This window comes from Triticum aestivum, chromosome 3A, assembly GCF_018294505.1.
Source record: "Triticum aestivum cultivar Chinese Spring chromosome 3A, IWGSC CS RefSeq v2.1, whole genome shotgun sequence".
Classification (NCBI taxonomy): domain Eukaryota; kingdom Viridiplantae; phylum Streptophyta; class Magnoliopsida; order Poales; family Poaceae; genus Triticum; species Triticum aestivum.
In genome coordinates this window covers 6724998-6797086 of record NC_057800.1, presented here as the reverse complement: position 1 = coordinate 6797086, position 72089 = coordinate 6724998, and the positions used below count along the sequence as shown (strand labels likewise).

Below are 72089 nucleotides of genomic sequence, written 5' to 3'. Positions count from 1 at the left end.
AATACCAGCAATATCAACTTCAGTTTTGTGGAAATCCTAAAAAAATGGAACAGGTCATCCTTTAGCAGCAGCTTGAAAGTCTTGTAAAACTCGTTGGTGAAACCGTCAGGTCCCGGGCTTCTGTTATTGGGTGAGCCACTAATGGCTTGCACGATTTCAGCCCAGGAAAACTGTGCCGTCAGGGTAGATAAATCAAGCGGAGTGTATAGGGAGTGCACATCCACTGTGTTCAAGGAGGGGGCAGGCTGTCCCAAGATTGCTTTAAAGTACTCTATGGCCAAACTGAGTTTTTGACAAGTGGAGTGATCGTCATCGGAGTTGTTGGTCAAGGATCGTCCCTCCTCTGTTCGACTACTTCCTCTACAGCCGAGGGTGAGCTACGAATCCACCTACACCTCCTACGCTCTTTTAATCATGTCACTAGATTTCATTTTCAAGTCAACTGGCGTACCCTAGGCGTCTCCCGTCCGAAAGGTTTGCATCGATAAATATGCATTCAATTGCATATTTATCACCGCAGCTCTTTCGGATTGTCCAGCATTTTCCACGGACAGCCCGAAGATGTGTAGATTGGGTATGTTCTCCATGTTCTACCCCGTTTCGAGACAGGATTTTGGCGGCGCCTCCCCATTGTTCTCTGGAGCACATTCTCTCGGCAATTTGCCGAGACGTGTATCTGGAGAACAGCGGGGAGGTGCTGCCGAAATTTTGTCTCGGAACGGGGTAGAATGGAGAACGTACTCAATCTACACATCCTCAGGTGGGATTAGGACCCATCTTTACCTATTAGAGATGTAGGTGGATTAAACGCGGTAGAAACTGAAAATTTGATGTGATTAATTTAAGTGAGTCCTTAATTATGTTGTGTGGGTTGCAAAAAAGCGGAGGATGGCAGATAATCAGTGGATGTACAGTGGTTTTATCGGTCGGAATCGAGTAACATCAGAGTGGATTGCGAAAACTGATGTCTATTTGAAGGAGATATTCCGTCGCCCAATGAGAATTATCCCACCATGCCCCTGTGCGAGATGTGCCAGACGTCACCGTAGAAATCAGACGGACATGAGTGAGCACCTTCGCACGTACGGATATATGCCAAACTTTGACATGCCGCCGATAAACATAGCCGAGCAGGACCGTGGTAGAGAGGAGGTGATGCGACAACGCATCGATGGATATGAGGACGACGGGGTCAGGGACATGCTAGATGATGTCATTGTTGCAGAAACGGCAAATGCGACACCTTCAGAGAATGAACCGGAGGAGCCGGAGGCAACCGCAAAGGCCTTCTTGGAGGTCTTGGCCTCGTCGAAGAAACCTCTTTATGCGGGTGCGAAAATATCTCAGCTGGATGCCATCTCGCAACTGATTGCAGTCAAGGCTGAGTACAGCTGTAGCCAGAAATGCTTCGAAGCATTCCTGGGAGTATGGGCTAACAGCCTCCCTGAGGGTCATGAACTGCCGAAAAGCATGTACGATACAAAGAAAATCATGAAGGCACTCTCTATGGATTATGAGAAAATAGATGTTTGCCCGAAGAATTGCCTTTTGTTTAGGCACGAGTATGCGGATGACAAGTACTGTAGGAAGTGCAGTTCGTCTCGGTACATTGAGGTGGTCGGTGAGGATGGTGAGAAAAAGCAGCTAACCATCCCCGTTAAGGTTCTTCGGTATCTTGATTTTATAAAAAGACTGCAGCGCCTTTTCATCACGAAGGAGTCTGCCAAAATGATGAAGTGGCACAAGGAAGGTATAAGGTACAATCCAAAAAAAATCATACGTCCATCGGGAGGGGAAGCATGGAAGTCATTCGATGAAGAATACCCTGAGGAAGCAGCCGAGGCTGGGAATGTCAGAATAGCCATATCAGGTGATGGGTTGAATCCATATGGTATGTCGTCCAATCCATACAGCTGCTGGCATGTGTTTGTAATTCCGCTCAATCTTCCTCCCGGTGCCCTAATGCAATGGAAGACCATGTTCTTGTCGCTCATCATTCCGGGGCCTGACTACCCGGGGAAGCAATTGGGTGTGTTTATGCAGCCGCTTGTGGATGCTTTGCACCATTCTTGGTACTTTCCGAGGTTGACATACGACCGGGATCTGCAGAGAAATTTCTTGATGAAAGTTTGGTTGCACTATTGCATGCATGACTTTCCCGGCTATGCTCTATTCTGAGGATGGTGTACAAGTGGTAAGATGCCATGCCCAGTGTGCATGCAGGCTCTGCGAATGATTTGGCTGAGTAAGGGTGGCAAGTATGTAGCCTTTGACCTGCATCGACAGTTCCTCCCTCCAGACCATCCAGACAGGGAAGACAAGAAGAACTTCACGAAAGGCCGGGTTGTTCATGAAGTAACCGAGATTCCAACATTTTCGGGGGCAGATGTTCTTGCTCAGCTAAAAGCTCTCAAGCCTAAAGTCAAAGGCAAAGGCAAAGCCAAAGCCAAAGGCTTCGAGGGATATGGTGAGACGCACAACTGGACGCACATTACCCCCTTCTCGCAGCTTCCCTATTTCAAGGACCTCAAACTTCCTTACAATATTGATGTGATGCACACCGAAAAGAATGTGGCAGAGTCCCTTTTCCACACGATCCTCAACATTCCTGATAATACGAAGGATAACGTAAAAGCTAGAGCCGATCAACAGAGAATTTGTGATAGACCACGCCTGAACATGAAGCCTCCCACAAGCGGTCGAAAAAACTGGTTCAAGCCAGATGCTGACTTTGTCCTTAAACCGCCAGAAAAAAGTACTTATCTGGTTGAAACAAATTTTGAAGTTCACCGATGGTTATGCATCGAATATAAGTAAGGGAGTCAATCTTTCAACGGGCAAAGTGACCGGCCTGAAGAGTCATGACTACCATGTATGGATTGAGCGGATAATGCCGGTGATGGTTCGAGGCTATGTCCCCGAGCATGTCTGGCGAGTGCTTGCCGAGCTTAGCCATTTCTTCCGCACGCTCTGTGCTAAAGAAGTAAGTAAAGAGGTGATTGAAAAATTGCATAAGAAGGCACCGGAGTTGATAGTCAAGCTAGAGAAGATCTTTCCGCCAGGCTTCTTTACTCCGATGACACATCTCATTCTGCACCTCGCGAACGAGGTATTGTTGGGGGGCCCTGTGCAAAATCGCTGGCAGTATGGCCCTGAGAGGCAGAATAAGCATCTCCGACGGAAATGTGGAAACAAAGCTAAGATTGAAGCTTCCATAGCTGAGGCAGTTATCCTAGAGGAGGTGTCAGACCTCAGGACATCATACTATCCAGACCACGTTCCCCATCTGCATAACAAGGTGCCTCGATACAATATAGAAGAGCCCAAGTATCAACCCAGACTCGATCTATTCAACGTGCAAGGTGGGAGGGCTGGGGCCTCGAAATCTTATAACATGCCACGACAAGAGTGGGAGGACCTCATGTTCTATATCTTGCACAACATCAAGGAAGTTGAGGAAGTGTGGATGAGGTAATACCACTACACCATTCCTTTATGTCATCCACATCATCATGTTTCATGTTCACTTAGTCCCGGTCTAACACCGCTTATCTTTTTTTAGTGATTTCGTTCAAGAGGAATGGATGGGAGTGAATCCTCCTACTGAGGCGGAGGCACTTACTCTTCTCCGTCATGGAAACCCTGGACGTAAAAATTTTGTTGCTTGGTTCATGGACAAAGTAATTTTCCACACTCCCCTATTAAATACCTACTTCAACATTTATTAGTTAACCGAACTAATGCACGCAACAATTTCCATTATACTTTTAGGGAAAAGATCCAAACATATCTATGGATGATGAATTGAGATGGGTTTCCATGGGTTTTGACCCTGCCGTCATGACATGTAAAAAGTATGATGTGAATGGGTATCGCTTCCATACAGAGGAGCACCAAAACAGCCGCCCCGATCCCAAAACTATAAATACTGGAGTGTACACCCCCGGTCAAAATGAAGTAGACTACTACGGAAGGGTACAAAATATATACGAGGTTAAATTCCGCCAGGGGCGTGAGACCCTAAGTCTGCCTGTGTTCAAATGCCGATGGTTCGATCTGCGGGAGGGGGTACAACATACGCCTTCCATTGGTTTGGTCGAACTTAAACCATCAACCATCTATGCCGGAGCCGATCTCTTCATTGCGGCTACCCAAGCTACACAAGTATATTATCTGCCTTACCCATGCCAGAAAGTGTATCTAAAGGGTTGGGAAGTTGTGTTCAAGGTGTCGCCACATGGTAAGCTACCAGACCCGAATGAAGACGATTACTGCAACATTAACCCCATGACATATGAGGGAGTGTTCTATCAAGAGCAACCTGATGATGATGATGATGATGATGTGGTTAGAAACGATGACGCTAGACCATTGGGTGATGATGATGTGGACCCAAACGTCGACGATGCACGGAATGATGGTGAGACCATTGTCAATGAAAATGACATACTTATGCTAGAAAAGTTAAACGAAGACGCTGATGACGAGGAAGAGCCTCCACCTCTGTCGGACAACAAAGATGATATGATTGATAGTGATGATGAGACGGACCGAGAAAGAGGTTACAACAGTGATGATTCATATGGGTCGAGCACGTAATCCTCCCCCTCGGCTACTTGACGATGACTCCTCACGGGGAGGTCGAGGGAGAGGTGCCCCTAGAGGAGGAGGGGGCGGGGGGAGAGCCTCTAGAGGACGAGGTGCTGGGGGGAGAGCCACTACAGGGGGTCGCGGCCAGAAACAGCGCACCCTCACCGACTTAGGGGTGTTGTCTTCGAGGCCCTCCTCTAGTGAGGTACCCTCCTCTAGTGAGGTACCCTCCTCTAGTGAGGTACACTCTAGGGAGGAGGAGGAGGAGGAGGAGGTGGTGGAGGAGGAGGCGGGCGAGGAGGAGGAGGAGGAGGTTGGGGCGGAGGTTGGGGAGGGGGAGGCAAGCGAGGAGGAGGGTGGTGGCGGGGATGATGGTGGTGACGGGAAGGGGGTTGACACGAAGGGGTGGCTGCGTGGCAACGCAAAGCTACCAAAGCAGGTTCCTGCTACTAAGGAGCAGAAGTGGCTCATTGAGCCCACGGGAAAAGAGTAAGTGGTTCATTATGTTGCTTGTCACATGCTTATTCCGGTTGTTATTTATTTTTCTTGTCACATGCTAATAGTTCATTCTTTTGCAGCAACTGGATATATTCTAAAGGGGTCCGTATTCCCAACGGCCTCATCGCCGTCTTGCTGAAGTTATATTGGCCGAGGTTGTACTGTCCTGATCCAGTCAGGCAGCCGGACCGTCGGGTTTTGGCCACGAGCTGGGACCACTGGGAAGCGGCCCGCCACGCGGACCATGAGACCCATGCCAAGGCCGTGATCACTACTTTCTGGGTGAGTTCTCTTCAGAAGCACAAGTCCATTCTAGTTTCATGAATGATTTAACTCATGGCTTCTCCCATTCTTGTTTCATGCATGATTGTAGAAATTCTATCGAGTTCTTCCGGAGCACAGGGCTAGAGCGGACCAGATCGTGCTGCGCCAATGCAAGAAGAAGGCCCGCCAGATGCAGTACGAGGTGCGCTATGTGGCCATCTCCACATACTACCACGACTATCTTGGTGTGAAGATGACCAAGGAAGAAGCGTGGAGGATGGGCATTACCTTGGAGAGGCCCGAGTTCTTGGCGGTAAGTATAAAAGATTTTTCATTATGCTTTCATTACCTTGTGGTACATTATGCTTTATGCTTCCATAACACCAATTTGGACACACCTACATGCCATTATGCTTTTATTATGTAGGTGTGTCCAAATTGGTGTTATGGAAAAGACGAGTCCTGGGCGGCATTGGTGGATCTTTGGTGTGATGAGGCTGGAGCCTGGGCGGCTATGAGAACCCAAAATAAGGTAATCGAGGGACGGAGGGAGTACATGCTCAGGGAAACCGAAACCACTATCTCCACAAGGCAGTTAATGTATGACTAACCCCATTAAACATTCTTCTTCTTCTATTTACCATCACTTTCTTATGTATGACTAACCTCTGTTTGGTGGTGCAGGAGGAGAAACTGAAGCGGCCGCTCTCACACATGCAGGCGTGGGAGATCGCCCATACGCGAAAGGACCCCAAGCCTGGCGAGCCCAAGTACTATGGCAAGAAGACCGCAGGGAGGAAGAAGGCCTACTCCGAAGCGTATCTGGAGTTACATCCTGACACACCTGACCCCATTGCGGCGCCTCTGGACGACATGGCGGTGGTGAGGATGGGGCCCAAGGAGCACGGTCGGGACGCAGTTCTCGATGCTGTGATGACTCCTAGTATCTCCTACACACAGCTTCGTCGGATCGACCCGAGCCTGAGCCAGCGCACGAGCCAGCCAGTGACCAGTACACAGTCCCTCTTTCAGGAGCAACAATCTGTAAGTATTTTCCCTCTTGTCTTCATTTTTCACTTCATTTTCCGCATTTAGTAGTTTTATGAGTTCCATCATGTCATACCGTAGGCCTACCTGGAGTACACACGCCAGGAGACCATGGCATGGCATCAGAGGCTTTATGAACACCAAGTGCAGAGGGATAGCCAGATGCAGCAGGCTTTTCCGCATATGGCGGCCGGCAGGTGTCCTCAGTTCCCTCCAGCACAATGCCCTCCAGCACAACCAGTGTTGATGAGCTTTGAGGAGTTTGTGGCACAGAACGCTGGCCCCTCGCCGAATAATTCATCCACAATCTATTCACCCAAAGCATGTCATGCCTTTCAACACAGTCATAGATCCCGTGCATATGTCTTTTCAACATGCAGGGAACAGGTGGATCTACCGTTGGCGGTGGTCTTCGCAGCACTCTGGAGACACGGAGCCCGACCACTCCGGTCCACGGAGGCGGAGGAGGAGGTGGGGGCGGAGGCGGTAGCGCTGCCGCTAGCAGTGACGACCTGGGCTTTGGCCGTCTTGGCGGCGACGACCTCCGCGGTGCTTGATGATCCTTGTGTGGTGATGATGCTTGAGATGACTTGTGTGTGGTGATGATCATTTAGATGACTTGTGTGCTTCTCTATATGCTTATGCTTATGTTGGTTGTGATGATGTTCATTTAGAGACTTGTGTGTGATGATGCTTATGCATATATTGTTGTGATGGTGCCGGATGATATCCTGTTGTGTTTTATATGTCTATCCCATCATATATATATCTGCTGATATGTGCTGCTATTTGAATTGAATTGATTTGAAAACAAACAGAAAAAAGAAAAAAAAAGCAAAAGCAAACTATGCCGACGGCTAGGCCGTCGGCATAGGGCTAGCGTGAGCTCCCAGTAGCTGACACGTGAGCACCTATGCCGACGGCGTCGCCGTCGGCTTAATCAAAAACTGTGCCGACGGCTAGACCGTCGGCATAGGGGTGCCACGTGGCGACCAGCCGCTTCTCGTGGACCAGGGCTATGCCGACGGCTGGCCCGTCGTCATAGTTTGAAACTAAGTCGACGGCCAGGCCGTCGGCATAGTCCTTCAAGCAGAGATCCCAGTAACTGACACGTGGGCACCTATGCCGACGGCCCAGCCGTCGTGTGCTTGGCTTGATGCATTGTATATTACATACGATCAGGGCACCCCTATGCCACGTATATTACAAATGATCAGCCGTGCGTCGCTGGCTGCTTAGTCATGCGATCAGCCGTGGCTCCTAATTAACTGGGCCGGCCCATACGTAGCGATTGATTTCCGGAAACCAAGCACACGACGTATGAAAGGAAGATAAGGAGGCCAGCCACGAAGTTTGCGATGGTGGATAGTACCACCTCGGATGTAGAAAATAATATAGGTGAAAAAACTGAAAGCGTAAATTCACGGAAAGAAGCGTATTGTGACGGTGAACCCACGGAGTCAATCCGTGCTTTATTATTATAGGATAGATTACAATAATTAAAATATGCCCCTGCGTTGCAACCGATGAAAAAGTATTATCCCCGCATGGACTCATCCTCCTACTAAATGAACACGTTTTCAAGACTCACAGTAGAGATAAAAAAACTTTGAAATTATATACTAAAATGAGATAAGGACTTTTAAAATGCAATTGAAACTAAAAGGGCTACGATGTCAACATGGCCTAATCTTCTATATCTAAATAGCTAGCCCCCACTAACATATTTCTCTCAACATGCAAGTATGCCACATCATCAAGCAACATGCATGACAAAAGGCCCATCACAACATGCATTCATGCACATGAAAATGTCCACCTCAACATGCAAACATATATTAGATATTTTACAATACATTAATCAAACACAATAAAGCATATGGATTTGCAATTTTAGTTTTTGTAGTATCACTATTCACGTTCCATAGAAATCACATATCATCGAAATGTATTGCAAATATTCCCGCAACAACGTGCGGGGTATCATCTAGTTTAATAAAAGCATCCATGGTAGTTTTGTCCTACAAAGGCAGCCTCCATACACTTCAAGAATCAGAGTTGATGTCTCCGAGCTTGATGTCCCTCTAGCCTTAAAGTACGTCTCCAACAAATGAAAAAAGTAAAATCAGTTGGTCTCACATACTGTATCTGAAAGCGTTGTAGCTGGTGTGTTTATTAAGGTATCGATTAGAAGCAAGCCAATCCAAGACAGTTGAACAACACAAAATGATGAGTCAAAAAAGTGAAATCACTGTTTGGAACAAAATGAAACAAAGAAGGTGGCAGGCTGCCGACCTTATATTTCAAAATAGGCCAGAGCCTGATGAAGTAACAAGTATCAGTACAAGTACAACTTGTTTGGTGCACCAAGGTGCAACATACAAGCAGGCTGAAAGAAGAAAAGAGGAAGGAAGAGGAAGAGGAAGGGGAAGGGAGGGGAGAAGGATTACATCATTCGTCTACACACTATGCAGTAGCTTTTGTCTCCAAACCTGGAGAACCTCCCTGGTGCGCTGATTTGGAGTTCTGAAACTCCAAAGACGGAGCATGTCTGCTGCATAAAGGCATGTATATGTTACAGACCAGATTTTGGAGTTGAAGACTCTGTCATTCCTAGCATGCCACAAGGCAATAGCACAAGCCGCGAAAGCCACATTCCATTTGTGCCTGAAACTGATCTGGTGTTGTGCTTGCTCCACAAAAGAAAGAACATTAGTAGCCGAGCAAGCCAAAACGTCCAGCTCCATCTTGCCCCAAAGAACGCTGGCAGGTGCACAGCGTAGTAGTAAGTGATCGATTGACTCAACAGCGGGGCAACTGTCACAATGTGCAAACGGGGCAGCCTCCGACCAGCCTTTCTTTACCATGTTATCCTTAGTGTTTAGGCGGCCACGGAAAGCAAGCCATAGGAAGATTCTGTGTTTGAGGGGGATCACCACATCCCAAACCCAAGTGTGAAAGGTTGTCAAAACCCCTAGGAAGGTGAGTAGCCTGTAGAAGTATCCAGTGCAAAGCTGTCCTGAGCTCACAGAAGCAGACCGTTTGTCCTCATGCAGTTAGTTTGGAGCAATGCCCATCAACAAAACCTGCAGGGCAGCTAGCTCAGTTGAGGCCGTTTGTGAGAGATTAGGGTGGAGCTGAATAGCCCATGAACCATTAGAATGCTGTGATTGTACTGAGCAAGCTGGCTGTGCCGCGAAGGAATACAACGTCGGGAAGAGCTGGCATAAACGGCCCACTTCTAGACATTGGTCCTTCCAGAAGGAAATCAAAAGCCCAGACCCCAGAACACATTTAGAGGAGTTGATGACCATAGGAACGAGATCTCTGAACCCTTTCCAGATGGTAGTGTCTCTGCTACTAGCACGTTGTGGAAGAACAGCCCGGCAGTAATGTGTGGCAAACCAGTTATAACATGGTATGCCCGAACCTTGTAGAACTTTGGAGACAAACTTGCACATCATAGCTTGATTGTGAGCTTGCAGCTGACGGATTCCCAACCCTCCATTGATACGAGGCAACGATACTGTATCCCAAGCCACTAGGCATTGGCCACCCTTGACTTTGTTCTTGCCTTGCGAGAAGAAAGCACGTAAGAGACTTTCTAATTTCCCAAGAGACTCCTTGGGCCAAGCAAAGCATGACATGAAGTAGCTTGGTATACCAGTGAGAATTGAGTTGATGAGAGTCAGTCTACCCCCTAAGGATAAGAAGGTAGCTAACCAGCCTGAAAGACAACGGTCAACCTTGTGTATAATAGGCAGTAACATACCGTGCGTAATTTTGTGCAGAGAGAGAGGCAGACCCAGGTAGATGCATGGAAAGGATGAAACGGGGCAGCCTAGGATCTGGGCAATGGCCGAAGCGGTGCTGGAGTCCACAGCAACAGGTACGAGAGTGCTCTTGTGGAAATTTATGGTGAGCCCAGAAAACGCAGAGAAAGCTGTGAGGGCTGACTTAACAATTGTCGCCTGCTGCGTAGTGCCTTGAAAAAGAATCAGCATGTCATCCGCATATTGCAGAACCGGGAAGAAATTGTCCGAACCGAGTGGGTGAACCAGGGAGCCATCCTGGAACAAATGGCAGCACATTCTCTGCAGTACGTCTGTAACAATAATGAAGAGGTAAGGGGATAAGGAGTCGCCTTGCCGAAACCCTCGCTTAGCCCGGATGGGAGCATCCATCTCGCCATTAAGAAGGACTTTAGAGCTGCCAGTTGACAAAAGCGTATGAATCCAACTAATCCACAACTGAGGAAAACCTCTGGCTTCAAGTACTTTGTGTAAACAGGACCAACTGACACTGTCAAAAGCTTTATGGAAGTCCAACTTCAGAGCAATGACCGGCAATTTCCGTTTGTATGCATATTGGATCATTTCGGCAGCCAGGGTAAAATTTTCTATGATCGATCTGCTCCGCAAGAAGCCAGACTGGAGGGAGTGAATCAAGAGAGGGATCCAAGTTTTCAGTCTGCCTGCCAGAACCTTAGAAACCAGCTTGGGTATACTGTGTACGAGAGAAATAGGTCTGAAATCCCACATCTCCAAGGGCGTATCCTTTTTGGGTAGCAGGGTGATGAGAGTAGAGTTAATACCAGCAATATCAACTTCAGTTTTGTCGAAATCCTAAAAAATGGAACAGGTCATCCTTTAGCAGCAGCTTGAAAGTCTTGTAAAACTCGTTGGTGAAACCGTCAGGTCCCGGGCTTTTGTTATTGGGTGAGCCACTAATGGCTTGCACGATTTCAGCCCAGGAAAACTGTGCCGTCAGGGCAGATAAATCAAGCGGAGTGTATAGGGAGTGCACATCCACTGTGTTCAAGGAGGGGGCAGGCTGTCCCTAGATTGCTTTAAAGTACTCTGTGGCCAAACTGAGTTTTTGACCATTCTGGAAATGCTCCACCCCATTGTGCACAAGCACTTTAATCTTATTTTAAGATTAAAATGATAAGAACAAACAAATATTTAAGAAATTATTCCAATGCAATTCAGGGTTGGTCTCTGGTAAACCTTTTTTTTGGACACCGTTTCAGGTGAGCTACCAACGTGTGAGACTTGATCAGGCTAGTTTGCTGCTCAACTTCTCTCTCCCCCGCACCCGCACGCCTCCCTCTCCATCTTGCTCCGTCCGTCCGTTGACCTTTGCCCCCTGCTCGCTCGCTGCCGCGGCACACATCCGGCCTCCCCCTCGGGCCTCCCCCCATTGACCTTTGCCCCCTGCTCGCTCGCTCGCTGCCGCGGCAGCACACATCCCGCCTCGCTGCATCACCCAGCCTCCGCCGGAGCTCGCCATCTGGACACACCAATCCCTATTCTTGCTCTCTACTTGTTTGATTTCCAAGCTTGCTTGTTGATTTGCTAAGCAACATGTATATAAACTGGACTGATTCGATCTAATGAAGCGAGGTGGGACTATTCTATGGATGCACGATAGTGGAAGGGTTGATCAAACTTTCGCAACCAGGATAAACCAACGAATCGTTGATCGATACTGGCTGTGTGATGGCGACCAGGGCGGTGAGGGTCGGCGTTGAGCGCGAGGCCGTGGGCCGGGCCGCTGGGGACGGTCAGCTCGTCCACGTACCCGGTGTTCAGGGACGCATCCGTCACCGGAGCTTCGGCGGCTGCGGGCGGTAGACGAGGTACACGGTGAGCACGGTCACACCGATGACGACCACCGCCAGCCAAAACAAGATGCAGCAGAGAGTGAAATAGAAGGCCGGCAGTTGCCTGGCTTTGCCTCCAGCGAGAGGAAGCCCGGGGAGCCTTTCCGGAATCCTCCTCCCCGGCGTCTAGCGAGATGTCCTGGGCTCCTCGCGGCGTTTGCAACGGTGACCCCTGGTGGTCATGGTGCTGGTGCTGCTTCCCGCCAACCTGACCTTCGCCAGCAACTCCAGCGTCACCCAGAACACGCTCCAGATCACCCCGGATAGCAACAGCGCCAGCGGGCCCAACAACTTCCTCGTCAACCAGACCGGCAGCGTCTTCCTCTCCTCCCCGTTCGTCTTGTGGGCCTCTGAACCTGCCGGTGGCAGGTACGTCGCCTCCTTCTCCACCGTGTTCCGGATCAACCTCTACCGCACCAACGCGACAAGGAAGGGCGAAGGCCTCGCGTTCGCCGTCGCGTCCAGCAACGGCGGCGGCGGCCTGCCCCCCGGCAGCCACGGCGGGTACCTAGGCCTCACCAACGCGTCCATGGACGGCAACCCCGCCAACGGGTTCGCGGTCGTGGAGCTGGACAGGGTGAAGCAGCCCTACAACCTCGATGACAACCACGTCGGCCTCGACGTGAACGGCGTCCGCTGCACCCACGCCACCTCGCTCACGCCCTTCGGCATCCAGCTCGCTCCCATCGACACCACGGTCAACGACGGCTTCTACATGGTCTAGGTCAACTACGACGGTGCGTCGCGGCGCGCGCGGGCGTACGTCGCCATGGCGTGGCCTTGCTCGATGCGCCGCTGGACCTCTCGGCAGTGCTCCTCGGCAAGCGGGCCTACTTCGGCTTCTCATCGTTCACCGGCGTCAAGTACCAGTTCAACTGCGTGCCCATGTGGAACATGACGGTGGAGAGGCTCCCCGGTTGATATGGGCTGTTTCTTCGCTTGGCCTTTTCTCGATGGGTTGTTTCATTCGTTTTCTTGGTGCCGAACGATCCGAGCGAAATCTATCAACGCTTTAGTACCACCTCGCGTATATGTTTTAAATTTAAACTAAAAGCGTAAATTCATATGAAGAAAGCGTATTGTGACGATGAACCCATGGAGTCAATTCGTGCTTTATTATTAGGGACTAGGAAACATGCCCGTGCATTGCAACGGGAAAAATAAAATATATCATAGGCCTGTACGCCAAACACACACACCCTCGTCTCCCACACACAACAACGCGTCCATGTCCTCTATTTCAACACAACGCCCAACACACGTCAAAGCTTATCCTACACACAATCAACAGATTGTTTACCTGCATAAAAAGGTAGTACTAAACTAATTGGAAATTTTCAAGAGGGGATGAGCGTTCGTGTGTAACTAATGCTATGTTGCAGTTGCGAGTGGGATTGTTTGATTACTTTTTCCTAGGAAACAAAGGAAGAAAAAACTTATCAGCATAAGACAAGCATGAACAAATTAAAGAGCTAAAATGTAGCCCATTGGCTTCCTGTCCACCAGCTCTGTCTAAACCTGGCAGAACAATAATTTTAAGGCTTGAAGGTAAGGCTGAGCTTGAATTAATATATAAACTATTCAAAATCAAGAAGATGAGAGGGGAAGGGAGAAAATAATAGAACAGTGCCATGAGAACCACAAAACTGTGTCTGATTTATGGTCGACACGCTGTGGCAACCATCGGATGCAGTTGGCCAGCACTTCTACCCCACTCAAGTAGAGTGTCATGTGCATATCGGCCAAGAAACGTTGTGTGCACGACATTTTTTAAATAATACTAGCAAAAGGGCCCGTGCGTTGCAACGGGAGAAAAAAAATCATAATCTTCAATAGCTATGACCATATTTTGTTCACATTTCATCGCATGATTTTGAAAATTTATTAAGAAATGCAAGAAAGTGTTTTTTAAAATTTATTCACAAATTGAAGAAATGTTCAAAATTTTAAAAAAATATCATGGTGGTAAAACAACTTGGTAATTCAATCCACCTTCTGAATCCAACTAATCCAGGCTTGCCACCGCCGTCAATGGCACATCCGGCTCATGAAAGGATAAATAGCAACAAAATGTTTAAGCACCACTTGTGTGTTTGTACATAACTATGGAGTAGAAAACAACGAAAATGTTTCATTCACTTGCTTCCTACTGAACTGTTGTCTTCTGAAAAGCTATGCCAAGTGTACTACATCTGAGAAACAACCACCTAAAGAACATTAAAAAATATTAAAGCATAATGCTACAATTTTCAGACTGTTGGCACAAAGGTTAGAGCTATCATTGTGACAATCTATTGCCAGATAAATCAGTTACTTAAGTGCAGCAATTATATAACTTATGCTGCATCACCCAAAAAAATTAGTATAGCAAAAAGGCATGGATTGGAAACTTTGTCCACAATCATCTACTGGAAAAAGAAATTAGAAGGACAATGTCTGTCGATTATACACACACACAGGGGGATCTAGAAGAAGATTATACACACACAGGGGGATCTAGAAGAAGAAAAAGCGGATCACCTGTAGGTGCTATAGCTTTGTAGAAGGTAAAACCTTAGAGGCACACTAAGTAAAATTCAATGTGTGTAAACTGATCTGACAGGTGAAACTTTAATTCAACAAACATGGCAATCACTAACTGCCTTATAGTCAAGAGATTGTATCACTAAGTTGCCTCTTCTAAGCAATAATGGTAGCAGTTGCGTGCAAGGTGGGAAAGCTTAACTTTTCGATAAGCAGACATGCTTGATTATATGATCTAAACAATAACCTTGTTATATTACCTAACGATATAAGGGTGACTAAAACTTAAAGTCCATTAAGAAGTAGAAGGTCACATGTTGCGGAACAAGACCAGGCTTGAATTTCCAAACGTTTATCAAATGGCGTTATCATCTGTAGCAGAGCAGTATAGTCAGAAGCAAAAACAATGCAACTAAGCAATCATGAAGGACAAAGAGGTAAAAACTAATACAGAGTACTACAGAGAACTACCAATATTACTGATAAATACCGAAGCGAAAGAAGCACCCCCTAGATTGACTGTAACCAGATTAACAAAGTTAATAAGTAGATCATCCTGGATTGACCATATACAATATTTGTTACAACACAAAGTTAAAGAAGCTACCACTCTTGTTCTAGAAGGCTAGAAGTTCTCACATTAATTGAAAACAAAGAGGCAGATCTCCACCGCTTGTTATGGTGGTGCAGAAGTGCAAGTTAATCAGATAAAAATATGTATCAAAATTGTTATAGCTATATAAGACGAAATTGTATGACACTTCCATCATTGTTTACTCTGCCAAAATATTTACTCTGACCTCGAATGACACTCATGAACAAATCTAGAACTAATTGCAAGCTGCAACAATGTGAGCACGGTCTATATTACCGTAAAGGAGAGAGAAGAGAAAATATACAAAAAAGAGAAGACATTTGTACAGTAAGGAAAACTAACCATGAATAGATTAACCTTAAGGCACACAATAGGGATAAGACAGGAGTTTGTTCAGTAGATTTACCATTGATCCAAAAAGTTATTAGTAGGCTTAAGACACATGCATCAGGCATAACAGAGAATGAATGCCAAACAAATCACCCAACGTAGTATGTAAAATTTGTGCAACACCTTTTGTATCATCTTGACAATTGATCCGAACCTGCATCCTTCTGAATCTATAGAAGTAACGACCACTATGTCCTACACATCATTGTCCTCTTCATCACTGCAACCTGGATCTATTACAGTAGTAAACTTTATGCAATTATACCTTTTGTATTCTCCCAGCATTTGGTCCAAACTTGTGCCGTTCTTTAGAAGCAGCAACTACATGTGCATGTCCTATATAGCATTCTCCTCTACGTCACGTATAGCACTTACTTGAACTTTTCGAGGACCTTGCATGCCTGTTGTAAACCTCCTGGATTTTTCAAATTTGGAGCAGGTGTTGTCCCTCTGTCATCCATGCTTGCCGTTCTTTACTCCTTAAGCCTAGTAATCAGACATATCAAGTATTATGAACAGAAAAAGGAAGATTAGATGGACAATGCTACAATCAGTGACGCTAAGGTGTCTATCCTGAATTTCATCAATAAACAGCGTGTGACACACAGTTGTAAATATATTGATTGGAGGAGCACACACCTGAAGCAAGTATTTTTGTTGCTAATGTTTCAATCAGTGACGCTAAGGAGCGCCGCAAGTTTGTTATTCAGATCGGTGATGGAAGCTCAGATGCTCACCGCTCCAGGACTGTAAGACCAGAAATGGTGTCCTTGTCAGGCAGCCGGCCGTCTCGGTTGGTAGCTGTCCAACGGAGTGCACTGCTACTTGTCGAAGAGATGCTCCTGGAACCACCGCAAGCCTCCTCATGTCGCCCTTCACGTCTTCACCAGTCCAGGGGCTACCTCCTCCAATGCACAAGATGTAGTTTACTAAGTGCCAAAATCAAAAGTTTGACCCTGCAGAGATGAAGGCTTCAGAAGACCAACATGGTAGCGAGCATATTAGCACCGAATACAGAATTACAGCGTGCAAATGTCGCATTGAATATGCATAATTACAATTTTACAGGGCCAGAAAAATGACACTGTAGTTCACTAATGTGGTTAGAGGTTTGTGCATCCAACCATCCAAGTAAGCGTGCTTATAACCTTAACATACAAAGTTTGCATTCATTCAAGTTAGGAGACACATACTACCAAAATAAACTAATTTCCTCTTAAAGGTTATAACCAGAAAAATTCTCACATGTCGCTTAATTAAAATTCTATGCAATAGTTTATTGAGCATTTATGCGTACTCTGAAAAAGCTATGAATATAATTTTTATGCTGAATATAAGAATGCCAATAGCCTGAAAAAGCTATGAATACATTTTTATGTTGAATATAAGAATGCCAATAGCCATGACACTCAATAGGAGACACACATCCCAAAGAAAAAATGATGTTACTAAGCCATTTAAATTTTGGCATTTATTCCCAACTTCAGATAGGCGCATTCCATAAAGGAAACACTTCATTGGAATCTTTCCAGTCACGTCACATCATAGAACACGCCCTGCAGAAATGTAAGAAATATACACAATGGACATCAAATAGCTGAACAGGAAAGACACGAGAAACCTCAGACCAGATAAGTAAAATTTGATGGTCCATAAAATCCCTTTAGAAGACATAAGAAGGTTTATGCTCTCAATAATGTCCAAGAAAACCTAACATGCGAGAAGAACAGAATGTAAAAATGAGATGACATTAAAGACAACAAAGAAACAAAAACAGAGGAAAATATGGGCCATTGTTCTAACACGAATGCTGGTTCATGTACAATATGTATTAGAACTGAGATGCATTTTAAAATGTATGTAGGATGATGGCATTGCTAGTAGCCCCCACTCTGATAGGAACCTAGGACCATTATAAATGTTGGTGCTATGTTTTTTTTCTGAATACAACTGAAGCCTCCCTACAATTTAATTCAAATACCTCATTCTTCTTGTACACAATACCATCTCTTCTCCAACCAACAACACCGATAATTTGCAGGGTCGCATTTAGAACAGGCTTATCTGAAGGCTATCAATATAGAGAAAAGGATATGTGATTTAGTTACTTACCTAGAAAATAAATAGGAACATACATAATTATTTTTGTAAATCCAATACAGCAGACTCATTATTCATATACTCCTGACCTTGGAGGAAAATGGCGACCGTACATGTTCCTGGGTTATGTATAACTTCAAAAATTTAGGTGAGAGATTCTAAGGATAACCAAAGTCCATAATCTCTGCACTGTTGCACAGAGTCAATATTACAAACAAAAAACATTCCATGGTGGAAAGTGAAGCAGCAAGCAAAGTCCAAAACTGGATGTGCCCTTACCATCAAGAAGTTTGTATATTAGCACCAAGTTATTCCTGATAGCATCTTGATCAAAAGTTCCACCAAAGTAGGACTTGAAGAGGGCCACTGCCTGATAATTTCAAATAATCTTCAGCAGAAATAACGGCGAATGAGATAGGTCATATTAAAATACCATAGGGGGCTCCCCTACTGTTCCGAGGTCAAAAAGATAGGACATATTAAATTGCTGATAAGAATGTCAATGTGTACAGAGTAGGATCTATACATTGAATTAGCAACTGTAATTTCATCACTGAATCATCTTTGTCCTAACATACAAATTAAACTAACTCCTAGCCCAATCCTCTCGGTAAATCATATAGAGCACAAAGGGTTCTGTTATTCATTTAGTCCTATCAAAGTATTCGCAAAAGTGATGAACATGGAACATCAAACCACCTAGGCATTGTAAATTTCTAGAAGTACTTTTTAGTACCACTTGCTTAAACCCTGTAGAGTTTGCCGATTCTGATGTACCATCACCAGTAACTTTTCGAAATAGAAAATTCCAGTCGCCAAACAAAGCCAAACATCGATACCATTATTGGATGGCATGATCATTTACACCTCTTGGATTGAGATGAACATTATCTTACACTTTGACAGAGCAAAAATAGGTAACTACAGAAACTAATCTGGCCTGTTAAGTAACTACTACATTCTGTTGCTTTGAATAGACTTGTGTTCTTCTATGCTCACTCATATATCCTCAGTTTTAATGACCAAAGTTTCTCAAAGTCGTCTAAGTATTCTACTATCTGTGTGAATTATTTATTTCTCTAAACCAAATGAGGTTAAGTATTTCAAGCGTCTAGCACATTTGAATTGCAGAGAGAGAACAAGCAAATCTTTACCTAATTTAAGTAAAAAATTAGAAGAGCAGCCGTGGGAGAACTTAAACCTATTCTTGCCTCCAGATTTCTCTTGAGGGGGGTGGGGATGTATATATATGAAGGGTATGATTCATCATCGGCTGGCAGGGATCTCCGCCTGATCCGATGACCTGGAGAGGATATGGCGCGGTGGGGAGTAGGGGCGCGGGCTTCTGCTCCGCCATTAACCCCCGTGGTGTGCACGACGAGACGACGTCGTCTCCATTGTAGAGGGCTCACCGCTTTAGGGAAAGGTAGTAGACAACAGCTCCTCCAACTCTGGCCGTGGCCGGCATGGCACTGGATCCGGCGACCTAGAGAGGATGTGCCACGGTGGGGAGGAGGAGCGCTCCGGTGGCAACGACAGCGGGGCCCGGTCGGATCCGGCCGGGGGTGGATCCATTTGCAGCGGATTTGGCGTGGGGGCGGCCGGATCCGGCGAGATTGAGGGTCGGCGGCACCATGGAGGCCCCTGTCCAGCAAGAAAGAGGGAGAGAGGTGAGAGGAGATTGAGAAGAAGGAGGAGAAGCGAGAGGGGCGAGGCGGCGAAGCAGACGAAGGTCTGGCGGTGAAGGTCGCCGACGGCGGGGCGTGGCGGAGGGTGGGGTCGCCGGCGAGGCGGCTTGCGGACGCGAGGGGAGCGAGGGCAGGCGGGAGCTTGCGGGCGCGAGGGGAGCGAGGGCAGGCGGGAGCTTGCGGGCGCGAGGGGAGCGAGGGCAGGCGGGAGCTGCGGGCGGCGGCGCGGTCCGCTTCGCGCCCGTGCGGGATTAGAGGGGCTTTTTTGTAAAATTGAAATGTTATATAGAGACCTACTAAAACAGGGACTGCGGGTTAATTTCTTATAAACCAAGGGACTTTTATGCAAAATCGCTAGCGACGACGGACGCCCAGAAACAGTAACTGCTTTATTATTAGTATATATATATATATATATATATATATATATATATATATAAGTATTAGGGAAGATATAGTATGATTTCGGAAGTAAGAAAATGCACATGTTGCAAAAATACCCTCTTATATAGTATGATTTCAGACTATGATTTCAAAAGAAAGGGAGCTTCTCGTTGTACACAACTACAATTATTCTCTTTGTCTCCCAAAGTTTAGCCAACTATTTTGGTTACGTCCCAAAATTTGAAATTTGTGCCGACGTCTATACATTTAATCTATTGTATGTCTGTATCTAAAGAGCAGATGCCAAGATAATTTATTTCATGGAAAATGCATTGTAGTCTAAGTCAAGAAAACATGCAAATACATTGGCTATCTTCGCCTGCGTGTATGCTGGCCACAATTTGTTAGTCCGTTGCTTCATGATTTTAGCCGCCAACAACTCTTGCTGCATACACAGATTGTGTGCCTTTTGATCAGCTAGCTTGGGCTTGTCCTGTGTACGTCGCCATGTATAATAGGAGATTGATCATCCCAGAAAGTGAGGAGCACCAGGACATACCTTTCGAACTCTAGCTTCTGGACGACAATACCATTCAGCAAAAGCTCTGAGTCAAATATTCCCAAACCTGAAATGCCAAGAAATTGCAGAATTTATACATAAATTCGAGGGATAGGTATGCATTCTGCATAATACTAAAATAACTACAAAATATGCATGTTTAAAAACATCAAGGTTGTGATACACTAATCTGATTATTCCGATGGAGCTCAGACTTGTAGGTAGAAATAGGGGACTGGTGTATACTGCAGTAACATCTACTAAAGTCGACCATTACTCCAAGATCAAAATGTGATAATCATAATATAAGTTTGCTTCATGGAAAAATTGAAACATATTTCTTGTACTCTGCTGACAGCTATACTTGTTCATAAGATAACCAACATGTATTTTGACAAACTGATTAGTATTTTTATCTACTTTTTTGTGACCGGAATGTCCATTGAGGCAGGCAGGCAGAGGCATACAGGGGCTTTGTAGCGTTGGCCTGATGTAATGTATAGAGGTGCCAACTGTTAGTCATCTGGTAAAGAAGATGTGTTCATCAAGAGCCTAGACTCGTCTTTTCCCCAACTCTGTAGCCAGTTTAGGTTGGAAAATTCGTGAAGAATGCTTCAATCATCATCTGCACGAGTTTCTCCATTGCTTACATCTGCATGTACATACTGACATGGAATAACTCTCATGGTAGCAAGAAATTTTAATTTCCACTGACGTGCAAACAAAGTATTAACACAACTAGAGCAAAGAAGATCACAGAGATGAAAAAATGATCATCAGTATAGATAAAAAATAGGACGGGTGAATAAAATGTTCTAACCTTTCAAATTGAGGTGCATTAGTAAGAAAACTGAAACTTCTTACCCTGTTGTTTGCACAAGTAGCAGGCTTTCCTAGGTTTGGATCACTCCAAGAAATCAATGGGTAAATTGCGGCAGCTGCTATGTTCTGCGGATTGTGCCGAAGTACGAAGTGGTTAAGACATCGACATAGGGATGGATTGCATTGCAAATTCGACAGCCAACAACGACGGGAGCACGTCTCTGAAGAAAAAACAAATCCACGATATGATCTCTACTCTCTGATAGCCGGTGGAGAAAGTAGATGGAGAGCGCCATCACCAGCACTGGCGGAGCTCTGTCTAGGCTGCAGAGGCAACGAAGCGGGTCCATCTCCGGCGCGCACATCCAGGTGTCCACCGGCAGGCGGCATGCCCTGTCGAGCCAGCCCCGGTGCTCTCTCAAGGCTATTAGTGCAGTGGCAGGTCGCTGCACACACCTGCTCGCTTGCTTTATGCCCCTGTATCGCTTCTCAGCATAGTGAAATAAGCTTTCTAACAATCTGAATCAACATAATGGAACTCGGTTCAAACTGTCAGTCCAAGTTAGGATTGATATACTTAACACAAAACACAATTGAGACATACAACATCAGAATGGTGTAACAGTTCTCTACCGCAATGCACATTTTAAAAGATTGGCACTTTGAAAAACTTCATTGCCTCCCTAGGATGGCAATAGCACGGACCACGACACGTATGTCGCATATTGCTTTCAAGATCAGTAAGCGAGTCGATGGTTCAAGCTCCTTGTACAATTCAATTTCAGCTCTGCACAAGATCGAACAATTAGAAAAACTATGAAGATAAGACTGAATCTGAATATCTGATCAAGCAATTCTCATGTACAGGACTAAGCCATGTGATGCAACTATTGGTACATCACCTTCTGCAACCTGCAGTTTGGATCTCTGTTAGTTTAGTGAATGGAATATCAATACTGGCATTAAATTGTTTCCAACATAACCAATCTTAGAGATGCTGGCTGAACAACATGTATTGCCTAAGCAGAGCATGTGATCAAATACAGTGCCAATCAAATCTACTCTAGTAAATCAATGAATGAAGTATGTTCCAGCGATGAAATAGCAGGCATCAGCCATGCTGCTACTGTACCATGTGCTCAAATAGTTAATGCAAGAAAACTAAAGATTAGCAGTAAATTCCTAGAAGCCTAAGCGAAGAAGCAAACCCAGTACGCCGATCTGCCGGCCGCTGGGGGTAGGGTATGATGGTAGAAAAGGGACACACACGTGGAGGAAGTTGAGGACGGAACCGAGCTCCCACATACAGCAGAGCCACCACCGTGCCAGCTCCGCGGGCGCTTCGGGCTCCGACACAAGCGGCGCCTCGTCCGCCGCGGCACCCGCTGCAGCTTGGCGACGCGGCCGTTCTACCGGCCAGCACAGAAAACAATTTTACTGTCAAATTTCATCAAACACTTTGCATGCCTTGAAATAGGAATATTATGGTAGGGGGAGTGGGATCCAGGGAAGCGGTGGGCAGGGGAGGTGAGAGAGCGTGTTTTTCTGAGAAAGAGGTGACGTGAGAGAAGAGAGAGATGCTATGAGAGAGAGAAAGAAGTGTGTTTTCTGAGAAAGAGAGCACACAGAAAACATTTTTTTTATGAGAGGTGATGTGAGAGCGTATTTTTTCTGAGAAAAAGGTGATGTGAGACAGAAGAGAGGTGCTATGAGAGAGAGAGAGAGAGCAGAGAGAAAGAGCATGTTTTTAGAGATAGAGAGCATATAACATTTTCTCGTGAGAGAGAGGTGATGTGAGAGATGAAGGAGCAGAGGTGTTGTGTGAGAGAAATGAGAAGAGAGAGAGAGGTGACGTGCGTGAGTGAAAAAAAAAATGTCATTTAAAGGTGAGAAAGTGCACGGGCAAACATATGACCACTGCAGCAAGGAGTGCACTGCTCCTCCTCTGTTAATTACTGGCAAGCTCTGACAGACCATGGATATTTGAGACAGCTCGTCCACTATTTTCAAATCTAGGCACACATCCAAATACACTAGAGCCCACATTGGACGGCTATGATAGAGGGTACCGTGTAGCCCGTCCTACAAAAAACCGCTCTCCAAAAATTAACACAAACAAGTTCAGAGCAAAACATCAGTCTTTCCAATAACAGGCATTATATACATGATAATCCATCAGTGCATCATGTATTTTTTTCAATCAGCGATTACCTCAGTTGCTTCTCACTTTTTGCTGCACCTCTTCGAACGCAAATAAGCAACGACCTGCGGTCATGGTATTTCATTCAGGTCTGTAGCATTTAGATCATTGTCGTGTCTTGGTAACCATCATGATGTACAACCCCAGAGATGTCAGCCAACAACACCAGCGTCCATTGGAAATCTGGAACTATGTAGAACCTTGTTCACGTGCATGCCTGTAAGACAAATAACTCATGGGCTTCGTACCTGCTATTCCTGATCCTTCTTCCTTGGACTTCAGTTTGGAATATTGAGGGTCTAACCAATCAGAAGCATTTTAACTCATCTCATCAATCAGCTTATGTTCTAGCTCAGAGCGCCCAACCTTCATGTCACTGATCAGTGGACATACGGTAGGTATATAAATCAAAGGCTGGTGTAACCTGCATGCACTTGGGCTCGAGTGATGTGAGGAAGTGGACGACGTCGAGCGCCGAGCGCCAACGTGCGCGAGAAATTAACTTACAACTGAAACTTTGACGAAACTGAATTTTCTGAATCTGATGAAACTTAATCTGACAAAAACTGATGAAACTGAAATTGACAAATCTGACGGAACTTCAGGACAGCATAGGTGGCGCCGTAGTGGCCTCGTGTGAAGGCTGCTGCAGCCTCAGAGGCAGCTGCACGGGGAAGGGGGCAGCCGAGTTGGTCATCATCCCTTGTCGTGGATCATTGAAGCCGTGGGTCGCAGGTGGCGGGAGAGCAGATCCGGGGCTGGGAGGAGTAGCCGCGGGTCGCCAGATATAGGGCGCGTCAATCCTGTACGGGCAGCCAGCATGCGGCGGATGAGACCAAGCGGCTAGGGGATTTGATGACGGGGCGACGCCGGCCACCTCCTGCAGCCGCCCGGCAACGGAGAAACAGGTCGCGCGTATGGATGCCGGTGATGGGCGCGGGTGTGGGGGAACTTGGGGTAGGGGTAGGCGGGGCGGCAAGGTAGGCCATGGCAGCGCGTGACGACGGTAGGCGGTCCGGCGGCGCGGCGAGGAGGGGCGACGGCGCTCGGCGACGGGAGGCGGAGCGCCGGCCGGGCGGGGCGGGGCGGGATGGGGCAAGAGGTGGCGGCGCGCTGGAGTCTTTTTTTTTTTGAAAGTCGGCGCGCTGGAGTCGAGATGGGATTGGGATTTGGGAGGCAGGGTCGTGAAGGGTTGGGTCGGGTAGCTCTTTCTCTTTTTTTATCTTTTTCTAATGTCTTTTTTTAGATCTTTAGCGAAACATTTTTTTCACCTATGGATGGCAGTGGTGGGTAATTATTTGCAACTTTATTAATGAAAAGTGACGATGAACCCACAGAGTCAATCCGTGCTTTATTATTACTAGCAAAAGGGCCCGTGCGTTGCAACGGGAGAAAAAAAATCATATTCTTCAATGGTTATGACCACATTTTGTTCACATCTCATCTCATGATTTTTAAAATTTATTTACAAATGCAAGAAAATGTACCCTTTTTCAAATTTATTCACAAACTAAAGCAATGTTCACATTTTTGAAAAAATATCTTGGTTGTCAAAAGAAATTGATAATTCAAAGAATTATTCTGAATTTCAAGAAACGTTTTCTAAAAGACATACTATAATATTTCGATCTAACCCGGCAATTACTTCTTCAAAATTCACGCTCATGTCGTAAAAATATTGTAACAAACATGTTCAACTGAACTGTGTTTGGCACTGGATCAACTCATAAACTAACTTATAGACTGAAAAGTAGGATGATTTTGTTGTCTTAAGGAAATACATATGGAAAACATCACAAACTCACATAGCTACAGGAAAATTCGTAGCTTTGTACTTACCTAGCTCATCTATGGATCTCAGAGTTTTTCTTTGAAGCATATATAGGAGACTTGTATACTAATTCACACGTCCATGCAACCTTTGCTTGGCCCTGTCTGCTCATGCAGGTTAGAGTTATTTTTTCATGCATAAATGATGTCGGGATTTTTTCTTATCAGACACTCCAATTGGGCTCTTGTCCTCGCCGCGAAGTCTCACCCAGTTGGCACTGCAGTTGAAGCATATAAAAGCCAAAACTTGTATATAAATATATGTTAAGTAAAAGGAAGTGATTCCCACAACCCATGTTTTCTAACATATTTATGGGCATCCAAGATATTATGTCTGTCCATCAAGAAGATATGCATGGACAGATATCTTCATAGGCCGGAGCAGCAGCAATAACAGAAGGATTGTTGAACGGATACGTTACTGATGCAACGTATCACCAATTAGGGAGAATTATAAGACGTGCAAAGTGCTAGTCTGCTACTTACTTTCATCCATCCCTGCATGCTGCTGCTGCTGCATCCTGCATGAAAAGCCATCACCTCACCAGGATGTAGTTCACGCTCTTCTACATCTCATAGCAAGGTTAGAACATGAAAATTGGGATCAACGCTCTTCTACCTGCTTGGGAAGTATATGAGAAAAAGGAAAGCTGGAACAACGTTCAGAGTCACAGGCCACTCCACACTACACCAAGCACACGACTCTATCTCTGATTCACAATGTTGTGTGAACCTCGACCTCGATCAACATACCTTGGTGGTGCCATTGATAGGCGATGGAGTGGTAAACCGGCGAGACGCTTCTTCCTGCGCCAGCCAGCGGCTCCCGGAACACCTTAAGCACTGCACCATGACGAACAGCGAGAACATACGTCTGCAACTGCCAATGAAGGGAGCAATGAGTGGAGGATGATCGATGCATGGGGTTGGGAGGCGGCGACCTACTGATGATCGGTGCCGGTAGAGAAGAGCCCGATCACGGTTGACGGACGCGCTAGGCGGGAGCGGGAGAGTCCAGCGGGGGCGGCGCTGAGCGGAGGAGACGGTCGGCGGACAAATCTCATGGGGTGAACGGGTACTGGTAGAGCTCGATCTGGAGTGAAGTCCAGCGGGCGTTCTTGGGACCTTTGCCGCCATTGCGATCTATATATCACAAGAGACGATCCAGCTCTCTGGAGCCGATCGAGTCGAGGAGGACGTGAGCAAGGTAACAAACATACGCATCGTGACAGATCAAGGAAGTCATGCACACGACCTCGGGCAACACCGTGGCCGATCTCGATCGGGAGGAAGACCAAGGACGCCCATCGTGCTTCCTCGAACTCGGCGCTGCTCTTCCTCGATGCGAGGTCTCGGCGTCTCGCCTAGGTATAGGAGAGCACGTGATCCCGGGCATCATATATATGGGAGGGTTAGGAAGGTTCAACTGGAAGTCCTGATCGTGAGTTTCTTTGTTTTCTTATTTAATTGGTTTTCTAGTAGTAGTACATGACTTTGACACGACACGTACGTTTTATTGAACCAAATTCGTGCAATGAAGAAAACAAAAAAGGAATAAGGAATAAGAACCGCGACCGGGGAAAGAATAAAAGAAGGTAACATGTATTTATGCACAAATGAGTTAGTGTCCTAGTGGTTAGTGCACCTGCGGTCTCCGCGAAGAGATCCTGAGTTCGAACCCTTCTGACATATTAACCACCTTTTTTACTTGGGTTTGAAAAATATAAAAGAAAAACGGGCCGGCCCAATTACAAGCGCGCCAGTTGGCGAACCGGCGCAGAATTCGCCTCGTTGAATTACCGAGACAGAAATTTAGTACCGCCTTGAATATGTTTCAAATTTAAACTGAAAGCGTAAATTCACGGAAAGAAAGCGTATTGTGACGGTGAACCCACGGAGTCAATCCGTGCATTATATATTATTATTATTATTATTATTATTAGGGATAGAAAACTAGCAAAAGAGTCCGTGCGTTGCAACGGGATAAAAAGAGCCCTTAGGTCATTTGTTCACCTTCAAATCAAGGTCACCTTGTGACTGCTCAATTGTATATACTCCCTCCATCCATCTATATAGGGCCTAATGCATTTTTGATGTAACTTTGACCGCATGTTAGAGCCAAAATATATGATTATGCAAGTTATAGACAAAGCATACTCTCAAATTTAAACTGAAAGCGTAAATTCACGGAAAGAAAGCGTATTGTGACGGTGAACCCACGGAGTCAATCCGTGCATTATATATTATTATTATTATTATTATTATTATTATTATTATTATTAGGGATAGAAAACTAGCAAAAGAGTTCGTGCGTTGCAACGGGATAAAAAGAGCCCTTAGGTCATTTGTTCACCTTCAAATCAAGGTCACCTTGTGACTGCTCAATTGTATATACTCCCTCCATCCATCTATATAGGGCCTAATGCATTTTTGATGTAACTTTGACCGCATGTTAGAGCCAAAATATATGATTATGCAAGTTATAGACAAAGCATACTCTCAAATACGTACATGAAAGGTGCTTCCAATGATATAATTTTGACATTATACATCTCATATACAATTAATCTTAATAGTCAAAGACAATCTCGAAAAATGCATTAGGCCCTATATATGTGTGGATGGAGGGGGTAGCAGGTTTGCATTAAATATTAATTTGTCAACAATTTCTGGTATAGTTTTTCTTCTTGAAACTATAGGTGATAAAGATGTTAAATCGCTGAGAAAGGCATAATTGAGGATAAAAAAATCATAGAACCAGACATCAAAAAATGACAATCACCATCGAGTAATCACTGTGCAAGAAAGAGCAGCTAACTACCCTTGTTGTATGTAATACAATGCATCAAGCCACTTAATATTTTTATGCATCATAATATCAATATAAGCCTATTAACAATTTGCATCCGTGGTCAACAAACAACACAATGAATTACTATAGGGCATCCTCGTTAAAAACAGTCAACATGGAAAGATTGCTCCACTGATCATACATATATAAAAAAAAAACCTCTTGGGCTCTCTCACCTGTATGGAGTGGATCGAGTTAATATAAGAATTCATCTTAACTGGCCACGTGGGTTTCTCTGCTACTTCAGCATGGTGTCTTTGATGATCCGCCATGTATGATTTATCTTGTGCAGTGCAATTTTTTGACCGAAAAGTGAAGAAAATATATAGTAGTCCGTACATTGACGCATGCATAGATCTCTGATCATAATTATCACGCATAAAGGTTTTACCAATGCATGGCTATTGTGTATGCACTTGTTTCGCAGGACTCCATTGCTCCATAACGTGCGTGACCTTCTGCAAGTAGGCCATCCTGGTCGCGTCCACTGACATGTTGAGGCTTGCAGCATCAGCTCGTTCAGCTCATGTTAGAGCCTAAAGGCATACCCGATCAGTTTGGCGAGGAAGGCTGCCTCGTGCCCAACGTGGCCTCGAGGGTGGCGACCTTATTTACCACAGAGTGCCGAGATCTCCTGCACACAGCGATGCAGGACGCCGAAGCCACCTCGAGCTCGGACAGCTAGATGGCGAGGCGAGCGGGGGGGCGGGGGGAGTCGAAGGAGTACTTGTCGGGGGAATAATCGCCTCGAGTGTATCCTTGTGATGGTGACAGTGGCAACGGCGGAAGAGAGAGCTCACCGGATTCCGTGGTGACGGATGAGGCCGTGCCGCTGTGCAAGTTTGCATCGGCTAGGCCGGCAAGGTCGCACGCATGCATACATGTATGTTCATAGGTCATGCATGCATCGGTATGCTTGCTCTAGCCAGCTACCCGACCTGGATGGCGAATCGATGGCTTCCTGTTTCTCCTCCACTCCTGCAGAAGGGACCAATGGAAGCATAATTCCTCCCCCAGCCGTGCCACCTCTCGCGACCTTCTCATCGATCCCCTCCTTCCTGATTGGACGACATCTCCCCGAAGTGCGACTGGTGGAAGGCGTGAGAGGGGCCGATGATCTTGTGATTGGGGCTCGTACGGAGGTGGCGGATCGCATCGTGAGCACATGAGTTATCCGGGACAGCGCGAGTCATGGAGGCGAGGACGGATCGCAGGCGAGGCCTGCCATATGCTCAGAATTCTCGGTCGTATAGTTGGTTTTCTCCCCTGGCTGAAGTAATATATAAGTATGTGAGGGCAAGAGTTTGGATGCCGAACACTTCGATCTTGACCTCGGATCTGGAAAAAGGGATGTGCGGGGCGACGGAAAAAGAGGCAAGCGATTTTGTACTACAAAACGAACAACGTCGCTGGCTGCTTAGTCATGCGATCAGCCGTGGCTCCTAATTAATTGGGCCGGCCCATACGTAGCGATTGATTTCCGGAAACCAAGCACACGACGTATGAAGCGAAGATAAGGAGGCCGGCCACGAAGTTTGCGATGGTGGATAGTACCACCTCGGATGTAGAAAATAATATAGGTAAAAAAACTGAAAGCGTAAATTCACGGAAAGAAGCGTATTATATATATATATATATATATATATATATATATATATATATATATATATATATATATATATATATATATATATATATATATATATATATATATATATATACTAGCACATATGCCCGTGCGTTGCAACGGGAGATAAAAATGTAGTGTCACCAGAGCACCTGATATATGTCACAAAAACTATCTCAACTTAAGGTGCATTTCTTTCACAAAATAATGAAGTGTGATCTATCTTACTGTCTTGAATCAACGTTCACTTTGAATTGAACTCTGTATAAGTGTAGCTAAACTGTTTGAAACAATGAAAATGCAGTCTGATATTGAATTGTTCTTGCAGAAGTAAAGTTCATGCTTTTTGAACAAACAACAGCTGATGATTTCTACTATACGTTGGGCACAAGAAACAATTTTCCCCTCTCCTATGAGCCGTCTCCCACTTTTGGCAACAGTTTTTGGCTGGAAAAAAAATACTAAAACAAAGACCATTACATCCAAATATCCATTTCTGAGCCCGGGCTCATCGGCCCCCTGTGAAAAGTAAATTAGAAAAAATACTAAAGAATAAAAAGAGCCAAGTTTTTTTTGCATGGAAGATGCTTTAGTGCATGAGGTAGTACAATACATTACTTGTGGTAGTGGTAGCGGCACAAGGATGCGATGAACAGATAGATCTCCACTTAATCTTGATGCTGAATCCACCACCTCGTCTTTTGTGCAGCTCTAACGCAACTCCGACAACAAAGATTTTATCCCATCTTCCTCACAACCCTTCAGTTTAAATCCCACATGGGATTGAGAGTCCCTTCTATCGCCTACCAATACAATAGCTAATCCAGGAACATGTGCAACTGCCTTTTTCATTCGACGAAATTGTTCAGCAATCAGTAACTTTATGTCCTCTGCAATTGACTTGCCATCAATAATGGTGCCCTGGATGCGCAATCAACTTTTAAGCAATAAAAGTGCAACTCAGAGTCACAGATCATTAGCATGAGATTCAGAACTACACTGGGAAACAACCGTGAATTCAACATATGCTTGTCATGGATGGTACGCTTGCTTTTAATCTATATACTACACATCACAATATGCATCATACCAGTTGATCAGATATGTGAGGCTTGACATCAAAATTCTACATACTATTAATCTAAGATCATCTTAAGAACTGGTTGAAAAATAAACTAAAAGGACAATTACCGAGTTTTTTACCATACAGGGAGGCTTGCAGTACTTTGTGCCACGTTGTTCTATAGAGAGCATGAAGGAAGGGGAGCAAATCAAACAAATATATATACAAACAAAGGAGCAATTATTGTACGGATACATATTGTTCAGTCAAGAAAATCATTCAGAATTTCCCAACCCTACCGAACAAAGTTATAGGCCAAACCTCATGCTATTCGTCGTGCAAAGCTATAACTACATTATCACACCCTTTTTTCTACCATCTTGTATATGCACTGAACCAAGTGCAGTACTTGCCCCTCCAACGTCTCATCAGTGCAGACCACACATTGCATACATGTCATCTTCAAACCATAAAGTCTGTAGTATGGCAGGAAGTTTTACAATTAGGATATGTAATTATACAAACAACGACTGGGCAGGCAAGTACATGTTGATCGATAATTCAAATTGTTATAAGCTAGAAAAACATCTATTCAGTAGCAGCAGGGAACATACTGATAGTTCGGATCACCATATGTTTAAAATGTGCATTATTCATCCTCACTTCAAGTCGTCTAAACCTGGTAGCAAGTCCAGATACATTGGTTCATATTGTGGCACTGCCCTGACCTTGTAAAATAATTTTCTACTTTCATGACTCATAACTCATGACCGTGAAAGGTAAAATCAGTAATTACAATTATATGGCACTCCTTTCGGTGCATTCAGAGAGAAAGGGGGCGAGAGTAGCTACCCCCCAGTATTAACCAAATAAATACGCAATAAGATATCCTCTAATAACATACTCCATCCGTCCGAAAATATTTGTCATCAAAATAGATAACAAAGGATGTATCTAGAATTAAAATACGTCTAACTAATGTATATGGACACAAAACACACTCTTCAGACAAAAATCTTGTTCCTGGACCATTCAAAGTGTATTTGAAAGACATACATATCAGTGGACTCCCACGTCCATATGTATCTTAAATTTTTGAAGCCTAAGATGTGGTAGTACCTGCTTTTGTTAGACAGCTCCATATTTTGGATCTGATTGCAAGCTCCATATGCATCAGCCTAGTAAAGGTATCTGGGTGATTGGTTCATATCTCCAGACCTGATAAACACAAGCGGTGAAAGGATGAGAAAATTGTGAATCAACCAAACATTTGCACAGTTAGATTATAAATAAATTGGACAACAAATATTTGAACAATCTGGCTAACCCATAAAACTGACAAATCTAAGCTGGAACTGCAAGCTAAGCTGAGACAATCAAAAGTGTGAAGATGGACTGATGAAGGTAAAGTAACCACTTGAGTAAGAAAAGAATAAAGCAACAGGGACAACAACGATGCCGCTCTACAATCGTCTCTCTAATTCCATTCCCCTAGCTTGCCCTCTCATCTCCTTGCACATCAACCAGAACATCTGACCAAGATCAGAGAGAAGCAGTGGTGGGAGGGCGATGCAAGGTGATGAGCTGCGGCACGATCGATCAAGCATCGCTGTACTGACGGCGAGGGAGCTCCGCGGTGAAACCACCTATCAGCCGTACCTTGATAAGGACCGGAAGAAGCCTTCGGTTCAGGGTCCGAAGAAGAATACATGTACATGGAAGGTGGAGCATAGGGTGGTGTCTGCTCTTTTGCGATTTATTGCCTCATGGCAAGGGATTAAGAAGGATGTGAAACCATTGACCACAACAAAGGCGAACAAAGAAATCAGCCATCAACCTTATCCTCTCCAACCACGTTGGGTGTCCCATGGTGCCGAGTGCAGCTGCCGTCCCCCTTATCCTCTCCAACAACTGAACCCCGCGATGCCCAGCCGCTATCTCACTCCTATTCCCGAACAGCCGCCGTGCGCTCCTGCTCCGAACGGTCGTCGTCGCTGGACTGTGCTCCAAGTCACCGCCGCCACCGCCACCTGACTGCTCTCTCCTTGTCAACCCCCTCTCACTCGATCTCAATCTAGAAGCCCCCCTCAAAATCAGCACCCAAGGAATTGGTAGTATCGAACCAGCCAAGTCCCTTTGAAATCCGGGTTGGGCACTCCATGAATTTGTGTTCAGAAGGACACCAACGTCCAGTGGGCATCCCCAACGTGTCCCATCGCAGCCTCCCCCTCCTCCTCCCTTCCTCCCTCTCTCCCTCCACCGTCTTCTCCTTCAATCACCGCATCCCCGGCGACCCCAAGAATCCGAGGCGTGATCCCCCCAAATCACACCCCATCTCCCTCGCCCAAAATCCCAACGAATCTCCACATCATGGGATGCAAGAATCATGAATCCCCAAGTATATTCATCAACAATCCGGGAAGAAACCCCTGTCCGCGGTGGTCCGACCATGGACACAGATCTGCAGCTCCCCATCACCGTGACATAGCCCCTGCACCCGCTGCCGGACCCCACCACCCGCCGCCGCTGCTCCCAACGCCGCCACCGCCGCCGAACCACTACCACCGCGACCTCGATCCAAATCAGAGGCACGGGAGCAGGAAGAACGGCCGCCGGCGACGGATGGCCGGAGAAGAAGACCGCCGGCGGCGCCCTACCCGGACGGATCGAGCGAACCCGTGCTCGTGTGTTGGCCTCCAAGCCGATGCTCGACCCGGCACGGGGGAGGGGCTGGCCCCGAGGAGCGGGGAGCCGGCGAATCTGCCGGCCAGGTGCTGGGCGCCGCGCTCCATCATCGCCGTCGTTTGTGGAGGGGCGCGGTCCCGGTCGAGGCGGCGCGGGGCAGGAGGTGGCGGCGGGATGGAGGTGGAGATGAGATCGAGGAGGCAGGATCGTGCGGGGCGCTGGGCTTTTTTTCTTCTTTTCTCTCCTCTGTACCGGTTCGGGTCTGACTTATGAGGGGACTGTACGTGCAATTTCTAGAAAGTAGGAGGGTCTATTTGCAAAAAGGGCGCGACGGTGAACCCGCCAGGCATATAGGACAACACTATTTTAATCCCAGAATTAGAATAGTTATTTGGATCACAGCTGCCTATATAGCAGCGACCGGGTTGTTCCAAACTCCTGAACCAGTACAACCCTGTAAAATAACACCCCAGGCCTGGTCAACCTCCCACCCCGACCCCACGATTCCTACCTTCTCGCATCCCCGCCGCCGCCCTCGCCCCGCCCAACGCCGACGCCGCCTCCTCCCCGACCACCGGTGCCTCCCCAGATCCGCCGGAATCACGCGGCGGCCAGCTCCCCCGCCAGGGATCCGCTGGGGACAGCGGCGGCCCGATTCCCTCTCGCGGCCAACCACCTCCCGCTCCTCCCTTCACTTTCGCGGCTGCCGGCGGCCTTCCATCCGTGCTGGAGTCACCCCGCGCCTGGGTCCGGCCGCCGCGTCGCCCCATGCCTGGGTCCGGCGGCCGCGCTGCACACCCCCCTCGATCCAAGCACACGAGCGCCGGCCTCCACCGGCAGCCCCCAGGCACGCCGCCCAGCGGCCCACGGCCCCATCGCCCGACACCGTCCTCCCTAGCTGTCTCGCCTTGGACGTCTTCCCTTTTCTACCTAGAACTTCTCCAACCTCTTGCCTCGTCGTCTTGGCGTTCGTCTTGCTAGCCAGTCCATCTTGCAGGTGAACCAGAAGGTGCAGGTGCAGAGCTACCCCCGTGCAGAAACGGAGGAGGAAAAACGATAAAAAAGGGTTGGCAGATCCAGTCGAGCAAGCTGTGGAAGAACAGCTCTGTATTTGTATTTGTTTGATGTATTTGTTGGCCTCCTCCCTCTTGTTCTGTCCTTCAACGATCCATCCGGGGATGCGTCGTCAGTAAGGACAACGACACTTCTTGCAGCAAAAACTGCAGCATTTCTTCAGTATATTTCCAAAAAATATTTGCAGGAGTTCTCCTCTATCAGTTCAACAAAATAAACTGACAGCAGTTCGACAGATCCACGCCTGAAAGGAAGACTTCGTATGAGCACCTGCCGCCGATCATCGACCATGTTCCCAGATCGCCATCCCGCCAGTGCCTCATCGTCAATGAGGCCGCCCCTTCTCTAGCATGCAGCACCTTCCTGAAGGTGTGCGTGTGTGATGCTGCGTGCCGTGGTGGTGAGCATGGCGTGGGCTTGCACCTATTGTGCATGCGTGCTGGCGCGTTGTGCGCTCCCTGTGTGTTGTGTATGCGAGTGGTGCGCGTGCATGTAACGGCTCGGTGTGCTTCCGTAGGTAGCCTGTGTGATTGCTAGTGCCTAGTGCTACTACTGTTGACGCTTTTCCTTGGAACGTACTTGTGTATTTCTTTCTCTGAGTTTGCCTATTTGACCAATTGAATGATATGGTGTGGATAAATTATACTTTGTGGATGTCCGACATTAAAACACTTCCCCTAATTTTGAAGTAAAAACATTTGAGAATTTTTTTGGCCATGAAAGTTCAAATGTCGTCGTATGCTAAAGTTTAGATGTTCGCTAAATAGCCAGTTGACATAGTATAGAAGCTGAGTGGAACTACATGGAGATGAACTATACTTTAATAAGAGATACACGTTAGTAATGTTTAAAAAAACGGTCCTTAAAAACATCCATATTCCTAGTTGTTCGCCCCATTCGCTTTTTCCAAAATGTAAACAAAAAAATCATGGAATTTAAAAAATAAAAACTATGGAGTTTCATGACAAAATTAATAGCACCCAAGTTCATGTTTAAGAAATTCCGAAGCTCACGTGTACCACGTACAGAAGAAAAATGATCAAATGAAAAAGGGACCGCCTAGGCCATTTCACCGAGAAGCAAAAATGCATAAAAATGTCGCAACAAAAATCTATTAGAATATAAAACTTAAAAACCGAAGCAGGTCAATGTTAAAAAAATGAAGTTTTTAATGTCTAAAAGACAAATTTGGAAGTTCAAAAAATTTGAGCAAGAACTTAAAAAGAAGTAGTTCAAAAATCTTTATAACGGATTTTCCCACTTTGTAAAAAAAACAGAGAAGTTCAAATTAAAAAGTAGAGCACTTCAAAAGATTGTATAAAAACTGATTATCCCCATTCTATAAAAACTATAAGTTCAAAAGGAAAAAATGGCACGGTATCATTGTTCATATAAAAAAGAATTTTCCCTGTTACTAACCAATAAAACTAAGAAGTTCAAATTTTAAAAGTGGTGAAGTTCGATGTTTATAAGAAAAATCAGATTTTTCACATTATTAAAAAATAAAACCAAGAAGTTCAATATTTTAAAACAGAGAAGTTCAAAAAACTCGATTTTTCTCGGTACTAAAGAATGAAACTAAGAAGTTCAAATTAAAATAACAGAGAAGTTCAAGTACTGTAAGAAATGCATTTCAGGTGAGAAATAAAAGTATAGAAAAATAAAAGCTTAAAAGGTTTGTTGAAAGAAGTTCAAGTGCTCTGTCCGGAGAAGTTCAAAAATCTTGCGAGAGAGGTTCACCATGTATTTCCATGTTTGATTTTTTCCATATAAAAACCGAACACAATTCTTTACTCAAAATATAGAAAGGTGAAGTTCATATTGAAATAACAGAGAAGTTCGAAGTTTATTAAAACCTAGGATATACCTGTTCAAAAAATAAAATACACAACGCCATTTTTGCACTTTTAAAAACAACTCATAAACGAAAAAAATGGTTGCTAGAAGTTCAAGTGCTCTACGAGGAAAAGTTCAACAAATTCTTGTGAGAGAGGTTCACCGTGTATTTAGATGTCCAAAATACATAAAAAAATATGTTATTTTTTGTGTTTTAAATTAATTCTCTCAAACTAGAGAGAAGTTCAAAATGATAATAACCAGAAGTTCACATACTACATAGTGTGTATTTCATATAAGAAAAAAAACAATAAAATGAAACAGAGTGAAGTTCAAACAGACATGCCCCAGAAGTTCAACTACTTCATGCAGTGCAAAAAACAGCATGTCAAAAACAGAGTGAGGTTGAAACAGACATGCCCGAGAAGTTCAACTACTTCACGCAGTGTGTTTCCATTTGCAATGAAGGCAGAAATCATGATCTCCTCATTTCTCTAATTTGCTTCAAAATGACAGGAATATCATTTATGTGAGTTCAAGTCCTCGGTCGGAGAAAGTTAAAAAAAATATTGTGAGAGATTTTTGTACAAAAAGAATATCATTTGTGTAACACTGATGAAATGGATGAGAAAATTACAAACGAAAATACGTCGCAGAAGTTCAATGTGAAAACAGCAGGAAGTTCACCAACTACACTGAATTAATTTCAGATGAAAAACTTTTAAAATCGTCGCGAGTATGAAAAAATGATCAACACGAGAAAGTTGCGTGTTTACAGCAGCTTTCCATCGGTATATAACCTGCTCAATTCCGGTGAGTGTTCCGGTGCTTGGATGGAGAGCTACGGGCAAAAAAGCACGTGAAAAACAGAGTGAAGTTCAAGGTTTCATACCGAGAAGGTCAGGTACTTCACGTGATGCATTTTTGACGAATCTGTTTCGCGATAAAGGCAGAACGAATGTTCTCACCGTTTTCCAAATTACTTGAAAACGGTTGGGAATCAGAGAAAACTGTCAACATGAAAAAGTTTCACATTTTCCGTAGCTTTTCAACGGTATATTATTTACCCCATTCCGATTAAATTTGTAGAAATTACGATGAAAATACATTTTTAGCCATTTTCAAAACTGACATAAAACCGTAAAGTATTGGGAGAAACCATATATACGAAAAAGTTTTGCATTTGTTCAAGCTTTCTAACGCCATATCATTTGCTGCATTCGGATCTACGGTTAAAAAATTAGCTCGAAAATACAAACTCGGTGGAACTTGTATTGTTTTTTAAATTAATTTTAAACCGTTGAAAATTAGAAAAAACTATTAACATGGAAAATTAGCGCAACTCCATAAGCTTTCCAACGCCATATCATTTGCCTCAATTAGATCAGCCGTTTAAAAATAACATCAAAAGTACAAAGTCGGCTGTTCGGTTTGCGAAATTTTACGATTTTCCAAATTACTCTTTAACCATAGGGAATTAGAGAAAACTTTCAACATGTGGAATGAGCGGTTTTTCAGTAGCTTTTCAACGCTATATTATTTGCCTCATTCCGATAAACGGTTTAGAAATGCGATTGAAAATACGATTCACGTTTTTTGTGTGAAGAAAAAACAATTTTTAAAACTGCTCTTAAACCGCTTATATTTTGTCAAAAATTTAACTTGGGTGATGATACTGGTATCCATAGCTTTCCAACGGTATATAGCAAGCCCTATTTGGGCAATGTTGGCGGAAGTTCAACCTAGCACATGGGGAAGTTCAGGTCGAACAACTCAGGCAGTAAAATTGCAAAAAACGCGAGTTCATCACGACCCGAGTGCAAAATCTGCCTATGAGCGAGATTCTTATCTAAAACGAGTATTTAGTTGCTAAAAATTGTTTGAAGATTACACTTACATCACATGGAACACGACTAACCAGAAAAACTCGCGGTAGAAGGCACGGTTGCGAAGATAGCCCGAAGGTCGGGTTCGTACAGAGAGAAGTTCAGGCGCGCGTACAAAAAAAAATACGTCACAGAAGTTCAACATGAAAACAGCAGGAAGTTCAACTACTACGCTGAATGAATTTTAGATGAAAAACTTTTAAAATCGTCGCAAGTATGAAAAAATAATCAACACGGGAAAGTTGCGTGTTTACAGCAGCTTTCCATCGGTGTATCACTTGCTCAATTCCGGTGAATGTATGGAGACCTACGAGCAGTGGATGGAGACCTACGAGCAAAAAAATCACGTGAAAAAACAGAGTGAAGTTCAGGTACACGCGCCGAGAAGTTCAGGTACTTCACGTGGTGCATTTTCGAAGGATCTGTTTCGCAATAAAAGCAGAACGAATGATCCCGCCGTTTTCGAAATTACTTGAAAACGGCTGGGAATCAGAGAAAACCATCAACATGAAAAAGTTTCGCATTTTCCTTAGCTTTTCAATGGTATATTATTTGCCCCATTCCGATCGTCGGCCGCCTCCCGCCCGCTCCGACAAGCCGCGCCCTTCCTCCTCGCCCACGCGCCTCCCCTCCCCTTCTTGCTCGCCGCCGCCCAGGTGGGTTCACCGGCGAGGTGAGTGAACTCACGCTCCGTTGCCACGCCTCTCCTCGCTTTGCTCCCTTTTTGTCTTTTCTCTCTCTGATCCCCGCTCTATCTCATATCTCAGGTCCGTGTGCCGCTGGAGTGGCGTGCTCTATCTCATATCTCAGGTCTCATATCCTGTATGCCTGAGCGGTGTGGCCATCCCTACCGAGGCCTCGTTGTTGCACGAGAACCAGCTAGCCCGCCCCATTTCCCTCATTTGTGAATCCTCGTGTGCTCGCTGCTAGTACTTGATATTGCAGAAAACTTGTGATTGTATTTAAATTGGCAAGATTTCATTCAATGAAGCAAGGTGGTACTATTCTAGGATTTGATTAGTGGTGTGTTTGATTCTACAAAAATTTTACCACGGGCGCAGGCCCAGCCAGGCCCGTATGAGCGACGGAAGAGGTCGTGGTAGCCAAAAATCTGTAGCGCGGGTTAGTTATGTTAAATCACAGGGACGTTTTTATAAAAACGCCGCGACGGTGAACCCAACAGATTCACACCGTGCTTTATTATTAGGGAGAGATTATATATATATATAGAAAACATGCATGTGCGTTGCAACAGGAGAAAAACTAAGCAACGGATGGGAAACTCATCACTCTCTCCTTAGCCCAATAAGCACCCACATCAAATACTCCAGCATGAAGAAGAATTGTGCTTTCAGTGAAAGCATATTTGCAAAGTGGCTATTTAGTGTATGAATTGTTTAGTTCATGGTTTTTCTTGTAATCATAGCATCACATCCTAGCCATCTCTGCAAAGCGGCTACGAAATGTATAAATTATTCAGTTCACGGCTTTCCTAGTAATCAATATCACATAACATTCTAACCATGTGTTTTTTCCATCTTGATAACACTAATTCATAGAAGAAGGCATATTGTTGGGTGGTATCTTATTTGATATTTGTACTCCCTCCGATCCATATTAATTGTCGCTGACTTAATACAACTTTAAGTATTTTTCTATTCGAAGGACCCTGCATCTCCTGTACATTTTAAGTTTTTAACAAATACCTACATGCCGTGCCATGACAAAATAAAGTCGTAGAATGGTATGCATACAATTTAGAAATTATAGAACGTGCATTCGATTCCAGTGAAGTCATTAACTACTGTAAATTACAAATAAAGTAATTCTTAGATGACCAAGGATACAAAAGGAAAATACCAGTAAATATCACATATGGCAGAGTAAAAAACAATTACCAGCAGTAGCATTCACCTGAGAATAGAAATAATAATTGATATAAACATATGGAAAATCCAACCATGCATAGTTGAGATTAGCTATTTACATTTATACCGCGGTCAAAATTCATTTTGGTCACAAAAAACCTCATCCGAGATTGTGTCGCAACAGATTGCTTGAAGTCGACCATTGACTTTCGGATTTAGGACCAGTCTTTCTGTTGCTGGAAGTCAGCCACAAGACTCGGCATCGATTTATGCTAACAATGTATACATAACTACTGCTATCTAGTGTAGTTTATACTGAAAAAGCTATGAAAGCTACAGGGCACAAGGAAGGGTGGACAAAATGAGAGGTTTGGAGAAGAGTGATAAAATTTTAACAACTTGCAAGCACCGCGAGCTGATCCTATTTTGCAAGTATAGTGGAAAGATACATATGATTGCATTGGCATTAAAACTAATGTTCTACCTGGCAAGTAAACTGGCTGTGGATCAACACGTGTAGCAAGTGGAAGATCTCAGACTTGCAGTACACAATTTCTTTGTTTACTAATAGGTATCCATCTGCAGTCTAGGGTCATATTTGAACTCCTTATAACACGCTCATTTGCCTGACAATAAAACAGGAAACATGAATCAGCTATTATGCATTAACCGCATTGTTACAGCCAGCTACTCTCATATGTAATTGTGATTTAACCACACAAACATTACACAATTTCATAATAGACCATGCTTAGATTCAATATGCACAGAAGAAATATGACAAATGAGCAGAATGTATGACTATGCCTACAAGATTGCAATATAGTTTAGCTATTTTCAAGACTATCACACATTCAAGCATTCGGATATGTAGAAGCCAAAAAGCAATGCTAGCAGACAAAGAAAAACCAATAAATTGAATGTGATGCTTCATATTGCACAGTGCATGCACATGCCATGAAAGACAAGCACTTTGCCTATGTATATCTGCATACAAAACTCATGTAACTTGATGCTAACAATTTATTGGGTAGCAAATAATTATAAAGGTGAAGTAAAAAGATGATTGTCAAGAATCTAAGCATCCAAGAAGGAATCTAGCCATTCCATTCATGAATCATCCAATACTGTTCCATGTACATAAAGCAGGGGTCGAGCTAAGTACAGAGGAAAATAAAATAACAAACCTGTTTAAGTAGTTGATGCCGGATCCATATTTTTCTGTTCAGAAGTATGACAACACCGTATGAGAGGTAAGATCAGCGCTAAAAGACACCATCATCAAGTATGACCACCGTAAGAGAGGTTAAGATCAGCGCTAAAACACACCATCAGCAACACTATAAACCAGATCGCTCGTCACATCTCGAATCCTACTTCAGGACAGTAAATCTGAAAGCTAAGCCCATACATTATATAGCTCACCATGGATTTTTTTTGCGGGGTAAAAGGATTGTATAATACAATTTGTATTGCTTAAGCATTTGTCACATTACAATCCCGAAGGGTAAGGCCTAAAATTTCATCAGGACCCGATCCTAACCAAACTACTGTGCGATCTTCTTGGCGCCCAAAGCGAGCTAGCAGGTGGCTGGCTGGTTCTGTTCACGAGTGATTTTGTTGATGGAAAACCGTCTTCCCTGTCTCATGAGATACTTCACCTGCTCAACGAGATGTCCGAGCCGTGAGCAGTCACGGGAAGAGCTATTTATCATTGCAGCAAGTTTAGCTGAGTCAGTTTCCACCATAACATCCACATGGCTCCAATCTAGTGCAAGCGACATGCCCTCCAAGCAGGCACATAGTTCGGGCTCAAGGGCCGACTAGCAGCATTGCAATGATTGCAGGAAGAGAACACAATCTGTCCTTGTGCATCTCGAAGGATCATGACAACACCCACATCGCCTGTACTCCCATGAATGAGCTATCAAAATTCAATTTCATCATGCCCTCAGGTGGTTTCTCCCACGACTTGCCTATAGCAGTACACTTTGCTGGGGTGGCAGTAGCAGCATGCCATCTAGCACACCGTTGCCCCTAATAATATGTTCTGTTGTCTGCGTTGTCTGCGTTCGGATCTGCCTTAAACTCGCCAGGTAGCTGCAGGGGAAGTGCTGGGAGCCTCGAACATAGGGGAAAGGCTTCTCACGTCGGTATATAGATAACTTGAGTATAGGAATTGGTGCTACACATCGTTCTGTTCCTTGCTTTTCTCACGTCAGCGTCAAACTGGTGTTCCCATCGTCGACTATCTCATTGACCGTGCTGCACGCCACCCGCAGCTGCTCCCACCCATCCAATTCCTCCCTGAAGCACTTCTAAGTCCGGCCATCACCTCTGCCACCGCAGGAGCATCGTCCGCGTGCTCGTATGACGACGCGGCCTCCATCCGGCCGCCCAGTACCGACGGCTTCTTTGCTTCTGTCGCCCCCTGTTGCTGCTTCGAGCGAGGCAGGCCACAAGGCCCCGCCGTCCAGCAGCAGCGCGGGTGAGGGTGGCATGCGCCAGCGCCACGAAGCGAGGAAGAGAGGGAATTGGTGGTGGGGGAGGACCTGCGGCTGCGTCAACCCGCGTGCGTGCTCTCCTCGCGAGGTGTCCTTCGGTGTGCTAGGGTTGCGTCTTCCGCAGCGACGCAGGCGAAATATAGCTGACAGGATTCCCTTGCTCTGCTCCAATTTGTAAAGAAATTTTCTCTGAGTTGTAGAGGAATTGAGATTAAAATTTCTTTTCTTTAGGGAAAAAAGGAAGAAGTGAGAGAAACTGAAAGAGGGGGCAGCGTGCAGCAACGTGACTTAGGCGAGTCCATTAGCCCAAAAAAGCCCAATGAACAAAACGTGTGACTGATAGAGATAGAGATTATAAAAAGTTGTACGTGTATGGGCTGGACTAAAGCAGGCCCAAGTATGCCATCGTGCTACCACAGAGGCAAAAACGAATTGTTCCGTTAGTACCACATCGGTTAATTCCAAAACATAAACGTAAAAGCGTAATATGACTGGGTGAAAGCGTATTGTGACGGTGAACCCACGGAGTCAATCTGTGCTTTATTATTAGGGATAGATATATAGGGATAGACTAGTATACATGTCCGTGCGTTGCACCGGACGAAAAAAAATAAAACCTGTTTTCTGTGCCATTATGCACCATTTTATATCCAATTGTAATAAACGTCAATGATAATGTTAAATGTTAAAATTTTATTTTTAAAAATAGAAGGTAATGTTAACATAAAAATTGGAATACTTTTTTAAGAATAGTCAACATTTTTATGAAATGTGAACATTTCTTTGGAAAAGATCATTTTTCGAACAGATGTTTTTCTTGCAAAGAATCCTTTTTCAGGGGTAATAATGTTTTTAGGGGTAATAACATTTTTCTGTATAATATAATTTTGAAAATGTTATATTTTTCTGTAACTGATTTTTGCACAACCTGCTTCATTTGCAAGTGTGCATCATTTTTTATATCCAGTTTTCATAAACATCGACGATAAGGTTAAACATTAAAATTTTATTTTTTAATAAAAGTTAACATTTGCATAAAATTGAAATACTTTCCAAGGAAGAGTTAACCTTTTATGAATTTTTAACATTTCTTTGGAAAAAAATGTTTTTTGAACAGATGTTTTTTTGGACATTTTATGAACTTTTTGGGCTTGGGCCAAACGACTGGACTACGAAAACACGCACACTCTCAGAAAAAAGATACACTTTCGTTGCGACACAAACTGCACACATTGTCTCTGTTCCCGTTCCCTTCACTATCTCTAGTCGCCGCCGATGCCGCCGATCCCCCACTCCCCTCGTCTCTCCCCTTGAACTCTCTCATTCCCCTCGCGTCGTCTCACAGACACACAATACACAGAGGAGCGAGCGCCCATTGGCCCGATCCCTCCAGCCCCGCGGCCCTCGGGCGCCACTCCGATCGGAGAGTGCTACCACACCGGTGACGAACCCTTCTACACCGCCTCCTCATTCCTTCCCGTGCCCCTGTCCTCTCCCTCACGCCTCCTCTGCATTTGCGCGCCAAGCAAGCGCAAGGCCGCCGTTGGCCCGGGACGCTGCGGCCAAAAATACTACTCCCTCCATCCCGAAATATCTGTCGCTAGTGGTAAATTTACAAACAAATAAAAACCTGGAAGTTTTTGGGAGACAACACAACCGGCAGTCCAGAGAATCATCAGTTCTCGTCGTCGCATCGCCCACTCAACTCGCATCCACCATTCCGCCCGCACCCCCCGAATTTCTCCGCCGTCCCAGTGCCGGCGCGACGCCGCATGCCCCGGCAGAGCGAGCGCTGCTGCCGTCGCATATGCCCGTCGAGCGCCGCTTCCGCCTACACATTCGCCCGCCGCTGCCCCCGACGCATCTGCCTGGCTCCAAAAAAGCTCATTTTTCGGGTCCAAATTGGCTGATCTGGCGGCGGTGCTGGATCCGGTAGCGGCGAAGGCGGCTAGCGGGGAGGAGCAGGTCCTCCATGGCGGGCGGAGAGTGCACTGACAGATAGATGGAGTAATTTCGCCTTAATCCGTGGTGCTTCCCTTTCTCGACTTAATCTGCGGTGGTTCCAAATCTTCCTAAGTAATTGATGCCCAACATTCTCCGTCTCATTTTCATTGCTGCTTCTCTGGCCGCAGCGTTCTGCGTCTCCTCGATGAGTAATCAATCCATGTTCAGAGTTAATTAGGAGTGCAGTATTTTCGCTACTTCCTCATTGCTACAATTACTCCTGATTATGACCCAGCTTCCAAGTTTCAGTCATTATTTCTGGAACTTTTCTGTAATTCGAGTACTATGATGATGTTTATCTTCTTAAGAACAAAGGAACAAGTGTGGGAGGATGATATCTCTGCTGCTTGCTGTACTTCAATATTCTAGACTGTTGTTTAAGTTCTTGGAGTAAATTCAATGTTTAAACATTTTATTCTTGGCCACAGCAATAACTATGTGAGTGTACTGTAATCCAAGAGATTGTTCTTCATTCTTCTTGCAGGTAATAGATTGTTACTGTTACTGTTAAAGACGTGGCTCTCTCGGTGCTGCAGCTTCTTCCTCGCCGTGTAGGGACGGCGGCGACGAGCTTCTACCTCGGCTACAGCCACCTAGGTGAGTTCCTCCTCTTCTCTATGGTGCCACAGATAGCTAGCACTGGACTTGTGACATGGTTTAATTCATGTGTTGCTGCAATGATTTGTTCCTGTTAACTGCTGGAGTACTTGTTCATCATCATTTCAAGATCATGATGTACTCCTATTTTCAGCAAATTGTTCTGTTTAAATGTACCAGTAGTAATCTTGCAAAATGTCAGGAGTAAATTACAGTACTCCTAATATCAGGAGTAAATTTATAGCAAATTGTTCCTAATTACTATGGTCATTTAGTTTGGAGTTGCTACTGATTCTATCTGTTTATAGCTATTTGGAGTAGGAGATTATATACCCTGAGTAGTTGTGACCAAACATATAATTTCTGCAGCAAGTACAAATGTGCTAGAGTAATTCTTTCTATTGCTATGGACACATGGGCTATTTCTTTCTATTGGTATGTACAATATCTTATGTAGCCAAAGTTCGCTCTCTTCTCAAATCTGACCATGTAGTGTAGTGACCAGTAGTAGTAATGTGGTGATTATCCAGTAGTAACAGATGTCTGTAAATGTTCAGTTAAAGCATCTTATAGCTTTGGGAATGTGCTTATTCAGATCACACAATAAGGAAAAAAGAACACTACCATTAAGGAATGCTACAGAAATGGCAGTGATACTGAAGGATCTGCTTATTCGGATAAGAATTCCAATTCCAAAACAAAAACCCCTTTCAAAAAGGAGAGTAGGATTAGGGAAAACAAAAAGGCAGGGAGGAGTACACCTTGCTCCTGATCCAGAACATTAAAGGGACTGATAATGACCAGGTGAGGTAGGATTTGGGAACGTGATGCCTTGATCGTTTTCTGACTGGATCTGGAGGCCGGAGCACCGTTTGCTTTCCCTGTTCAGTGTTCATGCTCGCTCTATCATTGGGGTTTATGGACGTATGTACAAAGACATCATTATTTTCTTCATTTCTTTTTGGCATCAGATTATCAGAAGCATCTCCCACTCACATGAATGTTGTTTCTTTTCTCTTCTTTTCCTTTTCTGCTTGATAACATGAGTACTACAGGAAAACATGAGTATTTGCTTGTTTGTAGTGACTTTCATGCATTACATTAATGCATAGACATCTTAGGCAAAGAATGTTTAATTCAGCAGTGTAGCAGCATTAGCTTGCTCCGCTGTATGCCGTATGCTCCGCTGTATACCAGGAGTACATGATTATGGTCTTGCTGCATTAGTCTAACTTGAGCTGGAATGGCAGGATATATATGCATGATCCATGAATCAAAACATGACATTTGTTGATCATCTGGAATTAAAGTACCATACCTAAATAATCTGTTTCAATTTGAGCATTTGCTCCTTCAAATAATAATGTCAAAAGCACAGTAAAATGCACTTTCATCAGTATCACCTTAATTGTGACTTTCTTCAGGTTCTTGTTCTTTCAGCAGTATTCTTCAGATTCTTGCTCATGAGGTTCTTGTTCTGCAGGTTCTGCCGTACAAGGAGCTCGGATAGGCGCTGGCAGAGGTAGAGAATTTGATAAAAAAACAAGGCAGCAGCAGCATTTCAGTTTGGGAAGGTTAGAATGCTGGAGTTGAAGCAGTTGTGGATTTCTTCAAGGCAAAAATAGAGCATTTCCACTTAGTGAGATGAAAAGGGTTAGTTTTCAGGTTTTGTTTCAGCATGCTTTTGATTGGTCACTCCTGAGCACTAATTATCACCTGCCTGCACTACTCCCTCTCCGTATGTATTAGAAATTCTAAAAAGCATGCGTGGGACAAATGTGTGCTTGTTTTAATTTGAACAAGAAACCAACCCAGCATAGCAAGAGAGCCCGGCCAACCCTTCAATGTGCGCATGATCTAGGGCCCTTCCAATTTCATTGTTCCTCCTGTGATTAGGCCTTCCTTTAATCCGGCTTTGCTTCCTTTAATTCTCCCTTCAATTTCATTGTTCCTCCTGTGATTATGCCTTCCTATCTGGCTTTCCTTCCTTTAACCCTTCCTTCCTTATTCTCAAGTCAGAGACTTTATTATTCCTTTCACGCTTCACTCCTTAATTCCCGAGACAGCTCCTTGACGCCGAGAAAACTAAAAAGCGTATTTAAATTGGGAGGATTTAATGTAAGGGGGCAAGGTGGGACTATTCTGTACCAGAGTAATTTTCTAGCCTTGCCCAGGCCTTTAACCCTTTTGTTTTGTGGGCTGTGGTCGCTGGCTTAGTTGGGCTGGGCTTGTGCCTTTAAACTCGGTTATGGATAAACGAAACCAGATCGATCGGTGACGTACGTGCAGGCAACGAAACGTTTCTATAGCGAAGATAGTACCACCTCGGGTATATGTTTTAGATTCAAACTGAAAGCGTAAATTCACGGAAAGAAGCGTATTGTGACGGTGAACCCGACAAACTCAATCCGAAACGTAAATTCATAGGTAGAAAGCGTGTTGTGACGGTGAACCCACGGAGTCAGTCATGCTTTATTATTATTTATATTATTATTAAGGAAATATTATTATTATTATTAAAAAAATTAAAACAAAATTAAAATTAAAAAAATTAGGGAGAGACTAGCACATATGCCCGTGCGTTGCAACGGGAAAAAAATAGAACACTACAACATGACGGGCATATTCATGATGGCATAGACATGGGTACATCATCCATGACATAATCATCACATAAGCAAACATCACTGGTATCTTTTCCAAAAATAATAGAGCACACCCTTACCTTAATAAGCATGGCTCAAGGACCCTCTCCACTGGTCCACGTCCTCAATTTAAGACGTCGGTCCACGTCCTCAATTTAAGACGCCGCTTATCCCCAAACAATGGCTTATCCCCAAACGATGGCTTACGGATGTTAAATAACAACTATGATAAAATTATTAATAGACCTGTATTTACAACCCATCTCACATCAAAATGATATAGGAAGATGTAAAAAACATCCTTTGGAAAATATTGTCAGATTATTATGCTATTTAGAATTATTATTAAAGAGTTTGTAAAATAAGTAAAATTGAATTAGCAAGTTGGATGGAAATTGTACACTGTAAATTCATGTCCAACAGTCCAACTTAAACGGCTCCATCAAATATATATATAGTGTCCACACAAATCATACACTGTAATTTGATGTACAGATTAGACTGATGCATCAAATATGATGTACATGAAAATTTGTGGAGGACGGTTGGACAGATGCTGCGAAGCTGAGCTGAGCTTCACCCCTCCCTGCCCCCCGCATCACCGCGCCGCGGGTCACTCCGGCCGCGGCGGCCACCAAGCCCGTGGCTGCCCGCGCGGGCAGTTGCGCCTCCCAACGACCGATGGCCCCCTCCGCGTTGCTGCCATCAACGCCCCTCGCGCCCCCGCCGACCGCTCGGCATGGCCATCTCCTGGATCTGGGGAAGATCCACCTGCATCCTTCGGTCCGTCCGACGCCCCGGTCTTGCCGCGGTCGCCCTGCGCCCCATCTCCGGATCCGCCGTGTCTCCTGCTCCGGGGAGAGTGCTCCCATGCTGCACCACCTCTTTCCCCCACGGATCTGGCCGCGTTCCCCCCTTTGGGGCGCCCCATGCTCAAATCCATCGTGGTTCTTACCTCCCCGCCCGCCGACCAACCCTCTTCAGGCAATGAGGACGGCTGGAGCACTTATCGCTCGCGGAAAAGTTGGCGCGCCATTCAATCCTCGCCGGCTCATCCTGCTCCCCGGCGCCCTCCCCGTTGCCTCGCCTTCAATGCTTCGGCAGGAAGATTGGCCTTCTTAAAGCGCTTCAAAGGGCTCTGCTTCCGCTGCCTCAGCACGGAACACCGCCGCATCGACTGAAGAGACCCTCTCCGCTGCATCTACTGCAAAAACCCAGGCCACTTTGGTCGGGAGTGCCACCTCAACCCTTGCAACCGCCCCCCCCGGCGACCAAATTCGCCCCAGAGTGCCAGTGCACGAGCGCCTCCGCTTCCCCCCTCCGCCACCGCCTACTCCCATGGCTGCCAACCGCCACTTCCACACCAACCCCTCCCGCCGCCCACGCGAAAGCCACAAAGTCATCATCTCTACGCCGGCCATGGAGCAGCAGGAGTCCATCCTCCGCCACCACGTAGTGCTGCTCACCGCCGTCGACAAGGCACGCCCCACCAACCCCATGGCGGTCGGCAAGGCCCTCGAGAAGCAGCTGCGCATCCCCTCGCACCTCCTGCGAGTCACCTACCACCATCCTATAGACTTCTTCGTCCGCTTCAACCTCCCCGCGCATCACGACCTGGCCGTGCGCCAGGGCTCGGTCACCGTCGACGGGGGCGTGCTTCGGATCAAGCCCTGGCATGAAGATGACCACATGACCCACGACAACTTCAAGCTCCATGTTAGGGTGGTCATTGAAGATCTGCCCATGCAGCCGTGGTCGCTCGAGGGGGCGGAGGAGGCCATCGGCGACCGGTGCCAGGTCGACCGCCTCGACAGCAAGACCTACGACCAAGGGGACACGAAGACGTTCGGTGCCTGGGTCTGGGTGTGGGATGTTGCCCACATCCCAACCAAGCGCACCCTGTGGATCATCAAGCGTGGCGCGGGCAGAACAGAGGAGATGTACGACTTCTCCCCCCCCCCCCCGAGCCGTGACGTCGCGCCTCCACCATGGGTCCGCCGCAAGGACCTGCTCATCCACGTCGACCTCGTCAAAGATTGGACTCCGTTGTCCCCGTGCTCCTCTTCCTCCCCGCAGAGCGGCATCCCATCGTCAGAGTCCGAGAGCGACACCAGGCCGTTCCCTACAACATACCCCGGCACCTGGATGATGAAGATCGAAGATGGCCAGGCCCCCGACCAGCAAGGCCGCGCGCAACGCCCAGGACCTGTCGTGGCCAACATTGGATGCCGCGGCATGTCCCTCGGCGGCCCCAGACGCAGCCACGACGGGGACAATGGAGGGGGTCGGCGCTCCTGGAAAGACACACTCCTGGGGCGCGGCCGCCCCTCCCATGAAGCTCCTACGACGGCGCCCCCCAGCAACGTCATCAACGCCAGCGGAGCCGCACGCCCACCAGCCGGCAGGGCCAACACCACCACCGTCTCAACTACTCCATGGACAAGCACGCTTCGTCCGCGCGTGCCCGGACCCCATCCCCCTCCCAAACAGAAGCTGCACCCAGGCGCACCTCCCCGGACCCAGTTGCTGCTTTCTTTGAAGAAGCTGCAGTGCTGGCGCCCCCTCCCCCTCCGCCCCTTGCTGCAGCAAATGACGTCGACGTTGCTGCCGCGGAGGCGACATCGGAGCCTCTCTGCTTCACCGACAACGACAACTGCAACCTCAAGACTACTGCTGCCCTCTCCTCCTAGGCCTGCCGTGCCCCTGCCCCATCCACCACTTCTGTTGGTGTGCAGGTGGGCACGGTCACGCAGAGGGTTCAGCAGATGGACATCAATGACCAAGACGGTGTCGTGATCCCTCGCCGCCTCTTCACCGACGTTCTAACGCCCATCCTGCCCCCCTCCCCGCCCGTCTGCTCCGAGGAAGACGCGGACTACATCAGCTCCAGTGCGTCAGAGCGCCCGCCAGGCCAAAAACCGCTCGGAGGTGCCGGTGGCGCACCGTGCAACGCTACGCATCATCCGCGACCTCGGGCTTCTGGGGCCAAACGACATGATGACCCTAAAGGCGGCAGAAGCCCTGATCAAGAAGTTCGACGAGCCTCTCACTGAAGAAGACATCAACAGCCTTGCAAAGCTCACGCGCAAGGATCCAGTAGCTCTTCGCATCGCTGCCGGACTCGCCGGCCCTGATGGAGCTCCCCTCGGGGAAGCAGCTTAGATTATGTTACCTAGTTGTAGTTGCTCCCTCCAGAGGTAGTCGGTCCTGGACTGGCTCAAGTTAGGTTTCATGATTAGTTTCAGGGTAGAGGTTCAGTTCTCACGTCGACGGAATTTGGGGCCTGTTGGTGGCCGTCGACATTCCACGGTTGTAGCTGAAGTGTATCTGTTTGTCTTCATCATTAGTATTTCTAGTCTCTAGAGCAAACTCAAGTGTCCAAATGAGTAACATCAATTGTGCGATCATGTCCTGGAATGTCCGGGGACTGAACTCAGCGGCAAGGCGGGAAATAGTTAGAGAGGTAGGAGCGGCACAGTGACTCGCCATCCTCTGCCTCCAGGAAACAAAAATAGAAACATGGTCTCAAACCATGGTTAGGGACATTGGCGGCAGCCACTTCAAAGATTGCATAGTACTACCGGCGATTGGCTCCAGGGGCGGAGTTGCAATCTTCTGGAACCGTGATCTCGTGTCCGTCTACTCCCAGGCAGTTGGCCAATTCTCCATCACAGCCACTGTCACTCTAGTTAGCTCGGCAACTAGTTTCGTCCTCACATCAGTATACGGCCCCTCCGACGGCACCAACAGAGACGCCTTCTTCGCTGAATTAGCTAGCACGGCACCTCCTGTAGGCACTCCATGGCTAGTTAACGGAGACTTCAATGTCATCTACGAGGCGAGAGACAAGAACAACCTCAACTTAAATAGGAGGTTGATGAGTAGATTTAGATCAGTTTTAGACTCGGCGGCGCTCAAAGAAATCAAATGTAAAAATAGGAGGTTCACCTGGAGTAACGAACGGGAATCGCCCACGTTAGTCAGCATCGACAAATTCTTCGCTAACCTAGAATGGGAAGCCCTTTCCCCTCCTTCATGCTCGTCGCCGCATCCACAACCTGCTCGGACCACTGCCCCCTCATCCTTGCCAGTGCCACCGCCCCTCCGCGATGAGCAAGATTCCGTTTTGAAAGCTTCTGGGTCAGTTTTCCTCACTTCAGAGAAATGGTACAGCGGGCATAGCAACACCCCGCCACGCAAACCTGCGCCTTCAGCAGGATCAAGACAAGACTCGAGCGGGTGGCCAAAGACCTGAAGATTTGGAGCGGTACTTTATTCAGTGACGCGAAGATGCAGTTCCACATTGCTTCAGAATTAATCCTGAGATTCGATGTGGCCATGGAAAAGCGCCAACTATCCCTAGCCGAGTTCAACCTGAGAAAGCTTCTGAAACAAAGGATTACCGGTCTTGCGGCCGTCGAGCATGCGCGTCGTCGCCAAGCTTCTCGGATAACATGGCTCAAGGCCGGAGATGCAACCAATACTTTCTTCACTGCAAAGGCCTGCTCGAGGAGGAGAAAAAATTTCATTCACTCTCTGCGATCTGAAGATCATGTGGCGATCGAGCATGACGAGAAGGCTGCCGCCATTTATGAGCATTTCAAGAAAATCATGGGAGCTGCTGAACCCAGGAAATGCACCATTAACTGGGAAGCTCTAAACCTGCCAACAATTCAAGCTGATGGACTTGATGCTCCTTTCACTGAAGCGGAAGTTTGGAGAGCGATCATTGAATCCCCGACAGAAAAGGCCCCGGGGCCTGACGGTTTCAGCGGACAATTTTTCAGAAGCTGCTGGGACATCATAAAAGATGAGGTGATGGCAGTATTCAACCAGTTCCAGAGCCTATCCAGGGCAAACTTCGACAAAATCAACTCTGCTTTTGTGGCGTTGCTGCCTAAGAAAGATGGAGCCGAATCCATGGGTGATTTTCGGCCGATTAGCCTCATCAACTCAATTGCAAAGCTCATCACCAAAGTGCTCTCGATAAGATTGGCAGAGAAAATCTCACCGATCATTTCGCTAGCTCAGAGCGCTTTTCTCAAGTCAAGATGCCTGCAAGATAACTACCTTTATGTCAGGAACTCAGTTCGATCATTGCACAGAAGAAAGGAGCCTGCCTTGCTGATTAAACTGGACATTGCTCGAGCTTTTGACTCGGTCTCCTGGGAGTTTATGTTTGAACTGCTTCAGCAGCTTGGTTTTAGCAGCCGCTGGAGGGACTGGATTGCCATGCTGCTCAAATCATACTCATCAGCCTTCCTGTTAAACGGCGACCCTGGCGTCCCTCTCATCCACCGCCGTGGGCTGCGGCAAGGAGACCCGTTGTCCCCGCTGTTGTTTATCCTTGCCATTGACATCCTCCACCGGCTCATAACAAAAGCTGCTGACGACGGCATTCTTGCCCCGCTACCTGGAAGAGAACTGAAACTGCGCACCAACATGTACGCTGATGATGCTGTCATCTTCGCAAACCCAGTTCGGGAAGAGCTCGACAAACTATTTCAGATCATCACCAGCTTTGGAGAAGCCTCAGGCCTTCACCTCAACATCAGCAAGTGCACCATCACGCCCATTCGCTGTGACCACCTTAACCTTCAGGAAGTTCTGCATGCGTTTGGCGGACAGATTGTTGCCTTCCCAATACGTTACTTGGGATTACCAATAAGCCTCGGACGTGCCAAAATCGTTCACTTTCAGTTCATCCTGGACCGCATCCGAGCTTGTCTCGCTGGCTGGAAGCATAAACTGATGAATATCGCAGGGAGAAGAGTGCTTGTTCGGAGCGTTCTCTCGGCGATCCCAACCTTTGCGCTCTCTGTTCTTCGGCCACCAAAGCTTCTATTCAGAGAGATTGATAAAGACCACAGAAAATTTCTTTGGACTCGAGAAGAAGAGCTTACTGGTGGCAAATGCAAGGTTGCCTGGAAGCAAGTTTGTACGCCGACGGAATACGGAGGCCTTGGCATCCACGACCTACAGAATTTCTCTCGCGCTTTGCGACTCAGATGGTTGTGGCTGTCATGGCAAACTGATGGCAGACCTTGGAAGGGCTCGGACCTACCCTGCGACAAGGATGACAAAGCCTTGTTCGACCATGCAACCTTTGTAACTCTTGGAAACGACAGAACAGCTAACTTCTGGCAATCCCCATGGATCACCTCTCCAAGCCTTGCCACTCTGTTTCCAGGACTGTTCAAGCGATCACGGGGCAAAAACAGATGCGTTGCTGATGCACTTGAGAATGACAAATGGGTGCTGGACTTGAAGATACGACCCAACGAGAACCCGATTCACAGCTTCATCATCCTATGGAGAGCACTGCGGGCCGAAGCAATATCGCTGCAACCTCAAGTGGATGATAAAATCTCCTGGCATCTTCACAGCGCGGGCGTGTACAGTGCAAAATCTGCTTACAAAGAGCAATTCAGCAGCTTACAGAAGACAGACGACAAACACCTGATATGGAAAACATGGGCACCTGGGAACTTAAAAGTCTTCTTCTGGCTCTTGCTCAAAAACCGTCTTTGGTGCAACGATCGACTCCAACGCAGAGGATGGGAGAATGGTTACTTCTGCGCTCTTTGCACAAGAAGCCTTGAGACGTCAGTACATCTCTTCTGGGAGTGCCCGGTCAGTAAGGAAATATGGCGAAGGATCTCGGCCTGGCATGAATGTGACAGACTACGGCGCCTTACCGCCCCCTCAAATCACAACACCTCCTCCATTTGCATCATGCGCAGCCTCATTCAACAATCAAGACCAAGACTCAGAGAAAAGCTCAAGACAATGATCTTCCTCGTCACATGGCACATTTGGAAGGAGAGAAACAACAGAATTTTCAGACACGAGCCAAGCCAAATTTGCTCTGTGATCGCAGCAATAAGAAGAGATGCAGAGAGTTGGAAACTAGCAGGGGCCAAATGCCTGGCAACGCCATTAGGAGATCCAGGCTAGACAGTAGGATACCCCTCCTCAGCCCTGGTGTTCAAGGTCTTCGAAACCAACTTCTTGTAACCACCCATGATCACTTGATCATGAACATGTTTTCCCGCTTTCTACTTGCTTAATATATGAATGCCGGTGGCTCACCGGTTCTTTCAAAAAAAATATGATGTACATCTAAAGTCTGAATTGTTCTGCTTTAAAGATATCCATGAACATTCAGTAGGCATTTTATTTCCATTGCCCACGGCCAATTGCCAATCATGAACCTTAAGAAACGGGATCAAGGAAGGAGTCAATATTGAACGTCAAAATCGAAAGTTGAAACATTATGGTGCATACATGTAACTCTGGGGACCTCTATACCTCTCCCTAGTGCACTATAGCGTCACATGAAGCCGCCCAGCAGCCAACAAACCAGATTGATCTGTCAGAAGTAGATTTCAGACGAATCAGCATCACCTGTAAATCAAACAGGGGTTTCTTCCACACAGTGTATATGTCACAGCACAGCACCGCAACAGTACACACTCCCCAATGTTAGTAGCAGAATCCCGTGCATTCATATTTTGCGGAGGCGGCGAGGTGCTCGTCCACAGCTAGCCATTGATGGCATCCAGTGCATGGCTGCGTCCACGGCCAGTCGTTCTGACGACCACGCGACAACAACATCCTTTTCTCCTTCCCTGACTTCTCTTGGGCACCATCATCGGTGGACGGTGAGAAGGACCAACACATTCACGGCCTAGCAGCAGAACTTGAGGTCATCGCCGAAAGCGCTTGCAGGGAACCGGCAGAGCATGCATATCATAGACATGGGAACACAAAATAAGCTCCTACATTCAGCAATATAAAGCTAGCATAGTTGGCACCCCAAAATGAAGAATCATTTTGCATCCTGGAAAGGATAATATCAGCAAGTGTTGTGTAGGTCAAATTACCAACCAACAAAATAATGATATGCATCATGTGACAGTAGCATCGTTTAAGGGAAAATGCTCTACCAGAAGATTGAGAGCATACATGCTGATGACCACATCGCTTCGACAGGTATCCATTGGAATCTCAGGTGCATCGTACAATGTTGTATTATCGAGTAACACCATGTGGTCAGCTGTAAGCTTGCTGATGAAAACAACCTGGGAGTTTTGAAGTGCTGCTGTAGATTCCTCACACAAGGTCATACCCAGTTAGCAGTTACTTCTATGGAACCCAGTTTGATGTTACCAAAAGGATCAAAGTAATTCAAGACATGTGAACTAAACCAAGAGGCGGCAGGGAAGAACATGTATGTACCTAAGGAGGATCGTCAAGATTAGGTCGGACGAAGGGTGTCCTCACACAATACATGTTTGGCGAGACACCGGCATCCTCATACATCTCTCTTGTTTAAGTTTTCTCTCCTTGTTTGTTGGTTTCTTTGCTAAAACAATATGACAGCAAGTCATCAGGCAGAAATAAAATCACCATTGGTATTAATAAAGAGATTTCGAGAAAGTAAAAATACGTCAAATAGGAGAAGCTTACATGCCATCTTGAAATTCCTAGAAACCGAGTGACATCCGATGCATGACCAACATACACCGGAAAGAATACAAACCTGCATGTTCTGTACACTCTCCTGAGTTGAATCCTGAATTAAGTATGACAATGGGACAACTCAAGATATATCAACCCTCAAATCCATTACCCTGATCTGACGGCAGCGACGGTCGTAGGCGGTGGGATTCAACCTAGCAGAGGATGTGTGCAGTCTTGGAGCAGGCAGAGGATGCGCGGCTCCTCGAGGAGGACCCGTTCCGGACGTGGGGATGTGGATCCAGGCGACGGAGATCCTCCAGAGGCGGAGCCTGGCAGGGGTCGGGCGCTCGGGGACCAAGATGGGAGGCGGGTAGGCGGTGGCGGCGCGGGGCGGGCAGGAGGCGGGCGGCGGCGCGCGGTGAGCGGGCAGGAGGCGGCCGCGGCGGCGGGCGGGTTGAGGTCGGCGGCGGAGGCAAGTGGTGCGGCGGCGGGGGGATTTGGCTCGGCCTGGGCACAATCAGGGTTGAGCCGAGGAGGCAGATGTCTCCATGTATATTTTCCAGCGAATCGTTTTTCGGTCGCTGATTAATGATGGGGTGCGGGTTGAAAACCAAAAGGCACAGGGACCTTTGTGTAAAAACGCCACGACAGTGAACCATAAGATTCACTCCGTGCTTTATTATTATATATTATTATTATTATTATTATTATTATTATTATTATTAGGGAGAGATTATTATATTACTAGCAAAAAGGTCCGTGCGTTGCACTGGATATAAAATTAATAAATGCTTAAACAATTGAAAAAATACCACTTAAACTTCACCAATAATCAAAAAATTATAGAAGAAAAATTGTTACATGCTCACATGTTACACTTCCATGTTCGTGTATGGAAAAACAATTGATCATTTCCCAGCAGCTAGTACTTCCTTCTTATATATGCATTTAGCATATATTTTCTTTCCCTTTCTTTCATTTCCCAGCAGCGACTCCTTCCTTCTTTTATTTTTCCTTTCTCATTCACTCCTTATTTCTCATGCAGCAACGACTCATTCCTTTTTTTTATTATTCTCATGCCTCCTTTATTTGGCCGACCTACATCTCATCCTTCCTTAGTTAATCTTCGAGGCTCCTTGTTGATTATCATACAACTCATATACCTATATAAATCAGTGGAATTAAATTGAAAAGGGCGAGGTGGGACTAATTATCTGGCAACAAATAAGCCTATTAGGTTGGCTGCGTCCTTGGATTGGCCCAGCTCGGCCCATGTGTTGAAGAAATTAAATGTTCAAATAGGTTAATTTTCTTCCAGATAACTTGAAAGGCGAGCTGGCCTTATTGCCTAGCGGTGCTAGGCCTAACTCTGAGCGGCCCTGGTTCGAATCCGGGTTTACACAACTTTTTGCATTTTTTTTTCCTTTTGGCGTTCCAAGGATGGCAAAATAAGACGGCGTGCTCCTGTATTTTCTTGGGCTAGCTTCGTGTGCGTGCTGTGGCCCAATCCTGAAATTTTGTACGAAGTGATATATAAATAGATTAGTACCACCTTGGATTTTGATAAAAATATGGACGTGTTAAAAAAATCTGAAAGCGTAAATTCACGAGAAGAAACGTATTATGACGGTGAACCCATGGAGTCAATCCGTACTTTATTATTAAAAAATATATTAATAATTAACAAAATCCTCGTATGCACCAAGCGACTCATTCGTGTTGCCACTTATATCTATCTCCCATCTTCTCCTTTTGATCTTATTGTGGTTTGTAGTTTAATATGCCACTGTCCTTTAATTTCGCCCTCTCTCTTTCGTTTCTCCATCAGGATATTCACCTTCTGATGATACCTAGGTTTACCATTTATGCCACTGTCCTTTAATTTCGTCCTTCAAATTTTTATACATTGTACATTTGACTACCTAGGAAGATCCTGCTAGGGATACACCTCAGGAGATGAAACATAGCTTCCACATATTTGATAATTTCAAAGTCGATAATGGCCGTTCGTCCTCAGTGAACATGTATGTCTAAGTTTAGTAGTAACGAAAATGTATCAAATTAAACCATGCAAGTCACACACCATATATAACAGTAATATTTCTAAGCGCATCAAGCAAATTACTTTGTTAAACAGAGTAACCACACAGGCAAATATATAAAATCACGAAGATGCACACTATTACAATAATTCTATTGTGGTGAAATTAATAACAAAAAATGATTGTGGAATTGGGAGGAGATGAATAAGATAAGAACAATTTGATATTGTGCATTGTACGTTTCACTGATTAAGGAGTTAAAGGTTCACGATTCAACTCAAAGGGAGATCACAGTCAGCCAGAACAGCTAAAGCTCTCTAGTGTTGTTACTTCTCAGTCTACAATAGATTTATTAGGTACACAAATATACTCAGATGCAGCTTGGTCGTTGGAGCCCAGACAAGCTGTAGCAAAGGCCGACATAGGTGTTTTCTTACAAATTAACGGGCAACATACCGAACATGTATACATCTCTGTTGTGTCGCCACCAGTAGCATCAGCTCTGCAGGTAGAAGCTTATGGACTGCTGTTGGCGGTGAAGATTGCAGCTCAACTGCATGTGCAGGATCTGAAGTTTTGACAGACTCTGCCGTGCTTGCCTCAGCTGTTGTAGAACCTAGTGTTACTAAAGCAGACCCGTGGGCTATCCGGCCAATCTTAGCTGCTATCCAGACCACGCCTTCATTTCATCCATGCAGAATAATCAAAGTGCAAAGGAGTCTGAATTTCAAGGCACACCATCGGGCTAGACTCGCTGTCAAAGTGCAAGATAAACCTGGCAGCTCTACTTGCCTACATTCAAATCAAGGTTTAGATACTAATCTGGAACGATGTCCTACCTGTAATGAGATATCAGCAATGAGTGCTCAGCCACTCGAGCTGCTATTTGTAAAGTGTGCTTAATGCCATATTAATAAAATCCTTCTGTTAAAAAAATCAAACTTAATTAGTGTGCCTAACTTTCAGGTTAGTGTGTGGTTACAAATATTCCAACTACGTACTGACCGTGAGTATGATACTCTTTGACTTCTCCAGTATAGACTAATTAATAGTACAATAATCTTTGCATGATGCAAACGTATAGAACTCCTTAATACAAAAAGATTAGATAATCCCTATTAATTTACCATGTTAGCACTTACAAAACCTATCATGTATTGCTTGTCGCTGGCAGCACCGAATATGGACATGCCTGCCGCTCCAGTCGTAATAATATTAGCTGACAGGAGCTTCTATCAGGTAGTCCAGGCAATGCAAGAGAAAAAAAATTCAAACACAATGGAAAGCATATAACAACTATTAGTTGGACGGTATCACATGCCAATATGTCTCCACCAAGTAGATTGGATTTCTACATCCTGCCGCCGGATCGGTTAAGGGGTGATGATGATTCCAGATATTTTTCTTAATTTCTCTGATCAATGTAATTGTAATCTCGAGCACAGATTTACTCGGTGATACAAAACTGACTAAAAGATCATTCCTACTTTTTTGTTCGTTTACTGACTTAAGTGTAGCATCTATGCATATTTCAGACTTGAATCAAACTGGGAGAAAAATAACTTATTTGTCCATAGGGAGCAAACAGAGAATTAGACACAGACTGACAAACGTTGTACTAATATAAATTATAGGTAACGCCTAATATAAAATACAAGCAATGCCCCAACTTACAGAGATTGGACACCCAGATTAAACAGAAAAAAGTGCATACAACTTTAGTAAACGCCAGGTTACAAAGACTGATTTTGATTTGTAAAAAAGGGCAAATCTCCAAGCAATATTGAACAACGTGGGCTACTATGAGTACAGGTTAATAGATGTGACACATTTAGTTAATGGAACCTGACTACTGGTCCCTTTAATTCTTTTTACTTAATTAGCTTGATCAGCTGATAGAACACCTTCCTTTTGTTAGCTATCTAGAAAAACACTAAAACTACTTGTGAACCCAGTGCATCTCAATCAAGATACAGGTTAACAGATGTGAAACATTTGGTTAATGGAACCTGACATCTGGTCCCTTTTATTTTTGTTACTTGATTAGCTTGAGCAGCTGATATGACACATTTTTGTTTTTCATGAATTGCAGAAGCTTAATTAGTTGAGCTATCTAGAAAAAAATTTAAAACTACTTGAGAATCCAGTGCATCTCTATCAAGATAAATCATACTGTAGGTGTTGACATCTACGATCGTTTCCCCATTCATACTCTGCATTTCTGCAACTCCACTTGAAAAGGGCATGGAGTCAGGAAAGGCTACAATCTTCTGATGGATATTCAATCCAATGGTCAGACTGTGGATATATTAGGGCCGAAGCACCATAGGATAATTAGTTGCTAATTAAATATGGCCTGAACCTCAATTGACACACTTATTGTTCAAGTTTAAGGACCAACCACAACATACTGTTAAGCTTGCAAAATGGTCTTACATTATGGGACGGAGGGAGTACACGTGTAAATTTTATGAAAGTTAGAAACTCAAAGTCTTTTACACCCTATTGATCTACATCCAATGAATTATGAGGCACTCTTTCCTTATTAGCTACATTTCTACAATTGCCATCAGGGATGCCAACCAACAGAGAAGCTTCTCAAATATTATTCTGAATCACTGAACCAATGTAACTAAATATGAATCTTTAAGACTTTAGTCAAACAGGGATCAAGCAGAAAACTGTTCATGAACTTATTTGGTCATGGATTTGAATCAAACAGAGAGCAAACATGGACTGGCAAACAATGGAGTAATATAATGCACAGGCAACACCCGACTTACATAGATTGATGCTCAGATTAAAGAGAAAAAGTGCAGGAAACATTAGTACATGCCCAGGTTTCACATATTGTTTTTGATTGAAGCAATATCCAACAACGTTGGCCTAATTTGGGAAAAGCTGATACATACCACAACGTTGGACTAATTTGGGAAAAGCTGATACATACCTCTGGTGTAGCACGTTCGGACGGCGGATGTTCTTCCTCCAGTGAACTCAGCAGAGGCGACATTGGATGGCTCGGTGGCGAACTCAGCGGAGGCGACATTGGAATGCTCGACCGATGTTCTTCTTCCAGTGAACTCCACGGCGGCGACATTGGACGTTGCCAAAACCACCTTGTCCGATCATATATGATGGGTGAAAATTGTTTGTCACAACTGCAACATCTTTGAAGCTTTGAAAATTCAAAACCTTCAATGGGGCTTCGTGTCCCAAAACCTTCACAAGTGCTCAAATCTCCTAGGCCTAGTAATTTTGCAGTATTTGCGAGCATTGAGCAGCATAATGCAGAATTGGTTTATGTCACATATGCATGAGCATAGTACACCGTGTCTTTGGACCTGCAAATCCATATGACAATGGATAAGCATGTGAGCACCAGCATGCCTGCTAAAACCGGCAACAAATTTTCATCATGTTTTCTCTTTCTTCCTGTCTTGAGAGATTCAGATTGATGCTATCAGACAATGTTTGTGGTACAAATTCCAGCAAACTCACAATGATCGAATATTACTATGGGGAAGGTTAATTTGTGTGGTACCTGCAGTAGCCACGCCAACGACAGGGAGGAGCAGCGTGTCGCTGCCAGCAGCACTGCCTCCCAACTTCTTGGCGTCGATGAGGTCCCCCAGCCATACCAGGCACCTGGTGGCGTCCTCCTTGGAGCTGTTGCTCAGGTTGGCCCGCCGATCTACAAGCTCCAGCCTCCGCCGCCGCCGTTCTGCAAGCTCCAGCTGCCACCGCCGATCCAGCCGCCCCCGCCGCTCTACATCGAGCAGCCGCGCCACCCCCAGCCACTCGAGCCGCAGCGTTGACCTCCAGCGACGCCGTTTGACAAGCTCCAGCCGCCACCGTTGATCCAGCGGCGCGACAGAAGCTGTCTCCACCGTGACCAATGGCGGGGCACTACGACGGCGACTGCAAGGGGATGGGAGAAAGTAGCGAGGGTTGCTGGGAGCGGAGGCATTGGGCGCGGCGGCGGAGGGAACCCTAGCGCCGGGCGTCTCTGGTTCTCGTGCGAGAGTGAGCTTCCGTTGAATCGTTTTTTTCTTTCACTTAATAGAATAAATTAATGGATATGAAAGCGTAAATTCTCGTGAAGAAGCGTATTGTGACGGTGAACCCACAGAGTCAATCCGTACTTTATTATAAAAAAATATAATAATAAATATATAATATATATATATATATATATATATATATATATATATATATATATATATATATATATATATATAAGGATAGGGATAGGGATAGGGATAGACTAGGAAAATTGCCCGTGCGTTGCATCGGGTATAAAAATAATGAATATGTATTTAAAAAGCTTGAAAAAACTCAAGCAACTTTACAAATGGAAAAACAATATTAAAAGTACTCAAAAGTACCAATGACGTTCTTAAAAAGAAAATCTATCATTGTATTGATTATATATTTAACTTCAAATAAATTGATCAATGCAAGTGAGCTACATATACGTAACGAGATTAAATTTCATCCGCAACAGACATGTGTAAAGCTCATGTATGTTTGCGGATTCAGACAAAACTAAATGTATCATTATGAAATAGTATTACCGAAAGTAACAACTTGAACATAACATAGCCCATATGACCAAGCTGTTCCAATTCGGGAGCTCACTCTGTATTCAATTATTTTCTATGACTAAACATATACTTGTATCTCCAACCAATCCTAGCTGGGCTTGGTGGGCTTAACCTATGCATCTGCATTGGATTTATAAAAATAATAAATATACATTTAGAAAACTTGAAAGAAAAAATTCAAACAACTTCACAAATGGAAAAGGCAATATTAAAAGTACTCAAAAGATGACCATTCCTAAAAAGAAAATCCATCATCATCTTGATTATATATTTAGCTTCCAATAAATTGATCCACGCAAGTGAGCTACATATACATAACCAGATTAAATTTCATCCACAATAGATATGTGCACGGATTCAGACAAAACTAAATGTATCATTATGCAATATTATTACGAAAGTAACAACTTGAACGTCACATAGCCCATATGACCAAGCTTTTCCAATTTGGGAGCTCACTCTCTATAAAATTATTTTATATGAATAAACATATACTTGTATCTCCAGGCTTGGCGGGCTCAACTTATGTATCTGCATTGGATAGCACTTTATATATTTATAATGTATATACAAAAGTTTGTATGAATAAGAAATATCAGACAAAAATAATATGTGTGTATGAATGACTATTGAACATAATATGCAACCATTTTAAATTGTTAGTCACTGAGACAAAAGGAGGCATATGTCATGGATGAATTTGTGATTATATTGTTTCTGATGTGCATTAAGCTTTTCCAAAAAAATAAATCACAACACTACGAGTATATATTGTCTACCCACAAAGGAAAAAAAACATTGGAAGTATTGTCCTCAGAACCGGCACCATCAACCACGAAGCAGCCTGTGATCCTGGCAACAAGCTGCCCACCAAGCTGTCCTTCGGCGCCTGATCCTGCCGAGAAAAAGACATTGTCGCCTCTTTCTTCCTTTTTTGGTTTGGCCACATAAAAAAAATATCAAACATATGTAATAAAGCTAGACATACATAAATTATGAAGTTTCCAGGGTATAAAGTTTATATACCAGGAAGACACAGGAACTGGTAGACCATGAGGACACAAGAACTGGTAACATTGGTAAGATGGATTCATGCCTACGGAGGGCCCAAAATTGTCAACGTTCTGGTGGTGGAAAATCAGAATGAATAAATAAATACGGAATCGATTTGCAGAACTGCCGATCATAACTGTTCTTTTAAGCGGAGTCAAGTTTGATATATAGATTGTTCGTCAGGTAGTACATGTACCACCGCTTGGACGAAGTCCCTAGTACGTACGTAGCTGGGCGCCTGGGCTCTTGGTGCCTGGCCATCCGGCTGGAGCGTGACCACCAGACACCAGTGCGACCGATCCGGGCGGCACGGCCAGGCATGACGTCGCTGTAACGAGCTCCATGTCGTCCTCTGTTCAGAACCCTATCAAGCCTCCACGCGCGGCCACTCTAGACTTGATCCTTGCCCATGCACTCGTCGTAGCTCCAGAGCACCCACGAGGAAGTCACATCCGGACGGCACCGAAGCCCCTGGCCTCGATCTGAGGGAGAATCCGTTGAAGCTGGAACACGTCCAAAGGGGCGGACAACGCCAAAGTCGCTGGCTTCTTTCCCGGTGAGCTGGGTGAGGATTCGCTCGAACCTTGAAGCCCGCCGTCCTCGATCCAGGTGAGCAAGGCGAGCATCCGTGCTCCTCCTCCGCTGTTGTCTATTTTTTCCTGTTCGTGATGGGCTCCTCTCTCTTTCCCCATCTCTTTCTGAGCTCTATCGTGGTCAAACTGCTCCTGCCTCGATCGTCGAGCAGGCAGAAGCCCTGCGCCTCCACCACGGCGGGCATGGCGGGCCGGCGCCGAGTTGACTGAATACTGAATACACTGATGACGTAGAGATAGTATTGCCGTCGAAGATGGACGGCAAGGAGAACAGCCGCCACTGCTCCGGTGAGGCGAACGCTGTGTCGATGGCCTGCTATCTCTTCAGCGCGCTCACGTGCTTCCGCCGAGTCTCCTCGCCGCTTGTGGAGGCGCCGCCAAAGATTGATCGGACAGGTAGGGCGTTGTATATGTAATACGTTGCGGTCGAGTCTGTACGATTCATCCAACGATCAGGTTTTCTTTTTTGAGGGAAATTGATCGATCAGGTAGGATCCATCACGACCAGCCCAAGATCCATCACGTCCAGCCCAAGATCGACTACGCTGGGCAACAATTGTCACCAGCAAACGAAACGGTTTTTTAGTACCACCTCGCAGACAGATTTTGTTATGAAGAGGTACAGTAGAAAGAACAAAAATTCCTAGGAAGAATCAAGCCGTCACTAAGAAGAACATCACCTCACGTCACAGCAGGGTGGATTCCCATTGCTCAGTTGCTCTATTGGTTGGGCCATATGTTCTAGATATGGAATAGACAGACAACTCCTGTATAGTAGTAGTACGAAGAAGATCCTCAACACATCATTGCCAGTTTTCCATCAAGACAAGATTTCAGATATGCTCGCGACCAATCTCTAGTTCATACAGCTGGGAAAGGTAACAAATGTTCCTTAATAATAGAAACAAGTGGGGGATCATGGAGCCCCATTAAGCATAATTTTCTGTTTGTTTTAACTATTTCGACAGCTAAGCCGTCGATTTCTTTTGGAAATCCTGAATCACAGCTCCATTGACCTGATGCTCTGGCATACATAAAAGATAGTGTTTGACTATATTTTGAACAGTATTTAAACCTGGGTTTAGACCAAAATTAGACACTGACTGATTATGCATCTCTGACATAGTCTAGTATCTTAGTACTCTAAATTTTATGATTAAACTATAAACTTCCTAAAATAATTTAATTATCCAGGTAAACAACAGAATGAAAATTCGAGCACACACCTTCAGCTAAGCAGCACGCAGAGCATATTTAACTCAGACCTGAATACTGAACATCACCATCAAGTGCAGTAAAATTTTATAACACCTGAACAATATTGCTCCGATGATCCATTTCCACGTCCTATGCGCGTCTCAAATACGATAAACAATGGATACTTTGCAGAATAACATCGCTAAAAGGAACTGCAAAACTATCGTCTTCACCAAACGAAGCTGCAGTGGCTAACAAGCTCCAGTAAAGAATCCAACTCCATAGGTGCAGTGCAAAGTAATCTACACCACAATATCTCAAAATATGCCCAAGTTTACATCGTCCGATGTTCAAGCTACATACTTTTGGAATGTAACCATACTAAGGATCGATAAATCATATCTCTTGGGGTAAATTAACACAGAAACATCCATAAAAGCACAATTATCTTAATCCATACCAAATAGTTCAATGTCTCCTGAGAGCTCAAATAGATAGTTCATAAATAAGAGTAATGCCGTAATGGTGAGTAATACAACACAAATTTTACAGGTGTAGCCACTTGATCACGCGTAATGTTCAAAATAATTCAAACACACAAATTCAATAGCTGTAGGCAGCTACCAAATGCAAACGCAATGGATCAATCGAGCAGGCCGGTCTTCCACCACACGGCATTGCGTACCTGGCGGAGGTGCCTCCCCTTGAGCGTGTGTCCAGCGCCCTCCAGCACCCAGAAGGTCGTCATGGGAGCGTGTGTCCAGCGCCCTCCAGCACCCAGAAGGTCGTCATGGGAGCGTGTGTCCAGCGCCCTCCAGCACCCAGAAGGTCGTCATGGGCGACTCCCACGCCGGCGAGCGCGCCACCATCTCGTGCGGCGACAACATCTCCACGTCGTAGTCGTCCTCATCTGCTTCACTCGCGAAGTTGCGAACGCCTCGACCGTCGGTCGCCGCATCCGCGCCGCTGGCACATTCATCGGCACGCACTGCGGCATGTGCATCGCCGGCGACGGCACCGGGCGGGGGATGGCGGGGATCATGCGTCGAAGGGCCATCGCCGGGGACGCGGGGGATGTCGAGACGAATGAAGCAGACGGGGGCGGCGAGAGAGGCCCGAGGCGCTCGGGGAGGGCCTCGAGGATGCCCCCCGGCGGGCGGCACGGGGGGCTAGGGTTTGCGGCGCAGATGGAGGAGATGAGCAAGGGCCGGCGTCGCGGCTGCGGCCGCGGCCGCTCGGGAGAACCGAAGAGGTCGTCCACGTCGAGCTCGAAGGCCGCCGAGGCGGGTTGGTCGCCGGCGGCCGCGCATGGGAGGAATGCGCCGAGGAAGCACTCGGAGCTGTGCGAGCTCTTAGGTCTTGTACAATGGAAGATGCTTAGAGGGGAGGCTCCGCTGTGCAGGCGGGTGGCTGGTTTTTTCTTTTCACACACGTACCGGCGGTCCGGGTTTGGTGGGCTGTATGTAAAACAACGGCAACCTATGGAAGTTTTGACGGATGGACGAAATTAGTACCATCTTGTTTATATTACGATTTTGTCTATATAAATTGCAAAAGCGTATTATAACATGAGAAGAAAGCGTATTGTGACGGTGAACCCACGGAGTCAATCCGTGCTTTATTATGGATGTTTCTGTGTTAATTTACCCCAAGAGACCGTGCGTTGCAACGGGAGAAAAGAATACCACACACTCTTAATTTACACAAAATAGTCTATAATCTGACTATTTGTAGCTACGGCCCAAACAAAGATGGTCTTTGCCTACAAAAGCACAAGTTTTTTAAAAATGGTTAACAGGTAAAATAACATTTGATATGTAGCCTTGATTAAGATTGCGTCATAGATAGTTTTTTTAAATGGTTAATAGGTAAAATAACATCATATATATATTTTATATATTTTTCTAATCAAATTCCATATACAACTTTGTTAAATTTAGAGTTACGGTTTAAAAGATATGAGTATTTTTAAAAACATTTGATATGTATCGTTGATCAAGATTGCACCCTAGATAGTTTTTTTAAATAGTTAACGGGTAACATAACATCATATTCAGATTATATATATATTTCTAATCAAATTTCGTATATAATATGTTAAATTTAGAGTTACGATTTAGAAGATATGAGTATTTTAAAAAACATTTGATATATACCGCGGGTTTAATGTCAAAAACGCCAGGGAGTTTTAAACGTCTAGCAAATATGTTCGTGCGTTGCAATGGTAAAAAAATCATGTAAGTCTCATCTTGAAGACACTGTCGTGGTTCATCCCACGGGTGTGTGGCACAGTCAAGTGGTCGGAGAGCCGGAGTCCTTCGTGAGGTTTTCGACGAACAAACAGAGGAAGTAGAAACTTATCCATAAATAAAATAAATTGGAAGCCCAAATCTCAAAATAATAAATGATAGGGTGCTATCTACCCCTGTTGTACTTTGTTAGCATGGTAACTGTTACTAACGCTGTTTTGTTTTCTTCGTCGCCTGTAGGGGATTGGCGTCGTAGCGGCTGGCGCATCGGCATCAGGTCGGCCGGGTCAAGGCAACACTGTACCTCTGAGCGCACCTAGTGCCTTTGGCCGTACTTGATGGCGTCGTGCCTAGGACGATCCTCACGCTCTGAGTGCCTCAAACAGGAGCCAAAAGTCAAAGGCCATTGACTGATGCACGCCGCCAGCCAGCCTAAATGTCAACGCCCTCATCACCCTATTCCTAGACCAAAGGCGACCTTCGAGAATGTACGACTTGAATTTCACATAGGATTGCATGTACATATACAATTCAAAAAGTATTGGACAATGGACGAAAATCTCGGCCACGTTGATAGCCATCATGCATTTTACGTGAAGTAGGACACTCTTTTCTTGATATAATTTCTTCCTTATTTTAATTTCTCCTTTTCTTTCAATGGGGACATGTAGCCCATAATTCCATTCCTTTCCTTCTTTTAATTTCTCTTTCCTTTCACAACTTGCCTTTCCATTAAAGAAGCATCAGGCGTGGCTTGGTTGCATGTGCCCTTGGAGACTGAACGCCATGGCAGGAGTTCGATCGCTCGCTCCAGTGCCTATTTCCACCAGGGATTATTTTCCGCGCGCTAGATGGGCCCCCAGATTCTGATTGCTGGGTCGCTGCTTCCCGTGCTGATGGATATGCGGAGATCCAATCGATCGGATGGGCTGTTGCGGCCAGATGGGCCGCCTGATTGCTAGATGACCAGATGTACGACCGTATATAGGACGTCCCCGAAATAGTACCACATCGTTTATATTGGAAAAAATATGAACGTGTTGAAAAAAAACTGAAAGCGTAAATTCACAGAAAAAAGCGTATTATGACGACCACTATAGCACCGCTACAGATGATTAATTTTCCACTATATAAATATAGTGGAACAAAAGTTGTTGAGGAATTAATCTAGAAGATATGTCATTTTATTCACTATTCAGCAAATATGATGCAACAAAAGCTAAGAATTATGTGGCTGATAAATCACATCTTGTAGAATATACATGACCATTGATATGGATATAAATATTAAGGGGAAGCATAACTACTTTGCTTTTTTTCACGGGTTTAATAGGATTTTTATTCCATGTTATAATTTAGAGGTAAGATTTTCTCTATACATGAAGGTCATAGATCAAACCACACAGTCGTGCTATGACACGACTATATCCTGCTAGGCAATCTGCAACCTTTGTTCCATGAACTCACAAATCCCACAATCTCCCTTCAAGGCGTCTGGTACAGAACAGGCGATGTACTCCCCATGACCCCACCCTTTGGTCATGCGATTCACGAATCAAGTTTGATTAGTCGACTGTATGCATGAAGCACGGATTTAATCTCCAAATGGGCTCACGAATCCCACTCTCTCCCTCAAATATGCGTGTCTAGATTTAATCGGAGAGCCCACACTCGTTCCATCATGGATCACCTCAGTCTCTCCCATGTCTAATGAATCCCATCATAATTAGCCAACATATAATCCGATGGTCTCTCTCTTATCTTCCTTTAATTCCACCACAAACGCCTCACAAATTCTGTTTAATTTAGCCAACATATAATTTAGTAGATTTTCTCCCTCTGTCCCAATAAATCCAACATCCATGTCTCGTGGATCTTGGGTAAAACGTATATAAATTGATGTGAATAAGTTTAAGGGAGCAATACGGGACTAATGATAATTGATTGTTGCAGCTTATACTCGACGGGAAGTTATAAGCTCGATCCCTAGCGAAGTATTATTTTTCGGCGCTTCTTTTTCGTGACTTCCAGCAGAGCCCATTCTTGTTGCTGACGGCTCAATAGAGAAGACCTTTTTTTTTTTTTTGCAGCTGAGAAACAATGTAGCTTGTAAGAAGTATGTAGGAAATAAACCGAAAACATAGGTACTTTTTCTACAGACTTGTACATGTAGCTAAGTTGAATTAGGATTCTTATTATGGCTACCTGCATGTTCATCTGGCCCACAACCTCCACGTCTGGCTGTAGTCTACAATTAAGAAATAGCTTTGTTTTATTCACATCAGCTAGCAGACTCAGCTGGCTAGAATGGCGTGACTTCCATCTCAGAGTTAGCGAGGTCATGTGTTCGAATTCATGCAACGCGGTGCCTTTTCTTTTTAGTTTTTAAATTCAAACTGAAAGCGTAAATTCATAGAAAGAAAATGTATTGTGATGATGAACCCACGAAGTCAATCCATGCTTTATTATTAGGGATAGACTAGGAAACATGTCCGTGCGTTGCAACGGGAGAAAAACTAAGCAACGGATGGGAAACTCATCACTCTCTCCTTAGCCCAATAAGCACCCACATCAAATACTCCAGCATGAAGAAGAATTGTGCTTTCAGTGAAAGCATATTTGCATAGTGGCTATTTAGTGTATGAATTGTTTAGTTCATGGTTTTTCTTGTAATCATAGCATCACATCCTAGCCATCTCTGCAAAGCGGCTACGAAATGTATAAATTATTCAGTTCACGGCTTTCCTAGTAATCAATATCACATAACATTCTAACCATGTGTTTTTTCCATCTTGATAACACTAATTCATAGAAGAAGGCATATTGTTGGGTGGTATCTTATTTGATATTTGTACTCTCTCTGATCCATATTAATTGTCGCTGACTTAATACAACTTTAAGTATTTTTCTATTCGAAGGACCCTGCATCTCCTGTACATTTTAAGTTTTTAACAAATACCTACATGCTGTGCCATGACAAAATAAAGTCGTAGAATGGTATGCATACAATTTAGAAATTATAGAACGTGCATTCGATTCCAGTGAAGTCACTAACTACTGTAAATTACAAATAAAGTAATTCTTAGATGACCAAGGATACAAAAGGAAAATACCAGTAAATATCACATATGGCAGAGCAAAAAACAATTATCAGCAGTAGCATTCACCTGAGAATAGAAATAATAATTGATATAAACATATGGAAAATCCAACGATGCCTAGCTGAGATTAACTGTTTACATTTATACCGCGGTCAAAATTCATTTTGGTCACAAAAAACCTCATCCGAGATTGTGTCGCAACAGATTGCTTGAAGTCAACCATTGACTTTCGGATTTAGGACCAGTCTTTCTGTTGCTAGAAGTCAGCCACAAGACTCGGCATCGATTTATGCTAACAATGTATACATAACTACTGCTATCTAGTGTAGTTTATACTGAAAAAGCTATGAAAGCTACAGGGCACAAGGAAGGGTGGACAAAATGAGAGGTTTGGAGAAGAGTGATAAAATTTTAACAACTTGCAAGCACCGCGAGCTGATCCTATTTTGCAAGTATAGTGGAAAGATACATATGATTGCATTGGTATTAAAACTAATGTTCTACCTGGCAAGTAAACTGGCTGTGGATCAACACTTGTAGCAAGTGGAAGATCTCAGACTTGCAGTACACAATTTCTTTGTTTACTAATAGGTATCCATCTGCAGTCCAGGGTCATATTTGAACTCCTTATAACACGCTCATTTGCCTGACAATAAAACAGGAAACATGAATCAGCTATTATGCATTAACCGCATTGTTACAGCCAGCTACTCTCATATGTAATTGTGATTTAACCACACAAACATTACACAATTTCATAATAGACCATGCTTAGATTCAATATGCACAGAAGAAATATGACAAATGAGCAGAATGTATGACTATGCCTACAAGATTGCAATATAGTTTAGCTATTTCAAGACTATCACACTTTCAAGCATTCGGATATGTAGAAGCCAAAAAGCAATGCTAGCAGACAAAGAAAAACCAATAAATTGAATGTGATGCTTCATATTGCACAGTGCATGCACATGCCATGAAAGACA

The 72089-nt window shown here is 45.1% G+C and overlaps 4 long non-coding RNA genes and 1 pseudogene across 11 annotated transcripts; 1 reads left to right on the top strand and 4 right to left on the bottom strand.

Annotated features, from left to right (window-relative positions):
- Nucleotides 1-14043: 14043 nt before the first annotated feature.
- LOC123059759 (uncharacterized) lies at nt 14044-22555 on the bottom strand. 5 transcript variants are annotated; one of them, XR_006427552.1, is made up of 11 exons: nt 22395-22555; nt 22028-22037; nt 21425-21912; nt 21168-21346; nt 20771-20955; nt 20109-20370; nt 17952-18060; nt 17762-17861; nt 17554-17643; nt 16212-16528; nt 14044-16058 (listed from the first exon to the last, which is right to left on the bottom strand). It is a non-coding gene; the product is annotated as an uncharacterized lncRNA (long non-coding RNA). The 5 variants fall into 5 exon arrangements; XR_006427551.1 differs by lacking the exon at nt 22395-22555 and having other exon boundaries at nt 21425-22379; XR_006427555.1 differs by lacking the exon at nt 22395-22555 and having other exon boundaries at nt 16310-16528; nt 21425-22379.
- An 8340-nt stretch (nt 22556-30895) lies between these two features.
- On the bottom strand, nt 30896-32669 carry LOC123059758 (uncharacterized). Its single transcript, XR_006427550.1, has 2 exons — nt 31816-32669; nt 30896-31172 (listed from the first exon to the last, which is right to left on the bottom strand). It is a non-coding gene; the product is annotated as an uncharacterized lncRNA (long non-coding RNA).
- An 11534-nt stretch (nt 32670-44203) lies between these two features.
- LOC123057451 (uncharacterized) lies at nt 44204-46867 on the top strand. Its single transcript, XR_006426864.1, has 4 exons — nt 44204-44625; nt 44732-44733; nt 45038-45150; nt 46634-46867. It is a non-coding gene; the product is annotated as an uncharacterized lncRNA (long non-coding RNA).
- A 4310-nt stretch (nt 46868-51177) lies between these two features.
- On the bottom strand, nt 51178-56745 carry LOC123059757 (uncharacterized). Of its 4 annotated transcripts, XR_006427549.1 has the most exons (4): nt 56037-56745; nt 55745-55899; nt 51744-55638; nt 51178-51626 (listed from the first exon to the last, which is right to left on the bottom strand). It is a non-coding gene; the product is annotated as an uncharacterized lncRNA (long non-coding RNA). The 4 variants fall into 4 exon arrangements; XR_006427547.1 differs by having other exon boundaries at nt 55764-56745; XR_006427546.1 differs by having other exon boundaries at nt 51744-55899.
- A 9437-nt stretch (nt 56746-66182) lies between these two features.
- The window catches only part of LOC123063777 (uncharacterized), a 17578-nt pseudogene continuing 11671 nt past the window's right edge, over nt 66183-72089 (bottom strand).